Source organism: Copadichromis virginalis, linkage group LG6 (genome assembly GCF_057382275.1).
Source record: "Copadichromis virginalis isolate Kocher_CV1m ecotype Utaka linkage group LG6, C_Virginalis_male_GT1.1, whole genome shotgun sequence".
Lineage (NCBI taxonomy): Eukaryota > Metazoa > Chordata > Actinopteri > Cichliformes > Cichlidae > Copadichromis > Copadichromis virginalis.
In genome coordinates this window covers 25,332,223-25,404,311 of record NC_140623.1, presented here as the reverse complement: position 1 = coordinate 25,404,311, position 72,089 = coordinate 25,332,223, and the positions used below count along the sequence as shown (strand labels likewise).

The 72,089-nt window shown below is 39.3% G+C and overlaps 4 protein-coding genes and 1 pseudogene across 4 annotated transcripts in view; all 5 read right to left on the bottom strand.

Annotated features, from left to right (window-relative positions):
* Positions 1 to 9,961: 9,961 nt before the first annotated feature.
* Positions 9,962 to 12,932, bottom strand: LOC146707872 (uncharacterized). The gene is made up of 5 exons (XM_085460784.1): positions 12,888 to 12,932; positions 12,324 to 12,728; positions 11,692 to 11,838; positions 11,494 to 11,552; positions 9,962 to 11,338 (listed from the first exon to the last, which is right to left on the bottom strand). Exons 1-5 carry the CDS (start codon positions 12,922 to 12,924, stop codon positions 11,219 to 11,221), a joined length of 768 nt encoding a protein of 255 aa, XP_085316910.1. The 5' UTR covers positions 12,925 to 12,932; the 3' UTR covers positions 9,962 to 11,218.
* A 17,253-nt stretch (positions 12,933 to 30,185) lies between these two features.
* LOC146707871 (uncharacterized) lies at positions 30,186 to 32,205 on the bottom strand. The gene is made up of 5 exons (XM_085460783.1): positions 32,147 to 32,205; positions 31,581 to 32,003; positions 30,898 to 31,073; positions 30,746 to 30,817; positions 30,186 to 30,612 (listed from the first exon to the last, which is right to left on the bottom strand). Exons 1-5 carry the CDS (start codon positions 32,175 to 32,177, stop codon positions 30,493 to 30,495), a joined length of 822 nt encoding a protein of 273 aa, XP_085316909.1. The 5' UTR covers positions 32,178 to 32,205; the 3' UTR covers positions 30,186 to 30,492.
* Positions 32,206 to 46,338: 14,133 nt separating this feature from the next.
* LOC146707870 (uncharacterized) lies at positions 46,339 to 52,481 on the bottom strand. The gene is made up of 4 exons (XM_085460895.1): positions 52,043 to 52,481; positions 48,123 to 48,266; positions 47,834 to 47,895; positions 46,339 to 46,703 (listed from the first exon to the last, which is right to left on the bottom strand). Exons 1-4 carry the CDS (start codon positions 52,431 to 52,433, stop codon positions 46,581 to 46,583), a joined length of 720 nt encoding a protein of 239 aa, XP_085317021.1. The 5' UTR covers positions 52,434 to 52,481; the 3' UTR covers positions 46,339 to 46,580.
* A 5,945-nt stretch (positions 52,482 to 58,426) lies between these two features.
* LOC146707869 (uncharacterized) lies at positions 58,427 to 59,784 on the bottom strand (annotated as a pseudogene).
* A 10,956-nt stretch (positions 59,785 to 70,740) lies between these two features.
* LOC146707868 (uncharacterized) overlaps positions 70,741 to 72,089 on the bottom strand; it is a 14,195-nt gene continuing 12,846 nt past the window's right edge. Inside the window, exons 2-4 of the mRNA XM_085460782.1 lie at positions 71,793 to 72,089; positions 71,085 to 71,264; positions 70,741 to 70,859 (exon numbers count right to left, since the gene is read on the bottom strand). The exon at positions 71,793 to 72,089 is cut by the window's right edge and continues 102 nt beyond it. Of these exons, the coding sequence (XP_085316908.1) occupies positions 70,741 to 70,859; positions 71,085 to 71,264; positions 71,793 to 72,089 (596 nt within the window). The remainder of the gene's footprint in view (positions 70,860 to 71,084; positions 71,265 to 71,792) is intronic.

Sequence of the window (72,089 nt, the reverse complement as noted above, 5' to 3'; positions counted from 1 at the left end):
CCATCTAATCTGACTGAGCTGGAGCTGTTTTGCAAAGAAGAATGGGCAAGGATTTCAGTCCGTAGATGTGCAAAGCTGGTAGAGACATACCCTAAAAAACTGGCAGCTGTAATTGCAGCAAAAGGTGGTTCTACAAAGTATTGACTCAGGGGGCTGAATAATTACGCACACCCCACTTTGCAGTTATTTATTTGTAAAAAATGTTTGGAATCATGTATGATTTTTGTTCCACTTCTCACGTGTACACCACTTTGTATTGGTCTTTCACGCAGAATTCCAATAAAATTGATTCATGTTTGTGGCTCTAATGTGACAAAATGTGGAAAAGTTCAAGGAGGCCGAATATTTTTGCAAGCCACTGTATCTATCATTCACTTGGCCGGTAGTCAGAGTTTTTGTCTTATTTCTCAGACTTTTAATCTGTTTTGGTGCTCAGTTCAAATAAAATAATTATAGTAGGTACTTTAAATATCATATATATGTTGAAAATAACAGGCTTGACATTGGACACTGTGGCTCCTCTGAAAAGGAAAACAAATCAGGGAGGCTTGTTGCTTTCTCACAAATGCACACCAGAGGTATTGATGGCAGAATAGGTGCAAGTCTGAACTATAGGTTTGCTCTCCGTGTGTCCTGATGGATTTCCACTATATGCATTCTCAATCATCCAGGTAAGTAAATCTCCAAAAGTTGATTCTGTTCATCTGGATGTAGTGCTTTTTCAGTGGGAGAAAACGTTTCGTCACTTATCCAAGTGACTTCTTCAGTCTCAGCTGACTCCAGGTTTCCCCAATCTTATAAACATCCAATCCTATAACATCTCCAAGTTTCTGGCTTCGATCCTCAACCCGCTGGTAGGCAGCTCAGAACACCACATCCAGAACACCTTGGATTTTGTTGAGAAGGTGAGAGATGTCATTATGGAGGCAGATGAAACCATGGTCTCGTATATTGTTAAATCTCTCTTCACTTGCATCTCAGTCACAGAAGCATTGGAGGTAGTTCGTAAGAGATTACAGGATGACCCCAACCTCAGCAACAGGACCACTCTCAGCATTGACCAAGTGTGTTTGCTGTTGGAACTGTGTTTTCATTCCACATATTTCACATACAAGGGTCAGTTCTACAGGCAGGAACATGGGTGTGCCATGGGTTCCCCAGTTTCACCCATCGTGGCCAATTTGCACACGGAAGAAGTGGAAAAGAGGGCTTTGTTATCCTACCCTGGAACACCACCAAGTCATTGGTTCAGGTATGTGGATGACACCTGGATGAAAATAAAATCTCATGACGTACCACAACTCACGGATCACATTAACTTGGTGGACCGACACATCAAATTCACCAGGGAGGATATGAAAAGTGGCAGGTTAGCCTTCTTAGACTGTGAGATTTCCATCAGTAATGGGGAACATCTAAAAGCTGATGTGTACCGTAAACCTACGCATACAGATCAGTATTTAAGGTTTGACTCTCATCATCCACTGGAGCATAAACTGGTTGTCATCAGGACGCCACAACATAGAGCCAACACCATCGCCACAGGCACAGCCGCCAGGGAAGCAGTAGAACAGCACATCAAGAAGGCCCTGAGTAAATGGAGTTATCCCAGCTGGACTTTTGTCAAAGCTGGAAAGGCGCCTAAAGAAAGCTCCAGCTGATCCAGGAGAGAAGGACAACCGCTGACTAAGCGAAAACCTGTAGCGATCCCATATGTGTCAGGAGTATCGGAGCAGTTGAGACGCATTTTTTCTAAACATTGTGTCTCTGTGGCTTTTAAACCCCAAAACACGCTGCGCCAAAAATTGGTTCACCCCAAGGATCTGGTCCCCCGACATAAACAGAGTAACATAGTGTACAATGTTAAGTGCCAGGAGGATTGCCAGGATTTATACATCGGGGAAAGCAAACAACTTCTGGCGAAGCGGATGGCACAACACAGAAGAGCTACCTCGTCAAGCCAGGACTCTGCAGTCTATTTACACCTACAGGCCAGTGGACATTCTTTCAATGATGAGGATGTACACATCCTGGACAGGGCGGAACGCTGGTTCGAGCAAAGAGTCAAGGAGGCTATTTATGTGAAAAGAGAAAGACCATCTCTGAATCGAGGAGAGGGCCTAAGGATACATCTTTCACCATCTTACAATGCTGTGATTGCAGCCATTCCCCAACTCTCTGTGAATGGTAATCATGGCCATTGATCAGTGGTCTTTGATCAGTGGTTGTTGATCAATGGTCATGAGAATTTGCATAATTATGATGAAGGAACTGACCTCCCAGCCCATTGTTCCTCAGTGGGCTGGTTTCAGGCATTATGCAAATTTACTATTTATAAGATTGGGGAAACCTGCAGTCAGCTGAGACTGAAGAAGTCACTTGAATGAGTGACGAAACATTTCTCCCACTGAAAACGTTACATCCAGATGAACAGAATCAACTTTTGGAGATTTCCACTGTACCATAAAATGTATCTTCATCCTGTGAAGGGACATTTGTTGTTGCTATAAGTCTTTTTAATGGCACTGTAAGCATTTTCTGCGTGTCTATCTTAGGTAACAAAAGGCCATGCATCAGATGTGGTAGGCTTAATCTTGCTCAATGAAAGAAGCTCATTCAACACACCTCTGAGCTACAGTATAGATTTGTGGTAAATGTACTATGAGTAAGTTCAATTTTGAGATTTTGTCAGTTCTTAATGGTTTTGCATTTGCTGTAGTAGGTGCTGGGTGTTAAAGGAAAGATAAACAAAATATGAAACAAATCACTTTATTTATAAGCAATCACAAAACAAACTAGTGTTAATGATGTAATACAAAATTAAGTATGTTATGTGTGATTCTAATTGTCCTTTGTTTCTCTTTGAAATTCCAGTCAAGGGTCAATTATTATTCACTAGTGTTTTTAATTTTTTGTACTTTTAAAATATAACCTTTTTGCTTACTAGTGCTTTTTAAGATGTGGTGCTAGTGATTTCTACCCTGGTTCCTCTGTTTTCATTAGGGATTCCTGGTGGCAGCCACTGTACTCACTGTACTCACTGTTTGTGGTGACCCTTGGTTTTAAAGTTGAATTGTGTGGATTGGAGGCGATCACTGAGTGTTACAGCTGTGGTTGTGTGTGTGGCTTTCTCTCTCTCCCCTTGTCCTCCTCCCTCTGACCACAGGTGTTTCCCCTCATATCATGGGTGCGGTTTATAAAGAGGAAAAGGAGGAGAGCAAATTGAGCTCTTGGGCCATTTGAGGCAATGTGACTCACCCTAACACTTAGTTTGGGTGAGTCATAATTTTAATAGTGCTTCCCACTGTGCTGCATCCTCTGCTTATCATCTTGTTTTCTAACTGAATCCCTAATAGGACCAGTGGATGCATTTCTTTATTAAATTCAGTTTTCAGTTTTCAGTTTTATTTGTCATATGCAAGTTAGCACAGGGTCAACATTGCAATGAAATGTGTTTGACGAGCAGCAGTCACTCAGCAGCATGATACAGTAGGAGAAAATATAATAAAATAAAATAAAATAATAAAAAAACTAGAAAAATAGTAAGGAGCAAAATATTAGAGAGACATGGTAAAAGAGAAAAGATGACTAAATATATATGTATCTAAAAATATAAATATATGTACACTAGTGATTAACTAAGAAAATCTTGAAAAGAAATATGACGGGAGGGCAGATGGGATATTTCACAGGCAGAAAATTACAGTATTGCACTTTTAAATATAAATATCAATAACAATAAAGTGAAGTGACCAGTGCAGATTAAACAGAGTACTTGTGAAGCTGCAGGGTAGCTTCTGAGTGCTGTGTTGTGTGTGTTTAAGTGTTGTGGTTGAGGTGTCGTATGGCTTGGTGGTAAAAACTGTTTTTAAGTCTTGTAGTCCGAGCAGACAGACTCTTGTAACATCTGCCAGATGGTAACAAGGAGAACAGCTGATGTGCTGGGTGGCTGTGGTCCTTGATGATGCTGTGTGCTTTACGGAGGCATCGCTGGAGATAAATATCCTGAATGGCAGGAAGCCTTGTGCCAGTGATGTGCTCTGCTGCCTTCACCACCCTCTGTAGTGATTTACGGCTGCTGGCAGAGCAGCTACCGTACCAAACTGTGATGCAGTTCGTCAGCAAGCTCTCAGTTGCACACCTGTAAAAATTTGAGGTGATGTTGGCATTCATGCTAAACTTCCTCAGCCTCCTCAGGAAGTAAAGCCGCTGGCGAGCTTTCCTGATAGCAGTGTCTGTGTGAAGGGTCCAGGAGAAGTCCTTAGTGATGTTGACTCCAAGGAATTTGAAGCTGCTGACCCTTTTGACCTTGACACCGTTGACGTGGATGGGCTGGTGTTCTCTGACTGGTCGTTTCCGGTAGTCCACTATCATCTCTAGTTTTGCTGATGTTGAGAGTCAGGTTATTTTCCAGGCACCACTCGTACAGTGCCATCACCTCCTCTCTATAGGCCGTCTCATCATTGTCTGTGATGAGGCCTATGATGGTTGTGTCATCCGCAAACTTGATGATGATGTTGGACTCTTGTTTAGCAACACAGTCGTGTGTGAACAGGGAATAGGAGGGGGCTAAGCACACAACCCTGTGGTGTACCTGTGTTTAGGATGAGTGATGAGGAGGTGTGCTTACCAACTCTCACCACCTGGGGCCTGTTTGTGAGGAAGTTTAGAATCCATCTGCAGATCGATTGATTTACATTTTTCTGTATAATCAATAAAGTTGCTTGTAACAGTTCTTGTACTCGACATTTTCAACTGTTCGATTTGTTTCTAATGTATTCAACATTTTAGAAATTACGTTTTAAAATAAAAATGGCGATCCTGACTATTACTAATTGTAAAATCCAAATGTGGAAAACAATTTCAGCTGAGCGCTTTGATTCTTCTTAAATCTTTAATTTCTATTTATTTATAGGTAATAAGTTTTTTTTGTTTTAATAATAAAACAGAAAAATTAAATTAAAGAGCACAACAACATTGTGCAACCAACATGTATAGAGATGTTACTGACAAATACAATATATCGAAGGCTGAGTCACAGTTATTTTGTGAAACTGGCTTGGCCAGTAATCTTTCGTTGCACAATATTAGTCTGTGAGTATGTGTATGATCAATAAATAATGAAGACGCAAATGTTTACTTATACTATTGTTGTTGTTGGATCTCAGAACTGGCAGTTGGTGTCGTAAGCCACCGCCGCTGTTCAAAGACGGTCATTCACAGTGGACATAGATGGCTTCTTTCACTCCTCTTTGAAGCCACCTGTCTTCTCTGTCCAAAATGTGAACATTGGCATCCTCGAAAGAGTGACCTTTGTCTTTTAGATGCAGATGGACAGCCAAGTTTTGCCCCGTGGAGGTGGCTCTTCTATGTTGTGCCATACGTTCATGAAGTGGCTATTTGGTCTCTCCAATGTAGAGGTCTGGGCATTCCTTGCTACACTGTACACCATACACTACATTGTTAAGTTTGTGTTTAGGAGTTTTATCTTTGGGATGAACCAGTTTTTGTCCGTGTCACGGTTAGCCAGGCAAACCGTGTGGAATTATTAAAGGACCCAAGATGCGGCACAACTGAGGTGAGGAATCAAATCAAATCAAATCAAATCACTTTTATTGTCACATCACATGTGCAGGCACACTGGCACAGCACATGCGAGTGAAATTCTTGTGTGCGAGCCCCACAAGCAACAGAGATGTGCAAACACAACAACACAAACGAGCAAAATACAAGAATGACCAACCTGAAACTAATAAATATATGTACAATATATAATAGTGTATGCATTTCTGGATGTGTATACTAAATATTTTCCTACGTGTGTGTGTGTGTGTGTGTGTGTGTGTGTGTGTGTGTGTATACACATTTTTACAAATTAAATAGTAAAAAAAATAAAAATATAATAATAATAATAATAATAATAATAATAATAATAAAATATACAGAGTTGAATATGTGCAAAACAAGTGGCATTTATATACAGTATGGAGTGCATAATGTTAAAGTTCCAGTAGTGAAGCTGAGGTGTCTATGACGTGTTCAGCAGTCTGATGGCCTGATGGAAAAAGCTGTCTTTCAGTCTGCTGGTACGGGACCGGATGCTGCAGAACCTCCTTCCTGATGGAAGCAGTCTGAACAGTTTATGGCTGGGGTGACTGGAGTCCTTGATGATCCTCCCCGCTTTCCTCAGGCAGCGCTTCCTGTAGATGTCTTGGAGGGAGGGAAGCTTACCTCCAATTATCCGTTCAGAGCACCGCACTACTCTCTGGAGAGCTTTGCAGTTGTAGGCGGTGCTGTTGCCATACCAGGTGGTGATGCATCCAGTGAGGATGCTCTCAATGGCACAGTGATAGAAGGTCCTGAGGATGCGGGGGCTCATGCCGAATCTTTTCAGTCTCCTGAGAAAGAAGAAGCTCTATTTATGGAGCGTGCACATACAACAAAGGCGAGGGTGTTGAAAACAGAACAGAGAAAACCTAAACTGGGAAAACTAAGCAAAAACAAACCTGAAAACAGAGAGGGGAAGACACAGAAATTGATGCAGAGTGGACACAGAATGCTGGACAGCGATTACGCATTCTGTAATCTCAACTAACAGAGGCAGACACAAGGCTTAAATACACAGAAGGATAACAAGGGAATGAGACACAGAAGGAGGGCACAGCTGGGAGTAATCAGACATGACGGGACAGGGGAAACGTAAACCGAACACACTGAGATCAGACACAGACCTTCAAAGTAAAACAGGAAAAGCACACACACATGCAAAGACACAGACTCAGAGACGCGGGCTTAACACAGAGACCTGACTACACTAGTGGGGAAACAGGCAGGGATGACACCAAACAGAGGGAGCACAGACTAAACACTGGGAAACCAAAACACAAACAGTCATAATACATAAACGTATCAAAGGTAAAAGTACAAAAACCAAAAACACTGGGTCACCGACCCAGGACCGTAACAGTCCGAGTGTGTGGCTGGGTCTGAAGTACACTGGGATGACGTGTTTGGAGAAGACTGTCACGAGTTTTTTTTTTTTTTTACACCGGCTACATAGGGGATAACAATGTCCTTGCGTTTGTCTTTCTGATCCTCCCTAGTTGTTGTCTAATCTTCTTTTCTGTGCATCTTTGCTGACTTGGTGAAAGCCCAATTGGGATAGCCACATTTTAAGAGCTTCCTTTACATGTGTGTGTTCTCTCTTTTTCCCTTCAGGCTTAGAGGGGCAAAAAATGTTCCCTCCTACACCCGTTTTCACACCTTGGCTCATGTGATTAGGTAGAAGATCATTAGTAGGGCTGGGTATCATCACTGATTTCTAGAATCGCTTCGATTCTGATTCACAAGGTTCCGATTTGATTTGATCCAGTATTCGATTCCATTTGAATCAGGGAAATTTTGCCACCAACAGTCAGAAATATTATAATTCTGATCACTTATCAGTACATATCCATATTTTTATATCTATAAAAAGAAAGCTGACACTTGCAAGACTTTATCAAGCAGATGCCTTTGTGTCAAAGTAACTGAGGATAAAACACAGAAAAACATGAGATTTTCCTGGCCTGGGCTGTTATAGCAGATAACTTTAAAAATATTCTGCAGTAGATCAAAAATGAAAGAACACCATTAATCAACATGTAGTGACGTAGATTTTGGGTAGGATTTTACGTGCTCATTTTAGTACTGCCCTTTAGAGAGTGGTAAGTGGGACTCTTGCTTTTGTTACAGGATTGTGCCACATTGCTGCCGTCTTGTTTTGTCTTGTTGTAGCCTTGTTGTCATTTTACAAAGGTTTATGGACTGGCCTTGACCGACTCCTGGTTTTATGGTCTTTTACTCGGAATTTTTTGATATTTTAATCATGCTTTTATAAAGAACTGTACCTTACGGTGTATTTGTTTTATTTATATCTCTTTTACTGTTTTCTTTAATGTTTTATGTTTCGTTGCTTTAGTGCAGGTGCGGCTGCTTGTTTTTTTTTTTGGCTTTTTTTGCCTGTCCCGTTTGGCTCTTTTGCCATCAGAATTATTGTCTAAAGGCGAACAAAGATGCCCAACGGATTTACTTTACCAAATTGACCATCCCAGCCTTGCCGTAATGGTCCATTTGATTCACCTTTTATTGTTTATTTTATTTTCACTTACTGAATACGGGACAGACTTGACTGGGGGAAAGAAGGGGAGAAAGAAAGAGGGAAAGAAAAACAGCTGAGAATGGGGGAGAAGGGCAAAAGACAAAAACCAACAGAATGAGCAGAAAAAAAATACATATATTGATCACCTGGATCACCTGCTGAGAAAGAAAAAAGAAAACAAGCAGAAGAGAACAAGAGTAATAGAATAAACAACATCACAATGATATATGGGAATATGACAGTAAATACTAAATATTAAACATTATTGTGCAGCACATAAGATCAACAGAACACAGTGTGCTTTGAGGTAGGAGCCAAAAAGGGTGTAGTTTGTGGGTGTGATCACCCGTGTGTACACCTGTGAGCATGGACGCGCTTGTTTTTTTAAAAGGTTCCTTCATGTAATGATCTGCTAGAGGGTGTGGGGGGGCCACAGCCCCGTCCTCCAGGGCATGAAGCAGGTATGGAGGAGATCAAAACTCCAGACATCCAGAGGCCCCCAGAACACAAGAGACCAAGGAAGACCAACAGAGGGGCAGCCGCGCCACTGTCCCAGAAAGAGCTGAGGAGAGTCCCAGATGAGGGCTCACTCAGCACCTGCGGAGCAGAAGCCAGGGGGAGTTGCAGTGACGTGCCCGTGAGCCAGCTGTGCCTGAGTGACCGAGCCCCAGGCCGAGAGGCCACAGAGAATGGGGGTGAGAGAAGACTCCAAACCTCCCTCCACCCGCTCATTGTAGTGTTGATGTATGTGTGTTCTAAGGTGCATTTAAAACCCAGGAGGGCATAGAGCTACCTGCCAGAGAGCAGCAGGTAAGCGCAAAGCCCCTCCTGCTAGCCCTCAATGTCTACGTGTATTTAAAATTGAGAGGTGGGCAACGATGCCAGGGGTGAGGTGTACACCCTGATGGTAATTTGGATTCCTATATGTATGTGTAATGAGAGTGTGAGTAATGTGAATGTCTAAGTTGTGGGATAAAATTGAGGCAGAGGCAGCCAGAAGGGGACGGGGGTGTGTGGCTGCTTGTTGCACCATTTAGATTGCAGTGTGAGTGACAGTGACAGCTCGTGAACAGCCGTCGTAGCCACTGCGTTGTGTACCTGGATGACCTGTCCAATAAGTATTGGATCAGTGTTCTAGATCAGATGTCTTGACCTTAAAACAGTCTCCCAGCTGACATGGTTTTGGAGCAGATAAACTCCAAAAATGAGAGAAATAATTATTTTATTATTTTCATTTACACAGTATATAACACAATAAGCAATTTCCATGAAACAGAGTTGGATTTAATTCTTCAATTCCCTGATTATCACAAGTTGAGAAAGTTAAAAATTCTGTCATTTTAGCATCAGTCTGCCTCCATGTTACAGTTTGTAGAGTATGATGGACTGTTTGTCACTGAGGTTTTCCTGTTTGCTTTGGGCCAAGTGTTGATAGTTGCATTGTCCAGTAACTTCTTTTAGCTATCTATTTTTATCAAACACCTTTTGTAATACTTATTGCATTGAAGGATACATAACTAGAGCTTGACTACAGAAAAGCAAGAAAGAAAAACAGGAAATCACATGAGGACAAATGCCATGTCCTATCACAAGCAGGCTTCAACACAAGAAGAGAACTTTACTTAAACACAGTCAAATTAAGTCACTTTATTTATAAGCAAGCACATTTAAAAACAACAGCTTCTTTACTGTTTAAAACATAATAAAAGATGACAGTAAAGGAAAACAGAACTTCAAAGAATTAAAAAAACAACAACAGCTAAATAAACCATGTCAGAAGTCAAATTTTAAAATGTACAGACTCAGCATTCAGAGAGACACATACTCATGCAAATCCTTTAATATAGAAAACCAGAAATTTCAAACTCAACTGTAAAACTAACCGAGAGGCAAGTGTGGTCTTGGAATCAAAGTCTGTTTTGTATTATTAAGACAAATCACAAAGCCTGCATTGTTTGCCTTACAGTTCTTAATTTTTGCACTCCTCTTATTTGTTCAGGCATGCTAATATTGTATGAATACAAGTTGACCACAGCCAGGCTTTATTTGCATTAAGTGACTTGAATAAACATAAAACCTGGGGATCAAAATGGTTGCTATCAACTTTCACCTTTAACCCAAACTTCAGGCTCTATGTATACTCACATAAAAGGGGTATTTGACTATTGTTGCTCACAAAATGAACAGACTGAATACCGTCTACTTTAGATGGGACATTATAAGAGAAACAGGCGATAGAAATCTATAAAGAAAAAATATAATAGCGAACACAGCACTGGTGATCTGAAGAAGGCAAATTATGCATACTGCAGAAACCTGTCACTTAGCAAATTCAAAGTTAATGCATTAATTTACCACTCAGCAGACTGTGAGTGCTGCTTATCATTTCACCGACTCTTATTAAAATGTTAAACTTTCGACTACATCAAATGATATATAATAAAGTAATTTTGATATACTAATGAAGCACATTCAGGTCAGACATTACACCAAAATGAGGGAAATGTGAAATTCATGTTAGTTTTTGACAAATAAAGTTAATTTTACACATTGAATAATCTCTCTACAAATAGACTATAAGATTTCTTATTCAATATTACAAAAACAGTTACCATCAGTCAGTTACACAATCAATCATTTACTGTATCACCATTTAAAGTCATGCACATTTTTCTCTCACAATGCCACAAATACATTTTGCACTGTTCCTTTATTTAGGCTTAACACTCCTTCCTACATAAGTAATCTTCCTTCATAATACTACTTCATGGAGTTTTGAACCAAACCGTATTCTCTTTTTATGCCACTATAAATTCAACACAGTTTACTTCTGGAAATATCAGCGTCTATTGTGAGGAATCTATTAAGCAGTACAACAATGTCAAGTCATCAAAGGTCTTCATTTAGTATCAGCCAAAGAGACTGAAAACAAGATAGAATCAGGAGTTTGTGAACAGCATGTCAAAGTTGGTGTGAAAAGCTGATTAAACAAGAAGGGACAAATCTATCACCTGCTTTTCATCTTAAATGTGGTAGAAAACTGCTGTATTATCATTTTTGTTTTTAATGTGAATGTTCTTATATCTGGGAAGTATTGATGGAGGAATATGTGCTAAAATCTGAACTTTGAATTTTCTTCTTATTTGGTCTCTGTGATGCTTGACGAATTTCCAGGGCAGCATAACACACATCTTCATCCTGAGATTTCAAAATTGTTGTTAATATAGTATTAGAGTTTGTAAGTAAACAGCAAACCCCCCCCCAAAAAAAACCCCACCTCACTCTGTAACTTAAAATGAAAATTGTAACTGTAACACCAAGATAGTCTGTTAATTACTGCCGCTGGTGATTACCTGCTTTATGTGACTTTGGCTTTCAGTTGTCTTCATGTCATCTTGAGATGTATTATTTTCTACAGAAAACAGAGGAGAGGACAAATTTTACATCAAAGATGGAACATAATAAATACAATAATACAATAAATTGAGGATGGAAATTAAGTACAAAGTTGTTCAGCTGGAACAGATGGAAGTTACAAATACAGCAGGTACCTATTTTTTGGCGAAGCTGGTAAAACAGTACAGAGGATAAAAGAGAGAAGAGAGCGACAATAAAAGGACACAGAGTGAAAAGCAGCTTCCAGCACACGCTACAGTCCTCCTGAGGTTTGTGGATGTCATGACGAGTCACGGTGGAGGCTGTCTCAAACACAAATTGCAATAATTAGTTTGTATAATTTATTTGTATGCATTTTCATGGTTCATGTTTAAAAATACAGATTTTTCCCCATGTGTTAATTGCAATAATATTTTTTAAATATAGGTGGATACATAAATATAGATCTCAAATGACTAAAAAGAAAAAAAACAACAATTAAATGACCTATATAGTACATGACCACTGGCAATTACATTTAAAAAATAACGACAAATCAGCTCATTTTGTGGATAACTTTAGGCTCTTTTGTTTTAAGTGCCTTAACTTCTTTAATTAAATCATAAACTGAAATTGGTTATTTATCAGGAGCAATTTACAGTATGAATACTAGAGCTAGAATATTCTTTGAACACCCCAAGATAAAGTTATGGAGGCTGTTCTTATTCTGAGTATTCAGATTATATTCTTTGAATGAATTTCACTCAACTTAAGCTATTTCAAACAGAAATAAGATTCAAACACTTACTCAACAGAATCCTGGTTGTGATGTTGCCATATTTGTAAATATATTTCTGAGAAAATGTTGCGTCAATCTCCTTCTGTTCAGTTCCACAGTAGTAGAGACCCTCATCAGAATCAGTAGTGTTCATGATCAACAGGTCATAGGAGTCAGAAGACTGGTTTTCCACTAAATGCAAACGAGGGAATGGATTGAGAATGTCTACTTTGTCCTCAAGGTATGATGGATCATATTTGTAGTTTGTCCTCAGAATGAGTGAAGGCTGGTTCTCATGAGAACAGTTCCTGAACCAAACTATGAAATTGCGGCTTGATTTTCGGCAGTCGCAGTGAAGAGTGATGTTATCGGCGGGTCTGACTCTTAGCACTAACTCTGGTCCAGACAGCTTGCCATGACTACAGAAAACAACTCCTGAAAGACAAACACAAAATCAGATCAAAAACTAAACAATTTCATCAGAACTAACGTTACAATATTGTTCAAACACTCAGAAACTAAATATCGATTATTACACAAAAAGAAAAATATGAAGTGCAAATGCAATCTTTCAGATTTAACTAAATAATATACCTAAGAGAGCAGTGAGAAGAAAAAGCGTCCTGCCCATGTTTGTCGATGACCTGTAGATGTAAGAGAATCAAGTAAGGCTTACTGCCGGATGTTATGAAAGGAGGAGATTTTTCCATTAAAGGAAATGTAAGTTGTGACTGGTTAGTTGAGCGTAACATTCTTTTGTGGTCATGTGTCACTTTCTTTTTGTATTGATGTAAAGAAAAGATAAAGTTTCTTAAAACTACAGCTGACCAACATTTAAACCGGGACAGTTTAAATGTAAACAAGTCAAAATTGTCAGAAAATTTAATCTCACTTATTAACAATACTGATGCATCTGAAAATTTTCTACTTTAGTTGAAAAATCATGTGTTGTCAATCTATAATGTCAAACATCTCAAGGTAACATTGCTCTTAGTTTTTGGGGTGTCTTCTGTCACAATGGGTCATCAGTGTCTAATCACCAAATTGATTAATTTCTCTATCTAAAATCATGTTAAATTCTTACAGATGATCTCTCCTTATTGAAATGAACCTTATGCGTAAGTTCAATAATGAAGACGTGTAATCATTCATCTGACTGCATTCCTGGGTGTTCGGCTCCAAGTCTATTTCATCTCGACCACTTTCCCACGCTGTCAGTCTCAATACTGATATCATTACTCTAGTCCACCCACCTTCTTTGAGGCAGTCAGCCTCTACTCTGCATGGTTTAAATCTGTGCTCGCCATCATTCTCATTTTCAGACTCTCATTCATGTGACTGCGTCTATATCTTTCTTAATTTGCGTGTTAGCTGCCTTTTCAATCATTTTGATTTCAGGCGGTGTCATCCCAAGAATTCAACAATCTGCAAATAAAAATATGTTTAACTTGTTTCTTGCTGTCTTCCCTAGGACATGATTTGAGGGATGGGAAGTTAAAAATAAATAAATAAATAAATAAATAAATGAATAAATAAATAAATAAATAAATAAATAAATCCTCATGCTCATAATTTTACCTGTCAACTGTGCACTGCTGCATCTGTTATCTCCATTAAGAATCAAGAGTTGAATTTTCTTTTGTTTTCCGTTTTCAGCTGTTTTCCGTTAGTCTCAGAGGCTCACCGTTGGTTAAATCTCTCCGGCACTTCCCCTGTTGGCTGATTCTCTGGTTATTGATTCTTCACTAGTTAATCAGAATCAGAATTGTGTTTATTGGCCATGTATATGCGCAGACACATACAAGGAATCTGGTTCCGGTAGATGGTGACTCTCAAACACAGCAATGTAAATCACAACAATATGTAACAAAGATGACAGAAATTAAATGAGGTGAAATTAATACCACAGAATGTACATAAGGTGCAGTTGCAGTCTGGCAGTGGGAGCAGTGTGACAGGTCAGCTGTTTAGGAGGGAGATGGCGAAGGGAAAGAAACTGTTCCTATGTCGGGTGGTCCTGGTCTTCAGGCTTCTATACCGTCTGCCAGAGGGCAGCAGATCAAAAAGTCTGTGTCCAGGGTGTGAGGGGTCTGTGATGATTTTCCCTGCCCATTTCCTGGTTCTTGAAAGGTTCAGGTCCTGGATGAATGGCAGGGGGGCACCGATGATGCCCGTGCAGTCTGCTGAAGTCTGCTCCTGTCCTGTTTAGTGGCTGCACCATACCAGACTGTGATGGAGGAGCACAGGACAGACTCAGTGACTGCGGCGTAGAACTGGATTAGCAGCTCCTGTGGAAGACTGTATATGATGTAGGCGACACACACGTCGTTTTTGCTCATGAAAACGTTTTATTTATAATAACAATGCGCCGTGACAACTCGTCCCGGTCCCGCTCGACTCTGCCGTCACTATATAGACACACAGAAGGAAAACACTCATGACACAATCGCCACCACCTGTGGCTCACCTGCCTCCCGGTACCACCCCCCTGAGCTCACCGCTCCACCCCTCCCCTGCAGCTATGCCAGGGAAGACACCTCCGCCACACTGTACTTGTATGCAGACTCATCACCATCCTGAATGAGGCCAATGACGGTGGTGTCTTCTGCAAACTTTAAGAGTTTAACAGCCAAGCTCTTGGAGGTGCAGTCATTAGTGTAGAGGGAGAACAATAGCGGTGAGAGGAACATCCTTGAGGGGCACCAATAGAGATTGAAAACGTGATGTAATTTCCAGGTTAAAACCACAAAGGATTGTAGGTGCAAGTGGTACTAGCCCACACGGGCTATTACAAGACAACAGTCACGCAGAGATAAACAGAGACACAAAGAATGCCAAGAAGCAGTTGTATTATTAACTGCCATAATCTGTAGCATGACAGACACGGGAAACCGACGGGTAAAGACAACGATTTTTATTGGATTCCTTCGTGGAAGAAAAATTGTTCCAGTCATGTTTCCAAAGTCACGAAGAGGCGACAGATGGCCTAGATTGCAGCTATTCGAAGACCAAATATAACGTTCCAGAACACTCCAGCTCACGTTAGTCTGCTCCAAGCAATTCCACAAAGGTAAGTTTTTTGTTGTGTTTAACAAGTAATTTATCATAACATAATTGTTGATGCAGGTTACAAATAAGTCTATGCTGCGCTATGCTGCTTTGTTTACTGTGGCTTTGCGGGCTAATGTTTGTTGTGTTTTTTGGCAAACCAGCCTACAAAATGCTGGAATGCAATCCAGACTGGGCACCCTCTATCAACCTGGGTCATACCGAGTTGAAAGCTGCTATCACAGTGAGATTTGATTGGTTAAGAGGGACAGCGACATCAAAACAGCCACGAAAAGTCCCGCATTCCTCTTGGCCACAGACGGATAATATGGGCGAAATACATGCAGGTAAAATTGTTATTTTATATTCTACTTTACGCACTGTGTTTACCTGTGTTTAGCTTAACTATTTTTCTCTTTGGCAACTATGTCACTTACTGTTTTTGATGTCTATGTTGTACTAAGATTTTTCATCACGGTCATTTGTTTTAAAATGATCCCTTAGGTACCCGTACGTGAAAAGGGAAAGACCATCTCTTAATCGAGGAGGGGGCCTAAGGGTACATCTTACGTCATCTTACAATGCTGTGATTGCGGCCATTGCCAAACTCTCTGTGAGTGGTACTCATGGCCATTGATCAGTGATTTTTGATCAATGGTCATAAGAATTTGCATAATTAAGATGAAGGATAAAGGAACTGACCTCCCAGCCCATTGTTCCTTCAGTGGGCAGGTTTCAGTCATTATGCAAATTTACTGTGTTAAAGTGAATTGTTAAATGTTGTCATTTTTATGCTTACCATCTCTACATTGTTTTAACTCTGTGATGAAAGGAATTCTTTGTCCCCCTCCCCAGATTCTCGAGGTTCTGGGTGGGGGGGCTGTAGTGTCTTATTGCAGATACATCCTATCTTTTATAACCCTTTTGGTCAGCAGGAGGACACACACACACACACACACACACACACACACACACACACACACACACACACACACACACACACACACCAGATGATTTGCACCAGAGGTACACTTCAACTGTGAGAGACAGAATGTGGAAAAAAAATCCATGAATTCACATGGTAGGATTTGTAAAGAATTTATTCGTAAATTAGGGTGGAAAATAAGTATTTGGTCACCTCAAACAAGGAAAATCCCTGGCTCTCACAGACCTGTAACGTCTTCTGTAAGAAGCTTTTCTGTCCCCCACTCGTTACCTGTATGAATGGCACCTGTTTGAACTCATCATCTGTATAAAAGACACCTGTCCACAGCCTCAAACAGTCAGACTTCAAACTCTGCCATGGCCAAGACCAAAGAGCTTTCGAAGGACACCAGGAAAAGTATTGTAGACCTGCACCAGACTGGGAAGAGTGACTCTACAATAGGCAAGCAGCTTGGTGTGAAAAAATCAACTGTGGGAGCAATCATCAGAAAATGGAAGACATACAAGACCACGGATAATCTCCCTCGATCTGGGGCTCCACGCAAGATCTCATCCCGTGGGGTCAAAATGATCATGAGAACGGTGAGCAAAGATCCCAGAACCACACGGGGGGACCTGGTGAATGACCTGCAGAGAGCTGGGACCAAAGTAACAAAGGTCACCATCAGTAACACACTACAACGGCAGGGAATCAAATCCCGCAGTGCCAGACGTGTTCCGCTGCTGAAGCCAGTGCATGTCCAGGCCCGTCTGAAGTTTGCCAGAGAGCACATGGATGATACAGCAGAGGATTGGGAGAATGTCATGTGGTCAGATGAAACCAAAGTAGAACTTTTTGGTATAAACTCAACTCGTCGTGTTTGGAGGAAGAAGAATACTGAGTTGCATCCCAAGAACACCATACCTACTGTGAAGCATGGGGGTGGAAACATCATGCTATGGGGCTGTTTTTCTGCCAAGGGGACAGGACGACTGATCCGTGTTAAGGACAGAATGAATGGGGCCATGTATCGTGAGATTTTGAGCCAAAACCTCCTTCCATCAGTGAGAACTTTGAAGATGAAACGAGGCTGGGTCTTCCAACATGACAATGATCCAAAACACACCGCCCGGGCAACAAAGGAGTGGCTCCGTAAGAAGCATTTGAAAGTCCTGGAGTGGCCTAGCCAGTCTCCAAACCTCAACCCCATAGAAAATCTGTGGCGGGAGTTGAAAGTCCGTGTTGCTCGGTGACAGCCCCAAAACATCACTGCTCTCGAGAAGATCTGCATGGAGGAATGGGCCAAAATACCAGCTACTGTGTGTGCAAACCTGGTAAAGACCTATAGTAAACGTTTGACCTCTGTTATTGCCAACAAAGGTTATGTTACAAAGTATTGAGTTGTATTTTTGTTATTGACCAAATACTTATTTTCCACCCTGATTTACGAATAAATTCTTTACAAATCCTACCATGTGGATTCATGGATTTTTTTTTTTTTCACATTCTGTCTCTCACAGTTGAAGTGTACCTCTGGTGCAAATTACTGACCTCTGTCATCAAGGTTCAAGGTTCAAGGTTCTTTATTTGTCACATGCATAGTTATACTTGTATAACTATGCATGTGACATGGGGGGGGGGGGGGGGTGTAGAGGAAGAACATTATATATATATATATATACATACATATAGTATATACACTGGGTGAATGTGCAGTAGTAGCAGCAAGCAGGTGAATTCTGTACATTAATATGAATAGATATCTGACTATTTTACAGGATAGACAATATAAACATATTTAAAATTAAAGGAATTGAAATGTACATTGTGCCTTGGTTTAGAGTGTCTGGAAGAGTCCTGTCTCAGTCAATTATAGATGATGTGAGAGGGCGGGTGTGTGTGTTTAGGGCACGGATGGCTTGGGGATAGAAGCTCCTCTTGAGTCTCTCTGTCCTTGCCCGGAAGATGCGGAACCTTCTACCAGATTGCAGAAGTTGGAACAGTTTGTTGCCAGGATGGGACGGGTCCTTCAGTATCTGCGCTGCTCTAGTCCGGCATCTCCTGGTGTAGGTGTCCTGAAGCGGGGGGAGAGCAATCCTGCAGCAGCGTTCTGCTGTACGGATCACTCTCTGGAGAGCTTTTTGGTCCTTCACACAGCTGTTCCCAAACCACGATGTCATGTTCTGTGTGAGGATGCTCTCCACAGCGCCTGTATAGAAAATCCTGAGGATCTTTGGAGAGACCCTGAACTTCCTCAGTTGTCGTAGGTGATACAGGCGCTGCCTAGCCTTTTTGGCAGCGCCTGTCATCATTTTAGGTGGGGGAACTTGCACAATCGGTGGCTGACTAAATACTTGTTTGCCCCACTGTACATACAGTGCCTTGTCTTAGAACCATGTGGGTGTTGCTTTTGCTGTGATGTGTATTGTGTGAACTGTTTTCCCAATAAAAGGCAGCGAGAGGAGGCCGTCATTGGGGTCATTGTGCGGTAGACACCGACGAGGCCTCCCTTGCAAGTAAATCGATCGATCGCTGACTGTCTTGTTTTCTTCATGATGAATAAGTCTCTAAACCAGCGGGGCTTGTGGAAACACAGACCCAACATACTGTTTATAACGTTGGGGAAACCTGCAGTCAACTGAGACTGAAGAAGTCACTTGGATGAGTGACGAAACGTTTCTCCCACTGAAAACGTTACGTACAGATGAACAGAATCAACTTTTGGAAATTCAGATAAGACAGTTACTGATAGATGATGAGCAGGTAGACACAGAGTAGACGTTGAGTAATCCAGAGATTGTGCCAAAAATTAGGCCAGCTTACATGAGAAAGAGGAATCAAGGTTTTTCCTGATTACCACACTTAGGAGGTAGATTATCTGGCAGAGACTGGAAGGCGCAGCTGGTCCATTTGTACTGAGGATGATGTTGTACATGACAAACAGCTTGTCTGGCTGAAGAATGGAAAAAATCAGAACTCCGACCCAAAAGGGTGCTTTTAGAGTTTAACATTTTAGTTTTGTTTGATATTCTGTTCTTAACTTAGTCTTTTTTGGTTCTTCTGAGAGTTTCATATTCTTTTTTTCATTCATGTTTGAATTTCCATTCCTTTAATTTGAGCTTAGATTGCGGTTTCTTTCACATTTTGTAACTACTTTATGAATTGTCGTTAAGCCCCCCGAGTTTCAGTTTTCCCTACCCTGATATCCCCACTTTAGTTACTTCATGTTTTATTTTGTTAGTCTCATGTCTGGTGTGTGTTGCAGTTTTCCTTCCCCATCTCGTTTTCCCCCATTAGATTTAGACATGTTCCCTAGTGTTGTAAGGGATCACATGCGTATTTAATAGGGCTGGGTATTAATAATAATAATAATAATAATAGTGTTTTTTTTTGTTGTTTTTTTTTTACTTGAGTGTGAACTTATACAAAAAGCAGCAAAATATTAAAAAAAAAACATTTTATTGATTAAAAAACACTATAGCGGTTTCATATCGGTATCGACTGATATCCAAATTTATGATATCGGTATCGGACATAAAAAAAAAGTGGTATCGTGCCATCTCTAATTTATTTATTTAATTTTCGAGACCCTCAAATCGCTTTACAATTCCACTATTCATTCACTCTCACATTCACACACTGGTGGAGGCAAACCACAGTTGTAGCCACAGCTGCCCTGGGGCAGACTGACAGAAGCGAAGCTGCCATATTGCGCCATCGGCCCCTCTGGTCAACACCAGTAGGTGGTAGGTGAAGTGTCTTGCCCAAGGACACAACGACCGAGACTGTCCGAGCTGGGGCTCAAACCGACAACCTTCTGATTACAGGACGAACTCCCAACTCTTGAGCCACGATCGTATTGTCACTGATTTCTGTAATTGATTTGATTCCAATTCACAAGGTTCTGATTCGATCCCGATTTGATTACATTTTGACTCAGACAGTCAGAAATATTATAATTCTGATCATTTATCAGTACTGACACTTCTGAGACTTTAGAGGTTTAAGCATCACAGCAGATGCCAATGTGTCAAAGTAACTGAGGATAAAACACAAAAAAAAACATGAAAGAGATTTTCCTGGCCTGGGTCTTTAGAAGATAACTTTAAAATATCCTGCAATAGTACAAAAACTGAAGAAAGCCTGATTCTGATGCATCGTGTACACGCTTTGTGTTTGTGTTTTTTGTGGAATCCCTGTACTTGCTCTCATTTGCTGTTTTTAGGTGTTTGGTGGCTGTTGAAAGAAAAAAAAAAAGATATCTATCCATCCATCCTAAATTTTAGGCCAACAGCACTTTGGCACATGCACTTTTTAGGCAACAATGCTATTTATGCCTTTTAAACTATTGTATCCTTTGCAATTTTTGTATGTTTAACAAAAGAAATGTGAACAAATAGGTGTTTTTGTCATGGTCCTGGGTCACTGACCCTGTGTTTTGTGGCTGTTTTATTTGTGTTTATTTGTTATTCTGGGTTGTCACTGTTAATATTTTGGTTTCTGTCCTAGTATTTGTATTTCTCAGGTGATATATAGATAGGTCTATCTTTTTTTTTTGTGCCTGTCCTGTTTGGTTCTTTAGCCGTCAGAATTGTTGTCTGAAGGCCAACAAGTATATCCAATGGATTTACTTTACCAAGTGTTTACCAAGTGGATCATCATGGCTTTGCCGTATTGGTCCATTTGATCGACCTTTGTTGTTATTAGTTATTTTATTTTATTTTCAGTTGTTACAGACGGGACAGACATGGCTGGGAGATAGGAAAAGGAGAAAGAAAGACGAAGGAAAAGAAAAACAGAGGGGAAGAGCGACAGTGAGAAAGGTCTCCCAGATCACCTGTTGAGAGGAAAAAAGAGAGAGCAACATAATAAACACAACACCATTGCATTAATCTAGCTAAGTGTAAATAACAGTAAATATTGAATGTTGTTGTGCAGCACACAGGACTGACAGTGCACAATGTGCTTTGAGATCGCAGCCAAGAAATGTGTAGTTTGTGTTTATGAACAGTGAACACCAGCGTGCACACCTGTGTGGATGAGAGTGCTTGTATTCAAAAGGTTTCTCTATGTAACGGTCTGCTAGAGGGTGTAGGAGGCCATAGCCCTGTCCCCCAGGGCATGAAGCAGGCATGGAGGAGATCCAGGCCCTAGACATCCAGAGGTCCCAGAGTGTAAGAGCCCAAGGAGGTACACCGGAGGGGCATCAGTGCCACCCTCCTGGGAAGAGCTGAGGAGAGCCCCAGATGAGGGGTCACCCAGCAGCCACAGAGCAGAAGCCAGAGGGGGCTGCAGTGGCATGCCCACGGGCTCTGCCGGCAGCCAGCTGTGCACTGAGCCACTGGCCCAGAGGCCTGAGGGCCCCCCACCCCCAGGAAGAGGCCCGAACGAGCAACGGGCAGCAGGCCCCGCCAAGCAGCCATCAGAAGTGAGCCGGTACATACCTGAGTGCCCAGGCCCGGACACCAAGAACCACCAACACACCAACCCCTGAGGGCATCAGCCACCGGCAGAGAGTGTGGTGAAGGGAGATAGGCCTCCAGGTTTTGTATTTTGAGCGCCTTCTGTTCTGTGCCTCTGTGCCTGCCCTGGTCCCACATCTCTGAGTTCCTTCCCTGCTGCCATGTCTGATATCTTAGTGTTAAGCTCGTGTAACCCCTGACTCACTTTAAATAGTTTAGAACAGACAAAAGTACAGACCAGTTGCTATGTTCGGCAAGATTACAATAGAAAGTGAGGTGAATGCGAAATGAAATGGCTGTACATACCTGTTGTATTTCCTGTTTTACTTTGATAGCCCCTGTCCTTTGTGTAGTGTGTTTGGTTTTGCTTCACCTTGTCTCATCAGGTCTGATTTCTCCCAGCTGTGTTTTTCTCCTGTCTCCCATTCCTTGATTCCTCCTGTGTGTATTTAAGCCCTGTGTTTTCTTCTGCTTGTTACTGGTCCGTCCTTGTTACCTCTTCTTGTTATATTGTGTTTCACCCTGCGCATTATCCTGCATATCAATCTGCAAGTCATGGTTTCAAGTTTGTTTAATTAGTTTTTCCGAGTTTAGGTTTATCTTAGTTTCTGTCATTCCCATCTCTGCTCAGTCTGTTTTCTCACCGTTTTGAAAATAAAGCTCATTTTCATCAAAGCCAGTGCCTGCATTTGGGTCTCTTGTTCAACACTCTACATGTCTGCTGCCGCAGCCGTGATTGAGCTCACTTCACCCACTCGTCTGGATTTCTTCCTCAATGAATTACATCTTCACCCAGCTGCTACTGCTTACCTGCGGAGCCCAGCAGAGGATGTTCCACCTAGCCCACCGGATTTGGTGTTGCCCGGCCCGTCAGAGCCATCTCAGAGGAGGAAGCATTGGCCACTCCACTGACATTTCACTGCACAGCCAGGCTTCGGGACCTCAGCAGCCAGCTGTGCTGAGTAAAAAGGACACCTTTTGTTGTTTTGGACAATGGGACTGTTTATTCTGGGGTTGTTACCTGTGTGGCAAATGAGGATAGCGGCGGTGTCCCTGCTTCATCTATGTCTCTTGTCACAAAGGGTGCCTTTTCTGAGCCTACATTGAGTGTGAAGGACTATATTCACTCTGCTCCTTCCAGGTCTGGAGTTAAAATTACCAGGACTATTAATTTTAAAACTGAGAATGATAAGGACGGTTTTTCATCTGGCCCTGCTTTTCTCCCATTACAAACACCACCCATTCATGCTTCAGCCCTGTCATCCGTTCAGCCTTCAGCCCAGCCGTTAGCTCAGCCTGCAGCCCAGCCTCTAGCACTGTTGCCTGCTGCCCAACCATTAGCACTGTTGCCTGCTGCCCAACCATTAGCACTGTTGCCTGCTGCCCAGCCATTAGCTCTGTTGCCTGCTGCCCAGCCTCTAGCTCTGTTGCCTGCTGCCCAGTCGGCAGTTCAGTTACCTGCTCATTTTGTAACTCCACCACCTTTACCACCACCACCACAACAACCTGAGGCTCAGTTCAGTTTAGTTCAACCACCTATTCAGCCACCACCTTCACCAACTCTTTCTGTGCTTGGAACTATGTCTACATAACTGTAAATCCCTACTCTGAAAGAATAAGCACATTATGAATTTGCGGCTTGATCTTTTGCAGTCACAGTGAAGAGAGATGTTATCGCCAGATCTGACTCTTAGCACTAACTCTGGTCCAGACAGCTTGCCATGACTACAGAAGATAACTCCTGAAAAACAAACACAAAACACAAAAATTAAACTATTTCAATGGAATTGACATTACAAGAAAGTTTAAACACTCATAAACTAAATATGGAAATTTAAATAATATAATACATTTTAATAATATATTAAATAATATACCTAAGAGAGTAGTGAGACGAAAAAGCATCCTGACGTGTTTGTTGATGACCTCTAGATACTGTAAACTAGTGATGGGTCGGTCGCGAACGAAATGGCTCTTAGAGACTGATCTTTGAAGTGAACGGTGCGAGCCGTGTTATGTTTTTTTCTTTTGTTTTTTTTCTTTCTCCTGCCCTCTCTTTCACTTTTTTTTTGCTTCACGCTGCAAGTCACCCTTGTGTTTGCGCCCCCCACCCCCTTTTTTTCCCATATTTTAATTTATATTTAATTGTGTTGTGGTTTGCAGTGTTTTGTGTTGTTTCACTCTAAATTTGTTTAAAAGGAAAAAGCTGAAAATTTAAGTAGTTAAAAGTTGAAATGTAAATAGTTGGTTTCTGTATTTTATAATTTATTTATTACATTTTATGTGGAGTGAATAAATAAAAGTATATTTACAGTGGCCCCTAGAGACAAAGCACAAACAAACTTCAAAACACAACGGAAGTGCTCCAGGATGCTAGGGGCCGTGTTGAGCTTTTGCTACCTTGTGGCTACACAAGCCAGGAAGTACCAACAATCGGATTGGGTGTGTGTTAGTAACAGGTAAATTAAGTTTGTTTTTTCTAAATTATTTGAATATATATATATGAGTGTTTGTGTATTAATACAAAAACAATAAACATATGAATTCGATTGTGTAATTTAAGTGATCTAGGTAGCTCTGTCTTGGAAGTTCAGTTAATGCTAGAAATGTGTTTTGGAGTTTGTACGTGTTTCGTCTCTAGGGGCCCCCATAAATATTTATATATAAACATACATAAAGAAAACCACATTTTTTTTACATTACTAATTCCTTTTGTGCATAATTTTATATTGTTGTTGATAATTAATTAATTAAAGCAACAAAACAACCTGAAGAGCCGGTTGGGAGCCAAAAGAGCCGGCTCTTTTTAGTGAGCCAAGCCGAAAGAGCTGGTTCTTTAAAAAGAGCCGGAAATCCCATCACTACTGTAAACTATGCAAAGCTTACTGCCGGCTATCATGAAAGGAGAGGATTTTTCCATTAAAGGAAATGCATGTTGTGATTGGTTAGTTGAGCGTAACATTTCCTTTCGTGGTCGTGTGTCTCTTTTTGTATTGATGTAAAAACGAGATAAAGTTTCTTCAAACTACCTGGCCAACATTTAAACTGTTCCAGCTGAACCTCAATTATTAACCGTACTTTTGTATCTGAGGTTTTTGATATAGAACAAACATAAGTGATATTATAAAACAAATAAAACATTAGCATTGTATTGAATGGGTATTGTTTTTGTTAAACACAATAGAGGAAAAGAGTAGTTGGACAAGTTCCATCTTACAATGATGATATATCTCCTCCTTAACCAGTGGGCCAATTTCAGCCAAACTTCGTACAAAAATCCCTATACATAGAGCAATCCTTAGCATATTTTTAAATATTTTAAAGTATGTTCTGTATGCAGTTATATTTAACTTCTTTGTAATCAACAAACTAGTCTTTAAAGACCAATTAGCTTTGGAAGCAGCGGGACCTTTGGAACCTCTACTAAAGGGGAGGGCCTTCAATGACAGGCAGGGTGACATGCCAAACAGAGCCCCTAATGGTTGCATCTCATGGCAACATGAATTCAAAATTTGGGAAGAACTATGATGCATCCCATTGGCAAGATATCATTGATGCATGTCTTTGTTAAAAATCATTCAGATTATGCCCAGTCAGTTTCGTCAAAGGGTGATTTCAACATTGCATGGGGAGATGGAGAGAAAATATATCCATTTATCCAGGGTGTTTCTCATTAATAGTTCTTTTTTTTTCTTTCCATGTGGGATATTAGTATATGAATACAGGAATTTCAACAAAACAGTCAAGATGTACATTGTTGGAGAGTTGAAGGCCAAGCCAAGACGATGAAGGAGGTTAATTTGAATCAAAAAGTGTTTGCAGAGTCCCAGCTCACTCAGTCCTTAACTCACAAGTATCAAATATTCGATAGCAGACAATGGGCTAGTCCTCTGCCGCCTGCTCCCGCTGGGTGGCCGCCATTTCAGCCACTATCTGGGCCAGCTCCTCCCTTCCCTTGTTCGGGTGTGGACCCGTCATGCCACTTCCTGGGTTTCGGTACCACTGTGGCAAGGATGACGCGTGACGGGTTCAGAGGTTTGATTTGAGAGCCAACTTTATTCACACAGTGCGATTGCAGCTCTCAGCTAGTGTTATGGCCTGACAGAGAATCCCTAAGACAATCTTTGCTATATGCATTTCAGAACAGCAGCTTTGAGAAGACTGTTTGCATTATGGATTGTTTAGAAATATATCTAGAGAAACTGAGTAGATTGCTAGCCAGTGCTCAGTGTTACTTCTCGTACAAGTCGAATGGGGAGGTCGCACAAGTGATAAGTTTATTACAGAACAAAGTCATTTTTTTTATCTCATTTGCTCCCAGGTGATGCAGTAGATTCCAGCATTTACTTGTGGAAAGAAACAGTTGGATCCTGTTGATTTGGAGAACACCAGATGTCTTGCTTCTCTCAGGATACATATAAAAGAGTAATAGGAGTTCTCCGTCAAAAGTACACAATCTTGCAAAGCACTGTCCCCATAACTTTCACAGACAGACAGAGAAAATGATGTGACCTGTCTTGACAAGATTGTGGGTGTATGTTGTGAGCTTACAAATGTATCTGAATCTGTGGTGCCCTTCCAGTGATGTAAATGAAAATGATGTGACTGATGTGCTCAACCAACAAATACACTCTCACTTTTTGTTTGCTTATTGTGACTTGACTTTTGAAGGGAAAGCTTTCTTACTTGTCCTACAAATATCAGAATAAGAGAATGGCAGACCTGGGCTCACTATTTTTGGATCTTCACATCCATCTCAAATGATTTCCACTAACTGCGTTTCATATTCCTGATTGACAGATACAGATCAGAATCAAAATCAGAAAAAAATTTATTGCCTTTGTCAGTGAACAAAAATCTACAAACTAGCCACTTGCTTCATAACAAAAATAGCATTAATTTAGAATTTTAATTTAGCTTTGATGATCTTCCCCTCTTGTGTGCGGCATTGGGAGAGGTTGTGATACAGTTGGTCTTGCTCAGCAGCAGTCAGAGGTGGGAAAGCTGGGAGGCCAGGATGATCTTTTGCAGATTTCTCTTTTTTATTTTGTTTAGAGTTGTTAAAAATGATGTCCTTGCATTGCTAATACTCCACTTTCTTTAAAGACTCCTCACTTGGAATGGCCCACTTGCACTTCTTAGATGTAACAGCTATCTCTTCTTTTTTTTTCCACTGGTATGCTGCCATGTCCTGAACAAAGCAGCTGACACATGTGAGCAGCTCTCACCAAGGCCAGCTGTGCAGTTACAGTGTGCTCCCAAGACAACCCCGTCTTTTCTCACTACTACCCATGGCTTTAACAGCGGGTCATTAAGCCTTTGGGAATGTTGAACCTATAAATACAATTACAAATGTTAAGTACACCAAAAACACAAAATAGCTACTGACAACCAGACGTGTTTTAGCAAACGACAACGCTAACGATGTCACACCGCCTCGGATAATATGACACTTACCTTTCCAGTGATGATGCAGAATTTTTTTTTGCTTGAAGATTCCACAGCTGTTGCAAAGCCAGATTGAGTCCATTTGTAACCCTCCAGGCTTTTGTAAGCTTTTAAAGAGTCCCCCGAGTAGTAGGATGGGAAGTTTATAAGGTAGTTATGTATGTCCAGATAGCATAGATCTGGGACGCTGAAATACTTTTGCTCTGTTCTCAAAATATATTTTCAATATAAAATGTCAAGCAAATCAAACTGTACATTATAATGCATGTCAAACTCTCTGCAAGGGAATTTTTGTAACTCTGTAAGGGGCTTTTTGATGTTGTGGGTTTCCTGTTTGACGACTGATGAGGAGGCTGAAGTTGACTTTACTGTCAGAGTTGTATTGTTGTAGCTTCAAGACAGAGAAAGTATTATTTATTCTTTGTATTATGTCCTTGAAACAAACTTTGCTCATTATAAACTTAGCTACAGTGTTTCATTCTGTTAAAGATAATAGCTGATTGGTAACATGAGACAAAACACAGAAAATTTGTTAAAAATAGGCATCATGAATTGTTGTAAACAAAAAGCCATCCTAACCACTGTTTTAGATGGATTTAAGTAATATATTCATATATATCTTGCTGCCAAGGATGGCACAACCAGTTATTAGGTTAAGGGGAAAATGACTTTTTGAGTTAGGGCCTGATAGTATTTGAATAACTTTTTCACATTGCATTTTGACTGTAGACTGACGAAACGTTTCTCCCACTGAAAATGTTACATCCAGATGAACAGAATCAACTTTTGGAGATTTACTTACCTGGATGATTGAGCATGCATCAAGACATTGCATTTTGAATTCACTCGTGCTAGCTTTCTGTAGTATTCAAATGGATTTGATCATCTGAAATATGTGTTGACATAAGTTTTAGTCTGTTTTTGTAAAGCACACATAAAAATACTTGAAAAACTAATACTATAACATTGTCCTGTAATCGTTATTATAATAAAATGTCCTTTGTTCCTATGTGGTAGGTCTGTAATGTTAAACTCACTTCAGGGCCACATAACCTGCAATTTCCAAACCTACTTTGCATTTCCCTGATGAATCATGAGACATATAAATTCTTAAAAAACAACTTAATTTTTACATTTTTTAACATTACTGTTGGCTGAAAGCAATTTTAAAAACAATTTTATTGTTCTATAACCATAAATATAGGATCCTAAAACAGAGGAGCTATTTTTACTTGCTGACTTTACATCAAATTTACATGCAGACTAAGCATACATTTGTTTTTATAATAATATTAATCAATATGTGCTCTCAGACCAACAAAGAGCAGTGAGGTTGACGCTGAAAGAATAACAACTAAGCCTGTCTTTTAAATATTAATTTAACAAAATATTAATTATAGTGCTTCAGAATTTCTTGTGTCTTAATGATAGAGTTGTTGTTATTAAATGTTACAGTATGTTTTTCTTGCTATCAATCCTAAATTAGCTAAACTTCATCAATATACCAACTCTTTTCCAGTCTGCAACATACACTCAAGTCACTAATTTATCTACAGCAGCAGTGCTAATTTAAATTGGTGTTATGTGCTTCATATTTTTCTCATAGTATAGTTTTATCTTTCTTTGTAAAATCAGCCACTTTGTTGCCAGTACACTTATCAACACCACCTATTTCATGTGAATGTGTATGGGAAACCCTGGGTTAAGTTAACGAGTTATTAAACTGCTTCATGTGACCAGTTATCCTGACTGCCAATATCAGGGTAAGTGAATCCAGAAAACGAAAAAATAACTTAGCTGTGCTGAACTTCCTTTCTAGTACATGGTTCTGGAGCAGCATGTTTGAGATTAGACTAAGAGCAAGATCTTATAACTTTGGATGTCCTATCAGCTTAACTGTCCATCTCCCTATCCTTGTTAGTCTAGAGGATGTTGTGTTCATGTTTTCCAATTGCAAACTTTGATTCATCTGACTATAGAAGAATTTTGCATCAGTTAATATTAAATGAGCTTTGATATAGAGAAGATGGTGGCATTTCTGCATCATGTTCACATTTGGCTTTTTCTTGTAATGATAAAGTTTATTCTGCATTTGTGGATGGCACTGCGAATTGTGCTAATAAATGCTAAAGATCATTGGCAATCAATATTTATTTTAAGCCTTTTCATGTGTGTATAGAACTTTCCACATATTCTTAGACTCTCTGGGTGATATTATGGACTTGTGCACAATTTAACATTGAGGAAATTGTTCCACAATTTGTAGATGCAGATTTTTTTTAGATTGGTGAACCTCCCCCAGTCATTACTTCTGAGAAGCTCTGCCTTTCAAAGTTAGTTGACAATCAAATGTTATTGCTTTGCACAACATTTGACTGAAAGTGCTTGAAAAACTATTTCATCTAGAGTACAGATCTTGCTATCATACTATGACCATTTAAGACATAATGTTTGTAGTTGAACCATGTTTGCCAAGGGCCATCCTGTCCCCAACCACATCATAACCACAAGGTAGGCCAACAAAGCCACTTGGACAAATCTTAAAGCAACACTATCAAGCAGATAGGTGCGGATGAGGACAGATGTGGTGCTTAATGCAGTGCAAGATGGTGGTTCAGCACATCTCCCTCTATACGCACAGCACCAAATGGTAGAGTTGGATATGAAATGTTAAATTAACATCGATATCTATTAGTCTTCAAAATGACACAAAAATGTCCAAAAACTGTAGGTTTTCTGAGTAGTATATATGAATCTGTAAAAGAACCATTTAGAAATTAATACAACTGGTATGATAGTATGTTAAATTGCTTTTGGCCTGGGCCTTTTTGTTTTATACTCTTTTTTGTGTGAGTCAAACCATTCACGGTAGGCTGTCGATCAGTAAGGGGAATGCAAAATATTCACAATTAAAATAGGTTACATTTTAATGAACTTTATTAGGTTTAAAAAATATTGTAGCCTACACTGTATCTGAAAATTCACTGTTTTAAAGCACAGCACACAGATGTATTACAATGATCACATAAATACTAAGGGTTTGTTATAGGAGGATTAAGAAGTTAAAATGATATTTCCAAGTTAAGGTGACTTTAACACCAAGTCGCAATTTTAAAAACTTTGCTAACACAGTAAATATTTATTATTTTTAAATATCTAAGCATTAGAATTCTTGTGGAGGTAATCACTTCCTTACATTGATTTTTTTGGGGGAAAAAAGACCATAATCTTACATAATCTTTCCTTATCAGATCTGGTAGCACAGACTACTTATCAACAATACTTAGTAACCATACTGAGGGAAAAAAAAAGTTCATTACATGTGAAAACTATTCATGGTTGTGTTGGCACTGAAATCTGAACTCTGGGCAATCCTCTTCTTTGGTCTCTGAGATACTGGCTGGATTTCCAGTTCTGCATAACACACATCTTCATTCTAAAATTTCATAATTATTTAGAATTATCATCAAGCACTGACAAATGATAAATGCATTTTAGAGCTAAATAGCTTTGTGTCATTACTATTAAAAAATCAAGCTGTAGCAAAGACAATAAATATGATATATGACCTGATTTCTTCTCATCTGGTCTCTGCTCTCATATCTTTTCTCATCAGCCGGAGGTTTCTTAGCTACGAACATTTAAAACATTTTTTAAATGTACAAAGGCTCTTTTCTTTTACTAGACAAAACTCTGTGATGGTCAAATGATCATGGAACTAAAGTGATGAAAAATCTTGTTGTACAAATGAAACAGAGCGGTTACCGGTCTTGTGATGGTAATATATCAAAAGAGAACATAGCAGAGATGAGAGGGCCACAAAAGCTGGACACAGAGAGAAGAGAAGCATCCAGCATATACCACAGTCTTTTTGCGTGGTTTGAGGCTCACGGGGGTCTGAGTAAAAAAAGCTTTGAAATTAGTCTTTTTTCCCCCTAAATTATTCAGGTAAAAGATCTGGGGATAATTTTAAGTATGATGTTGTTAGTTGCATTACAAAGACCAACCTGTACCAGAATGACAAACATGTGAAACATATAGCAATGAACTTTCTGCTCAGATTCAGCCAAAGGTAGTACAGAAGGAAAATGAACCATAACATATAATAATAGGCACCCAGTAGTTTTTGAAAATTAAGAAAAAGAATATCCTGCAGTGTCTGTTTCAGTCACCTGAATACCTATTTTGCTTACAATAAAGCAAGCAAAATAGATGAAGCTGTAGTAAAAGCCTGGCAAATTATTCTGAAGGAAGAATATATCTTAAAAAATTATTAAACATAAACATTTGTTTTATTTCTATGTTTATTTATTTCTGTATTTGTATTTTTACCATTATATTCATGTCAAATTGTTGTAATAAGCAGACAGATCATTTATTGATGACTCACACTAGAATACTTACGAAGTAGGATCTTTGTGGTGAGGTTTCCATATCTATAAAGGCATTCAAGATTAATTGTTTCTTTGTCCTTCACCTTAGATTGTTCAGTTCCACAGTAGTAGAAGCCCTCATCTGAATCAGTGATGTTTGTGATCAGCAGGTCATAGGATTGAGAGGAATGATTTTTCACAAGATGGAAATTAGGGAGTGGATTCAGAAGGTTTTGGTAATCAATACCTGGTTTATATTGTCTTTGCTCAAGCTTTGTTTTTAGAACAAGAGAAGGTTGTTTCTCATGAGAGCAATTCCTGTACCACACTATGAATTCTCCAGTTGAAGTTTTACAGTCACAGTAGAGAGTTATGTTTTCTCCTGGTCTGACCATCATCTCCAACACTGTTCCACTGGTCAAATTATGACTAGAAGTTAAAGCTCCTACGGGACCTATACACAAAAACATTAGAAGAGGTTAAAACACGCACAGCTTTATACAAAATCACAATAAAACAGATATTTTTTTACAACATTAGTTCAATGTCAAATAGGACGAAATATCAATAAATCTTGAAAATGATCACAATAATTACCGAAAAGAACAATGAGAAAAACATGCATCATATCCGTGTGTGATAATGAACAGGAGTTAAAAGGCAGCTCAACAAGTCTTACTGACAGATGCAACGACCCAAGCAGATTTTTCCATTAAAGGAAGTGGAAGTTATGATTGGTCGACTGAATGGAACATTTTCTTTGTGGTTGTTTTCTATTGGTGCAATAACAAGTGATGTTTTTGGAATGAATGTAAAAGATAATTTTGACAGATAGTACAGAAAGTGCACTTCAAATATAATTTTCCGAGCCTTGCATAAAATAATTTTTCTGCTTTGCTCAAAACCATTACAGACATGCATGTTAGGATATATAAAAGACCGTTGAGTTAAGCACAAGTATTATATAATTTTGTTTGAATTGCTTAAAGTATGTAGAAAACCATACAGATGTAATCCACCATAAAAGACAAAAGCAAACAGAAACTCTTCTAACAAGGAGCATTTGCATCTGTGCTGATTTTGGTTGTTCTGTTCATGGCAGGAGATGATGATTGCCTCTCCATGATCTCAACGTTCTGTATAAAGCCTTCTCTTTGCTAACATTTTGTCTTTTTTCCCCCTGCACTCTAATGCCTTTGCATCAAACACATTGATCAGGCTGATTAGACAGTGAAGGCCTTAGTCACACCGGCCATGAAATCTGTCAGGTGAAATGTGTATTCCCCCATCTGGTCGATGAGTGGGTGCTGACTGTTGCTAGGTGAAATCAGTCACAAAGAGGTGTTTCTCCAGAGACTTCTTCGTGATTGCTTTACTTACACGCAAATTGCCGCAAACCTTTGTACTTTGCATGGAAGATGCAGACTTGCAAACATTTACCAACTATTCATTAAGTAGTGGTAACTGTGAAAAGGAAAATGAAAGGAAATGGAGAACATTTAGGTTTCCATTTTGTGGTCCACTCTTATCAGTTTCACCACCACTTGGGGATTTCTTTTCCCATAAAGAGGGCATCTTTCACAGCAACCTACAAGCAACCAAAGTAAGGAGGTTTTTGGTTTTAGATCAGCTAGCAACTACTCAGCAACCAGTTGGGATTCAATAAATGGACCCCAGGCCTCTATGACTGGAGATTAAGATAATAAATTGGTGTGTTGTATTAAGTGCTTTGAATACTCAGGGAGAGTAAAAAAGCGCTATATAAGAATCAGTCCATTTACCATTAATCCCTTTAAGACCTAGCATAGAACCAAGTCCGCCAGAGCATTTCAAGTCGCTATACATCAATACAACTGTTATAGCCCAAATTTTAATAATATGTATGCATTAAGTCTATAGTAACTACATAAATTGCAAAAAAGCGCAATAAACTACAAAAAATTGAAAATCGTTTTTGTTTTTTTTACATATATTTCTACTTAGAGACATTTCAGAGGTTTATCCCTCAAAACTTTAAATATAAAAAAGTTGCAAAAAAGAGTTTACAACAACAAATTTATTTTGAGTGTCGTCATAATTTTATTTTTGAGATACACCAATTTTTATATACAGCAGAAAAAACTAAATAAATTCTATAATGCAAATTTGCAAAGAAAACAGCATGTGCATCAAAATAAACTATGTAAAGTAGTGCTAAAGTAGAGTTCTGAGTATCCCAGAAACTATTCAGAAAACCATGAAGTCAAACATGACTTTTAAAAACACCAGTATAGGCTTATAAGGCCTATAAGTAAAAAAAAAAACTACATTGGTCCTGGGTGAGGGACCAGATGAAGAGTGATTCAGGAGACCCTTATGAGAAAAACATTGAGGGAACAGTTTACTCTGCCCTGGACAGGGTGGCAGGGTTACCGGGGCCCCGCCCTGGAGCCAGGCCCGGGGAGGGTGCCCGAGGGCGAGCGTCTGGTGGCCAGGCTTAGTCCAAGGGGCCTGGCCGGGCACAGCCCGAAAAGGGGACATGGGCCCATCCTCCCACAGGCCCACCACCTGCAGGAGGCGCCGTAGGGGTCAGGTGGATTGTGTGCCGGGCGGCGGCCAGAAGCGGAGGCCCTGGAGGACTCCCCAGCTACAAAGACTGGCAATTGGGACATGGAATGTCACCTCTCTGGTGGGGAAGGAGCCTGAGTTAGTGCGTGAGGTTGTGAGGTACCGGCTAGATATAGTCAGGCTCACCTCTACGCATGGCTTGGGCTCTGGAACCAGTCTCCTGGAGAGGGGCTGGAATCTGTCTCAGTCTGGAGTTACTCCTGGTGAGAGGCAGCGGGCTGGGGTGGGTATTCTAATATCCCCTCGGGTTGCTGCCAGTACATTGAGGTTCTTCCAGGTGGATGAGAGGGTTTGTTCCCTGCGCCCTGCGTTCCCCGACCCAGGGTGTCCTGACTGTCATCTGCGCTCATGCGCCGAGTGGCAGTTCAGAGTACTGATTGGTTATTGGACTTCTGTGCAAATCACAGTTTGGCCATAACGAACACCTTGTTTGAATGTGGCACCAGGACGCTCTAGGCCGGAGGTCAATGATCGATTTTGTAATCGTATCACCAGACCTGCGACCATATGTTCTGGACACCACCAGGCTGCAGAAGGAGTCCTATTGGGCTTGGTTAGCCTGTGGGACTTTGGAGGTAGCTGACAGGTAATGACAGGCCAAGCGGAATGCGGCTCGGGCAGTGGCTGAAGCAAAAACTCGGGTGTGGGAGGAATTTGGAGAGGCCATAGAAAAAGACTTTTGGACTGCCTTGAAGAGATTCTGGCAAACCGTTAGGCGTCTCAGGAGGGGAAAGCAGTGCTCTTCCTGCACTGTGTGTAGTGCTGGCGGAATGCTGCTAATTTCGACTGAGAAAACTGTCGGGCGGTGGAAGGAATACTTTGAGGACCTCCTTAATCCCACTGACATGTCTTTCGAGGAGGAAGCAGAGTCTGGGGATGAGGGGGATGACCCGCCAATTTCCAGGGGCGAGGTCACTGAGGCAGTTAAACAACTCCTTGGTGGCAGAACCTCTGGTGTGGATGAGGTCCGCCCCGAGTTCCTGAAGGCTCTGGACATTGTAGGGCTGTCCTGGTTGACACGCCTCTACAATGTTGCGTGGAGATCAGGGGCAGTACCCCTGGACTGGCAGACTGGGGTGGTGGTCCCCATCTTTAAGAAGGGGGACTGGAGGGTGTGTAACAACTACAGGGGGATCACACTCCCAACCAGTTTGCTCAACCAGTCTACATGTGTTTTGTGGACTTGGAGAAGGCATTCGACCGTGTCCCTCAGGGTGTCCTGTGGGAGGTGCTGCGGGAGTATGGGGAGTCTGGCCCATTGCTACGGGCCATTCGATCCCTATACAACCGTTGCAAGAGCTTGGTTCGCAATAAGTCGGACTCGTTCCCGGTGGGTGATGAAGCCAAAACAGGAGAAATATGCTCTCTCTTTCTAGTCCCTGTCAGTACTCTTGCTGCAGCATTTTGGATTAGCTGAAGGCTTTTCAGTGAGTTTTTTGGACATCCTGATAATAATGAATTACAGTAGTCCAGCCTGGAAGTAATAAATGCATGAACTAGTTTTTCAGCGTCACTCTGAGACAGGATATTTCTAATTTTAGAGATGTTGCGCAAATGGAAGAAAGCAGTCTTACATATTTGTTTAATATGTGCGTTGAAGGACATGTCCTGGTCAAAAATGACTCCAAGGTTCCTCACAGCGTTACTGGAGGCCAAGGTAATGCCATCCAGAGTACGAATCTGGCTAGATACCATATTTCTAAGATTTTCAGGGCCGAGTACAATAACCTCAGTTTTATCTGAATTAAGAAGCAGAAAGTTAGCGGCCATCCAGGTCTTTATGTCTTTAAGCCATTCATGCAGATTAACTAATTGGTGTGTGTTATCTGGCTTCATGGACAGATAGAGCTGGGTGCCATCAGCATAGCAGTGAAAATGTATGCTATATCTTGTAATGATGCTGCCTACGGAAGCATGTATAATGTAAACAGAATTGGTCCTAGCACTGAACCCTGTGGAACTCCATAATTAACCTCAGTGTGTGAAGAGGACTCTCCATTTACATGCACAAATTGGAGTCTATTAGATAGATATGATACAAACCACTGCAGTGCAGTACCTGTAATACCTACAGCATGTTCTAATCGCTCTAATAGGATATTATGGTCAACAGTATCGAACGCTGCACTGAGGTCTAGCAGGACAAGCACAGAGATGAGTCCACTGTCAGAGGCCATAAGAAGATAATTTGTAACCTTCACTAAAGCTGTTTCTGTGCTGTGATGAGCTCTGAAACCTGACTGAAACTCTTCAAATAAACCATTCCTCTGCAGATGATCTGTTAGCTGTTTGACAACTACTCTTTCAAGGATTTTTGATATTAAAGCTGAAACTTTAATTGAGCTTCTGCACTTAGTAAAATTTATGGCAGACACATTTACTTGTGACAGTAGGGATCTATCATATCTTCCACCCCACATTAACTTGGTTAACTGTTAAGACAGTTACTACACGATGCAAGTTTGTTACAGTCAGGATGCAAGAAGAAAAAATTCCAAATATTTTAACTGACATTTTATTTGATTATTAGTGAATTGATTATTACATTATTTTCAGATAAGACAGCTGCTAAATTGAAATCCAGAAAATGGAAACATTTCCAAAACTCAGATGAAAACTGTTATTCAGAGTTTACAAAATACTTTGGAAAACAATGATACAAATCAACAATTAAAGACAAAAGCTATATATTTTACAAAGGATATTGTATATAGACCTGTAGTATGATCACCCCCCCCCCCACCCCCACAATCTTTTGAAAAACTGTGACAAGAAAACAACTGCTGCTTCAAATAATAAACACTGTAATTCCTATAATAATCAAACACAGAAAAATCACAGAAGGTTTTATAATATAGATACTATTGTTTAACCAAAGTTTAACCTGACTTTAAAATGCTAAAAATCATTTGAAATAATTGAAAAAAAAGAAATCAATTTACATGAGAACATCTTAACTACCACAAAAACTTTAATATCATGTAGAAGCAAACATTATAAAAAGGGAAAAAGTAATAACTAACATTGACTTTATTTTTAAGCGAATATATGAATAAAGACTGTTTTCAAAATCTATTTACTAATTACTATATATGTCCTTACTAAAAAAATCAATACATTACTTTAAAGAAAATGTAACGTGGAATGCATTACTTTTTTAGTAATCACCCAAACAAAAAAATGTACGCACATCTGCTTCCAAAAACATCTCATAATGAAGCTTATATATAAGTTCAATAGGGAAGCTCTGTAGTCACACTTTTGTCTGCTTCACAGGTGTTTGGTAGATAATCTAAGCATTACATCATTTCCACTTTCACACACTCTCAAACTCATTTTGACATCACTGGTCTAATCCTATCATGCCACATTCTTCGAGCCAATCAGCCTCCACCCCAAGTACTTTAAATCTGTCTGTTCATCTGTAATTCTCCGTTGCAGACGCCATCATGCAACCCATCTCTCTCCATCTCCACCTCTCCCTTGTTACTCTCCTCCATTCAAGCCAATCTTCATCTCCACCACTGTCTAGACTAGTCCTTCCCTAATCCCTATCACTGCTGAGATTCCGTTCTTCCAAATACCTTAATTAATTACAACATCACCAGATCCTATGATACAGACTATAACATATTTCCTATTAAAATCATGGTCTAAACCATAGGGCACCATCAGAGGTCTTCTACAGTCTGCAGTTTTACATGTTAGATTTCTTTCTGAGGCACATGATGGGCAAAAAGTGAAACAGGCTGGAATTACTGTAAATATTTCAGCTGATCAATGTAAATACTGTGTGCACAGTCACTTCAAAAGTTCACATAATTATTAAATCTAATATTTCTCTAATATTTGGCAATGGGGTTATTGGTCTCTCAATATTCCTATAAGATTCATTGTATATTGTAATCACAAGTTTAGATACCAAATGGTAACATATCATCAGCTATAAATTAGCACTTGGGGACTAAAGATGCGTACTATTTTTATTCTTTGTGTTTACACTTAGAAATGAAGTCTGCTCTGACCTGTGAAACCAGACACGCTTCGAAGAGGGAAGGGGTAACTATCTTTGTCAATTTTCTAAGACCTCAATACCACCAAAACAAAAGAACTGGTAGTTGACTTCAGAAGGAGGAAGTCCGAGCTGCAGCCTGTCAGCATCAACGGGGAGTGCGTGGAAAGGGTCTCCAGTTTCAAGTTTCTGGGTGTGCACATAGACACAGACCTCCAATGGAGCTCTAACACCTCTGCGGTCTTAAAGAAGGCCCAACAGCGTCTCCACTTTCTGAGAATCCTCAGAAAAATGGACCTGAAGAAGGAGCTGCTGACCGTCTTCTACCGCTGCTCCATTGAAAGTGTGCTGACATATTGCATCGGTGTGTGGTTCTCCAGCTGCACCACAGCACACAGAAAGGCACTCCAGAGGGTCATCAACATGGCCCAAAAAATCATTGGACATCCTCTTCCCTCCCTGAAGGACCTGTACAGCACTCGCTGTCTCAAGAGGGCACGCAGCATCCTACGGGACTGCACACACCCAGGACACCGGGTGTTTAAGCTGCTGCCGTCTGGCAGGAGGTTCAGGCTGCTGAGGTCCCGAACAAATAGACTCAAGGACAGCTTTTACAACAGGGCAATAGCCCTGATCAATGTAAATAGCTGACCTGACTGGATACCTCCCTGGACTTTTTAGGGGGAGTTTACAATGTTTAAAACGATAACAATAATATTTATATGTATAACAAGGTGCAGTAATAATTAATGTGCAATAATAACAGTGTGCAATACACATACACTTATTCTTCTTTTTTATACTAAGTTAATATACTGTGTTGTGTTGTTTGTTACGTTGTGATGTGTCATATCGTGTCGTGTTGTGTTATATGTAGTGCCGACGTAGGACAGTTTTTCCAATTTCATTGTACTACTGTACTATGTATGACTGTGCAATGACAATAAAGAGTTATCTTATCTTATCTTATCTTATCTTATCTTATCTTATCTTATCTTATGAAGGTCAATTTAAGTTAAAATTCTGAAGTGCCCCCATATATGTTTAATCTTAAAAAAACATATTTATTTATTATTCTCACCCTTACTCCATACACTTAATGATATGGAGGAGTCTGTACTAAGCATTTATGTATCTGTAGCAACTGGGATACTGATACGGTAACTTATCAACACAAGAATGCAACAGAATTACTACAGCATTTATTCAGTGAATTGATTAAAAGCAAAGGCCTGTTATAAATCCCTGTGTTAAAGCTAACAACTCTGGTAATGTCACATCATTAACCCATTGTTGTATACATCTTAAATGTAACCTCAACCGGTTTAAAGTTCATTGAGAAGAGAAACTTTTAAATTTAGTCACTGCTCAACTTTGTGTGGTGAACAATACAAAAATTTCTCAAACAATTTTGACCTTTTTATATCTAAACTTTGGAGGTATTGATGGCAGAATAAGTACAGAATTCAGAACTATAGGTTATCTTCTTCTTTGGTCTTTGTGTTGCTTGACCCGTTTTCACTGTAGCGTAAAACACATCTTCATCCTGTGAATGTGCATTTTAATTAAGGATTAATTAATGATTGCAATGACTTTGACTTTCTGTAAGTCACTGTTAAACATAATTCTGTATATTGGTGCATAAAGAAAGTATAAGCACTGTAAATGGTGAAACCTGTATTCGTTCTTAAGAATAAAGATAGAAAAATGGCTGCACTAAGAGATGGAAATATATGCCTATTATTAAGAAAACAAACCATAATTTTGATTCGCCACTGCATGGTGTTGAGTAATTGTTAGAAATTACTAACAATAAATTTGCTGTGTGTATAAAATTTGTATGTAAAAATGTCAGCATCTATAGTCGCTACTGACTTTAATCCATTAAAAACTTTTTTGAAAGTTTTTGTTTTGTAGAATTAATTATGAAAAAAAAAAACAACTGAAAATATAACAGAAATTGGATACTAATGCAATTTACCTGATTTCTCCTTGCTTTTCCACTCATTTCAGGTTTTTGCTGATCAACTTTCAATCCCAGAAATAAATACAACATCATTACAAAAACATCCAACAACACACAATGTTAGAAACCGCAAGTGACCAATACAGGCACATTCATTCATGCAATACTTAAATATAGCATCTATTTTCCAACAATTTGTAATATGATTACAAATATTTGAAGTTTTTGGAGAACGTTATGATAACAGATTGAATCAGTTATAAAAGTGGTTGAAAGAACTGAAGGATGGATTGAATAAAAGTGCTATATTTAGCAGTTACCGTTTTTCTGGCAGATGTGATGAACAAGAAGAGAGACAAAAAAGGAGAAAACAGCAGATGCTGGACACAGGATGAATAGCAGTTTCCAACACATGCTACAGTCTGGTGTAGTCAGGCAATCAGTTGAAGTTGAGTAGTGTTGGTTACTCGAATCTAAATTGTTCACAAATATTTTTCAGTTAGGTCTGTGCTGTGTTTTTTGTTAATATTTTCATATTACATAAGTCTTTCTAAACATCATTATCCTTTAAAGGCTATTTTAAAGAGAATCAAATATAATTATATATCAAACATATAATTCTCCACTGAACACAAAGAACTACGACTAATACTAAACTACTACTTTTTCTAATACTACTGTAAAGTGTAGAAGTAAACTTAAATCTAATTTGATATACAAAGAGGTGTTTACAAAGGTTATAAAGCTAGTTATGTAGCTATTTGGTGGTTACGTGTTTTGATATTTACATGTTTACATGTTTGAATGTTTAGACATGCATGTTCAAACCAGTAATAAGTATGTGTTATATCTACTTGGTTGTTTTCCCTGTTTTGATCTGAGTTTAAGATTTCCTGGCTTCTGAGAGGTCAGTGAAGTATTCATGAGGGCGGCACACAGGAAGTGTGGGTTGTTGCGGTGTGCTGAGAGTAAAGTGGCTGCTAAAAAGTTATCCGTCTCCATCTTGCTGTTCCTAATTATTCAGAGAGATTCCAAACCATCTAGTGAACCCTCACATTACACTACTACTAATAATAAAAAAATAATAATAATTATAAATCACACCACAGTACTTACTAATTAGAATCCTTGTTGCAATGCTGCCGTATCTGTAAATATATTTGAGATTGATTACTGAAGTCTGTTCCACCTTGAGCGTCCCAATTCCACAGTAGTAGAGGCCCTCATCAGAATAAGAAATATTTATGATCAGCAGATCATAGGATCCAGACGACTGGTTCTTTACAAAGTGGAACCGAGATAGGGAATTCACCAAAGTTGCTTGGTCAGTGGTGGGTTTCCATGAATCCTCTTCTAGTTTTAGAACAAGAGAAGGTTGATTTTCATGGGTGCAGTTTCTGTACCACACAAGAAATTCCTTACTTGATGTTTTACAGTTACAGTACAAAGTAATATTGTCTTCTGATCTCACCACCCTCTCCACCACTGATCCAGAAATGTAATTGCCTCCTGAAAAATAAACACAGTACAAACGTCTTTTAGACAAAAGTCTTCTAATCAAGTATGTAAGTTGATGTAAATCGTAAAACAGAATTAATAGTTCAAATTCCTTCAAAATTTCAGTTCAACAGAGTTTAACAAAGTTTACCCATCCAAAATATTACCTAGAAGAAGGACAAGAATTATGTGAAGTCTGTCCATGTGTGACGATGACCTGTAGTTAAAAGACACTAAAACTGGTTTGACTCTCGGATCTTATGACCTGCTCATATTTTTCCATTAAAGGAAACGTAAGTTGTGATTGGCTTGTTGAAAGGAACTGTATTCTGTGGTTGTTTTCTATTGGTGTAATGTTATGTGATGGTCTAGATGTAAAGACGAAAGTTCTTGTGGTCTGTTGACAATCTCAATGAAGGAAGATATTGAGATGAAATTTTCTAACCCGTGGCAATCCCTTATTGGACCGAACTGTGGCAAGATCTGAAAACTGCTGTTCACAAACGCTGTCCATCTAATCTGACTGAGCTGGAGCTGTTTTGCAAAGAAGAATGGGCAAGGATGTCAGTTGCTAGATGTGCAAAGCTGGTAGAGACATACCCTAAAAGACTGGCAGCTGTAATTGCAGCAAAAGGTGGTTCTACAAAGTATTGACTCAGGGGGCTGAATAATTACGCACACCCCACTTTTCAGTTATTTATTTGTAAAAAATGTTTGGAATCCTGTATGATTTTCATTCCACTTCTCACGTGTACACCACTTTGTATTGGTGTTTCACGTAGAATTCCAATAAAATTGATTCATGTTTGGCTGTAATGTGACAAAATGTGGGAAAGTTCAAGGGGGCCGAATACTTTTGCAAGCCACTGTATACAGTAGTTGGAGTGAAGATGATGGGATGGCTGACTGTGGTCCTGCCCCTAACCTGATTAAACACTTGTGGGATCAGCTGGATTGTATACATGTATGTTCATTGTTTTCATTTTTTCTAGACTTGGTTTTGTTTATTTCTTTGAAATTACAAAATAGTTTAGCTTCAAAATAGTCTCTATGTACAGTATCTCATAACAGTAATGACATCCCACCACCATGCTTCACTGTAGGCAAAACACACTTGGCTTTATACTCCTCACCTGGTTGCCCCCACATACCTTTGATAACATCTGAACCAAATAAATTTTCTTGGTCTCATCAGACCACAAGTAATCCATGTCCTTAGTCTCTTCAGGATACTTTTTGTGGGCTTTCTTGTGCATTATCTTTAGAAGAGGCTTTCTTCTGGGACATGATGCAGCGTGAGGCGTATGATCTAAGCACTGACAGGCTGACGCTCCTTCAACCTCTGCAGCAATGCTGGCAGCACTCATACATCTATTTTCAAAAGAAAAACTCTGAATATGATGCTGAGCACATGCACTCAACTTCTTTGGTCCTGTTATGAGTGGAACCTGTCCAGTTAAACTGCTGTATGGTCTTAACCACCGAGCTGTAGCTCATTTTCATGGTTTTGGCAATATTTTTATAGCCTAGGCCATCTTTATGTAGAGTAACAATTCTTTCTTTCATATCTTCAGAGAATACTTTCCTATGATGTGACATGTTAAACTTCCAGTGACCACTGTGAGAGAGTATGAGAGCAATAACATCAAATTCAACACACCTGTTCTTCATTTGCACCTGCTGTTGTCCCACAAGAAGATGTAATAAAATATTTACAAAAATGTGAAGGCTCACTTTTGTGAGATACTGTATATTATTCTCTCGTGCTTCTGAGTTTAGTTAGTTCTTGGTTCATGTCTTGTAATGTTAGTCCTTAGTCATGTCTCTATATTTGTTACCCTTTCCTTGTGTCTAGTTGTATGTCTTGAGTCTGGGTTTCGTCTCTGTGTTTATGTTTCCCGTTATATTTTAATAGTCGCTCGTCCCATGTGTGTCCTATGTTTAAAAGTGGAGGGAGGAGGTGGGGGGAGGGGAGGGGGCAGTATCTTCCTTCTTTGACAAAAGTCCTCTGGAAAGAGGACAAGGACACTTGGTGGTATAGTGAAGGTCAGAAGGACTTATATTGTGTCTTTGTGGATCTAGTGAAATGATACCATAACATAGGGAAGTCAGGACTGGCAGAGACATATGTGATATGTGGTACAAGACATGTATGAGGACAGGAAAACAATGGTAAGATGTGTGGTAAGAGCAGCAAATGCAAATGCCAGGCAGTGACACAATAGTCCATGCCACCATCACTAAGGAAAGTGCAAAATAGTCACAAACAATAAAATAGGTGAAATATTTTATTAACTATACTTTAATAACAGACATATTACACTTGCTACATGAAAATGTTTAAAGAGAAACTGATAATACCTCTCTGTTAAGACTATAGCATTAAGCCAGTTTTAAAAAGATATACAGTGTTGGAGATTATTATTTGATCGCCTGCTGAATTTGTAACTTTGTTCATTTACATAGAAATGAACAGTCTTAAAATCTTATGGTAGTTTCATTTTAATGGAGAGAGACTGAATACCAACCCAAACCCAGGAAAAAAACCCCACATTAAATAAAACTCATAAACTGATTTGCATGTCAGAGTAAAATAAGCAAAAACATGACTTAGTACTTGGTCAAGAAACTTTTGCTGGTAATGTGATGTGAAAATTGTAGTTAACCCTCACATTCAGATGTAGGTGGTTAGAACTTCACTGTATGATTTTTGTATAACCTTTGTATGCTTAGATGAAGTATGTCTATGTGTCAGGATGACCTGGCGAAAAAATCCTTAGCTTTGCTTAACTATGTTTCACTATGTTATCTGCTAACTGTTAGGGTGTAGAAGGAAGAAACTTGCAAGATGACCAGTGCCGGGAATTGCTCTCTGCCCAGCAACAGGCAGCACTCCCAGAGTAGCATTTCTAATTTTGATATAAAATGTCAGAGAAAATGGCAGCCTCGAGCAAGCCAGGATATTAGTTTACAGAGGCTGTTAAAATTATATGTCTAATGTCAAATGTTGGTGACACAATAATTTCATCCTAATTGTACTGACATATTCATAGGGTTAATTTTTGAGACAAAATATCATGAGGTAGTCATGATTTTGCAAATATTCCAACCAACAATGGTGATACAAGATCACAGGTGAAATTGGATGATGACTTGATGGTTCATTACTGTATTTGAAGCACATGTGTGACTGCATGTATTTGGAATGTCTCACTGTTATTCATCAGGTGACAGAGGCAGCTCTGCCATGTTGTAGCTCGGACAGAGGTGAAGAGGCAAGGTCACAGGTGACTGACTGATGATTTGGTGCTATAGATTAACTAGTATTTATTTTATCATGACAATTGTTAGGCTGCTGATGTAAATTGATTCATTAGTGTCTGTTTGACAAAGAATCTGAATTGACACATCTCACTTTTCATATGGCATGAATCAATGTGTTATTTTATCAGGTAGCAATATGTCCTAGTGCAGTCAGAGGGGAAGAGCCAGGGCCAAAGGTGAGGCACATCAAGCACATAATAATAATAATTTTAATCTGAGGATAAAACGCATGTACTGAGGCTGAAAGAAGCTTCAGTGCTCTCAGAAGACTAAAAAGATGGCTAAGGTTAACAATGACTCAAATGAGAAATGCTGCTGTATGTCCACCAGGAGAGACCGGACAGTATAGATGTAAAACAAATATGCCAGCAGTTTATCTCAGTCAACGAGAGGAGAAGGCATGTGTGTGGTCCCTTCACATAGTGGGCATTGAGTTGTTGTGTGGGACACCAGTAGTCCATGTCTGTTGCTGTAACAGTAGTTCATGTTTGGAATAAAAAATCCCAGGTCACTGATTTGATCGGGGCAATAGTGCCTAAAATGTTGCATAATTTTGCTGAGAGATCTTTTACTTTGTGGTAATCTTAGATGAGTAGTTTTATAGACAAAACCCACCGGGTCATTCAGTGTTCCCTTAGTGCTAATGTATAAGAGATGTTGGTGTAGTATAACTGAAGTAATGTTGTTAAGTCCTTAAAGTCATATTCTTTTATTGTCATGACTGTATTTGAAGCTATTTTTATGTTTGTATGATACCTGATTTATATGAAATATGGCTGAAGTAAACTAAACTCTAAAATACTTAGTCAGTCATTTGTTTAATAGTAATTTAACATTATATAATTCAAATGTAAAACTATGAATTGTAATTTTAAATGGTTTAAAAGCATGTAGAATAGCATATGTAGGCAAGTATATTTCTCCTTTTTTATCAAGAAGCAAAGACAAAAAGGGGAAAAAAAGAAACAGGGTGGTTGAATCATCCGTCCCCACCAATGTCAAAACCAAATCTACGCCCTGGGGAAGGATTTAACTGTTCTGGATGGGACGACATCTACTCATCATACTCAGGTTGAGTGTGGTGTTTAAATGAGTTCGTACTAACGGGCCAAAAATGTGCCAAGCAAACATCCCCTACACATTTACTCTACACCAGCCTGAAAGTTACACAACATTCTAAACATGATGCGTGAATTTCGCAGCAGAAATTAAGATATGAGACTCAAACCAGGCAACATTTTTCCAATCTTCTATTCTATTTTTTGGCTGAATAATACACAGTAGTTCTCAAGACCAACAGTAAGAAAAATGAAGAATAATCACAAACAATGGAAACAAGTGAAATGTTTTTATTAAACTTTACAGATGTATTACATTGCTTGCATAAAAAGTAAAGCGAAACTGTTTCACATATCTAACTTAAAGACTATAGCATGATCCTCTTGGCAAACAAAGTAAATATATTTTTACTTTCACAGATCTAAGCAATTCTGTGGGATGTAATAAATACCGTTGTGATAACACTGTTGTGAACAAAACATGAATTAATAAGCACAAACACCAAAAGTATAAAATATAAGTATAAGAGTATAGAATTCATTATACAGCCTGTTGCACTGATGGGTTCATTGCATGCTGTCAGTATTAATGGCAGAGTAAGTGCTGAAATCTGAGCTCTGGGCTATCGTCTTCTTTGGTCTCTGTGACGACTGGCGGAATTCCAGTGCAGCATAACACAGTTCTTCATCCTAAAGATATATTTATTTAGAATTATCATCATCTATTGATTTAATATGCTAAAATGAATTCACTGCTAAACATTAATGAGGAACAGCAGAAAATAAATGCTAGCAGTACCGTAGTTTTCGGACCATAGGCACCATAAGGTGCACTGTCAATGAACGGTCTGTTTTCATACATAAGGCACACCGGATTATAAGGCGCAGTAAGCGAAACAAAACAGTCAGATAAGTCAAACTTTACTCAACTCATTCTTCTTGCTTCCTCCACTTCCGTACTATTGATTCATTAATGTTGAATCCTCTCGCAGCTGCTCTATTCCAGTGTTGCTGGGAGTATATTAATGACTAACCGCGTATTGTGGATGGATTATTCCAGTTGTTCTCCTGAAGTTTGGTCAGTTTACAGCATCCCAACATGCGATTGCATTTGTCCCTCATCATCGGGAACCCTCATGTTAACTTTTATGGAGTGGAAAAAGTTAGCGTTCATCCTCCAGCTTCACTGTGTTTGTTAGGCTAACATAGCTGTGTCGCTAGCGATCACATAGCAGATCATTATATATCAGCTAGTCCAACTTCAGTAACCCTACAAATGTCACTGCTGTTTAGTTTTCTGTCTTCATTTATGTTGGAAGTGATAGCAGAGCAGTATGTTTTAAATTTTTCAGAAATCTCTCAGTCAGAACATGCAATATCATGTTTAGGTTGAAACTAGCGAGCTAACTTCCTGCTAACTTCTAACTCTGTTAAATTTAATAAATTCTGTTTTCATGGATGCCTGGATGTTAAACTTAATTGTTACACTTGGTAAAGCAGCAATGCTGATTATTTTATTAAAGTTGAAATAATTTAGACAGTTTTTAACTCTCAGTGATGCTGCAGTGTTCGTTTGACTTTGGGAACTGAAGCGGACGGAGTTTTGGACCCAGATTACTCCGAGTCCGCTAGGCTCCTGACTACGGTAGCTGTAATGCTCCGACAATCCAGAATTCATACATAAGGCGCACCGGATTATAAGGCGCACTGTCGATTTTTGAGAAAATTAGGATTTTAAGTGCGCCTTATAGTGCAGAAAATAAGGTATTATAAATATTAAATATCAGTACATATAAAGACTGATGAAAGTTCTTAATTACCTCATTCCATCTTTTCTGTACTCTTTTGCTGTATCTTTTCTCATCATCCTGAGGTGTCTTAGCTATAGAAATTAACATAGTGTTATTATAATTCAGTACACCAAAAGAAAACAACTATAACCAGATTAAAGGAAAAATCATAGTAAAATTATAATAGCAGAATTATAGAGAAAGTGAAAATATTTCAATTTTAGAGACAAAAACTTAATTTAATCATGATGGCAAAATGAGCACGGAAATAAAGAGATGAAGAATAATTTGGTAGACAAATTAAACGTTGAGGACTTACCTGTCTTCTGACAGTAATAAATCAAAAGAGAAGAGAGAAGTGATGAGATAACAGCAAAAGCTGGACACAAGGAATAAAGTAGCATCCAACAAGTTTCATGATGGTGCTCACTTGAAGCTGTAAAACAGCGGTTCTCACTTGAACCTGAAAAACAAAAGTTATCGAGGTTAGCTCATTGTGTAGACTGATGATAACATACAGTGGGGCAAAAAAGTATTTAGTCAGCCACCGATTGTGCAAGTTCCCCCACCTAAAATGATGACAGAGGTCAGTAATTTGCACCAGAGGTACACTTCAACTGTGAGAGACAGAATGTGAAAAAAAAATCCATGAATCCACATGGTAGGATTTGTAAAGAATTTATTCGTAAATCAGGGTGGAAAATAAGTATTTGGTCAATAACAAAAATACAACTCAATACTTTGTAACATAACCTTTGTTGGCAATAACAGAGGTCAAACGTTTACTATAGGTCTTTACCAGGTTTGCACACACAGTAGCTGGTATTTTGGCCCATTCCTCCATGCAGATCTTCTCGAGAGCAGTGATGTTTTGGGGCTGTCGCCGAGCAACACGGACTTTCAACTCCCGCCACAGATTTTCTATGGGGTTGAGGTCTGGAGACTGGCTAGGCCACTCCAGGACTTTCAAATGCTTCTTACGGAGCCACTCCTTTGTTGCCCGGGCGGTGTGTTTTGGATCATTGTCATGTTGGAAGACCCAGCCTCGTTTCATCTTCAAAGTTCTCACTGATGGAAGGAGGTTTTGGCTCAAAATCTCACGATACATGGCCCCATTCATTCTGTCCTTAACACGGATCAGTCGTCCTGTCCCCTTGGCAGAAAAACAACCCCATAGCATGATGTTTCCACCCCCATGCTTCACAGTAGGTATGGTGTTCTTGGGATGCAACTCAGTATTCTTCTTCCTCCAAACACGACGAGTTGAGTTTATACCAAAAAGTTCTACTTTGGTTTCATCTGACCACATGACATTCTCCCAATCCTCTGCTGTATCATCCATGTGCTCTCTGGCAAACTTCAGACGGGCCTGGACATGCACTGGCTTCAGCAGCGGAACACGTCTGGCACTGCGGGATTTGATTCCCTGCCGTTGTAGTGTTTTACTGATGGTGACCTTTGTTACTTTGGTCCCAGCTCTCTGCAGGTCATTCACCAGGTCCCCCCGTGTGGTTCTGGGATCTTTGCTCACCGTTCTCATGATCATTTTGACCCCACGGGATGAGATCTTGCGTGGAGCCCCAGATCGAGGGAGATTATCAGTGGTCTTGTATGTCTTCCATTTTCTGATGACCGCTCCCACAGTTGATTTTTTCACACCAAGCTGCTTGCCTATTGTAGATTCACTCTTCCCAGTCTTTTACTCCTCTAAATATACCTCTCAATATTGTAGCCAAATAGTTCAGTCTTTTTCATGTCTGACTTTTATCCATTACGTATTTGGCTCGTCTGTGTGGGCAGCTGCATATGTCAGTCGAGCTTGAAGATGTCGATTTTGGAGCAGGGACTTCTTTACTGGTCAACACCCTCTCAGTCCATGGCAATGTAAAACTCAATTCACTGTGGGCAGTGATGCTGGCATTTGAGGAGTTTTCAGTTCATGGCATGTTTGAGCACTGAATTGTCCCTGAACATCTTAACCAGATTCCTCCTATTTCAGGGTTAGTCTGAGTCTTCTTCCTTGGCAAAATGGCAACATCCAAATAAGTTGCACTTATTTATAATTGTCTCAACTGATAATCTTGGACTCTACAGTCATTTAGAAAGGTCTCCAAGAGACCTTCCCAACTTATACAATTCTCTTTCTTAGGTCTTCACTTAGTTCCTTGGGGTTTCCCATTGTTCTGAGTATTGGTCAATCCAAAGATTGCTAACAAATAAATTATTATGGTTATAATTATTGTACAAATTGATATGTTTGCAAAAAGAAACTACCAAATGTAGTCAGTTGTGATCACTAATGAGACATTAATATGCCTTGACTTTGTCTGGTTCAAAGACATTGTAGAACCTTCAGCACCTCCTTTTAATACATTACTTGTTACTTTACTTAAAAGTAATGCTATGCTTTGCATAATTACTTGCCAGGAAAAATTATTTGTTACACTACTCATATGTTACATTAAGTTAGTCATTACTCCATAAAATGACCTGAAACACATCGTTTGATAATAACCAGCTAATGTAGGCTACAGCCCCATGTACCAACACAAATCTCGATCTTAATGGGGACACAGGTACAATATTTCTTTCAGTTTTTAGATAGGAACATTAACCTGACAACACAAAGCAAAGATTAAAACCAGCTCAAAGAAACTTGAAAATGATCGACACAGTCATTCTACTTTAGAAACATGAACAGGTAGAAATGGTGACTATTAGCCTCAATGCTCATCACTGTTTTTTGTCCCTGTTGAAGATCAGTCAGTTTGTTCTCAGCTTTAAAATTTCTCTCAGTTCTTGTCTAGCTTTGTGTTAGCATGTTGTGTATGTAGATGCTTGCAAAGAGTTAATGTTGTGTTAGCAGTATAATGTGGTTGTTTCTGTCCTGGAAGCTGTTTCCGCTTGACCATCGTGCTTGTGTCCTTTTGTGCAATAAAAATGTAATTAATGTCCACTCCTCAAAAGCTGTATTGCTGTACTGCTCCACCAATTTTCTCCTCTCAGACATGAACTGAAATCACCTGATTTTAACAATGTGCAAATGGTTTCTGCCGCACAGCAAATGAATGAACCTTTGTAACGCAAGTGACAACATAATTGTAACTGTAATGTGCTGCATTATTGAATTTGTACAGTAAAATGTTACTGGAAAATATAATGTGATTACAGTAATGTGTTATTTTTTAATGTGTCACAGCCACCACTATACATATTTGAACCTGTACATATAATTTTGACCCTGTGTGAATGAGTGAAAATCCAAACAAATGCAGGAACCCTCTGTGAATTTTTGCATCAGACCTCACCAAAATCTCAACTGCTTTCAGCTCAGATTAAGCCAAATGCTATTTAGGTTGTGGACAGTGAATCACAACACAAAATACAACTTTTAAATATAGGAGCAAGTGATATAACATTTTTATGTTCGAAATAAACATATTAGCTCCTCTAAAAAATTGCAACCAAAGTTGCAAGAAAAACAGTTTTTAAGTAATCTCAAAATCTGAAGCTCAAGTTTATTTTTTATTCTATTGCTCTAATGCCAGCATTGAACATTACTATATATGATAGTTTCAATAGTAAAACTAATTGTCTATGAATTATCATAACAAAGTAGAAATTAGAGTACAAAAGATCATATAACCTTGCAAGATATGTGCTTTAAAACTTCAGACGAAGTTGTACAGTATAAATGTTCTCATTTTTACCTACATTCTGACACCAGGCTCATCTTTTAGCCACAAAGATGAGGGCTTTTTACAGATGTAGTTGATATTATAGAGGATAACCCAGAATGTGCTGTAACAGCATCTAGCTTGTTTTAAAGAAGTAAAATGAATAAATAAATAAATAAAATATTTAGTAACGGCCACGTCATTGACTTGATTTCAGTTTAGAATGCAGTTTGCTTACTGGCAAAAGCTTAAGACAGCTTTATTTAAGGCCAAGCAAAGCATTCTGAGGGACGGAAAGTGTTAAAACACCACAAAGAAAACATAAAAAATTTGCATTTCATTTACAACTCCGTTTGTCAAAAAATAAAAAAAAATTGCATCTTTCTTGTTTCATTTTAAATTTATTCTGGTGGCATGCAAATCATCATAATCATTCACCTACTATCTACTAAACAATCAAACTGTCCATTTTAAAATGCATCATAATGTAGGATCATATCTTCTTACTGTGGTTAGTTTTTCAAAGGGCTAAAAAACAGTGCACAGATAATGCAAGACTCACCAGAATCCTTATGAAGCAGGATCTTTGTTGTGATATTACTATATGTGCGCACATATCTTTGGATAATTTTTTCTTCATCCTTAACCTTGAGCTCTTCAGTTCCGCAGTAGTAAAGGCCTTCATCAGTCTCAGTGATGTTTGTGATCAGCAGGTCATAAGATTGAGAGAAATTGTTCTTTACCAGATGAAAATCAGGAAATGGATTCAGGAGATGGAAGAAAGTAGACTCATAATCTGAGTGTGGGGCACCATATCTCCGATCCAGCCTGGTTTTTAATACCAGGGAAGGCTGCTTCTCATGAGAACAATTCCTGTACCACACTATGTATACTCCAACTGATGATTTACAATCACAGTAGAGAGTGATGTTTTCTCCTGGTCTCACTCTCATCTCTATCACTGATTCATTTCTCAGATCTTGACTCGAAGATAAAGCTCCTGGAAGACACAAACAAACAAAAATTAAAGTATGTTCACATATGCACAATTTTTAAACATTCAGAATGAGAAAAATGTTTATTGTTAAAATGGGATATTGAAAAACATTTAGATGATTTACCTAAAAGAACAACCAGAAATGCATGCACCCCGTCCATGTCTAATGACGATAACCTGGAGTTAGAAGACAACAACACTTCCTATTAACAGATGTCATGACCTATGCACATTTTTCCATTAAAGGAAATGTAAGTTGTGATTGGCCTGCTGAATGGAACATTTCTTTGTGGTTGTTTTCTATAGGTGCAACACCAAGTGATGTTATGATGGTAACCAGAAAGGTCATTTTCCAAAAATGAACAAAAAAAGAAAGAAAAGAAGGAAAAACAACAAAAAACACACACACTGTAAAAAAAAAAAAAAATCAATAATCAATTACACTTTATTGAAAGCTTTTATTAAAATCAATTTATACATGCATTTTAAATATGTATACATACCTAGACCTTCTAGTCATGCACAATTATTGTTTAACCACGTTTTATATCACTGGAATCTGAAGAAGTTGCCCTCTGTTGGGTTATAAATAAAGAAAATATGTCCACATTAACAACGATGGAGGACACAAACAGAATCAAAAATTAATATTAAAATTTCTTGATTTAAGATCCTCCTCTAAACAGACCATCTATCGTTATGTTATTGGTTCCCTTTAGGTGGTGATCTCAGTGTTAAAATTTGGCAGCAATAATGAGCAGCGCATAATTGATATTATCTATGCAAGATACCAGGGGACCATGGGCAGTGTAAATAACTTGGGTGGAGCCCGAATAAAAAAAAACCTTCAAAACACTGCAGTATGAAAAGTAATGCTGAGGTTTCTTGATGATGCTGTAGTTCACTTGGTGTTGATTATATTGTTTTTTTTATATAATACCACACTGGATGATCAGTCCTCTGTCATTCTGCAGCATGAGACAGAGCCTGTATGGTGACCAACCTTGACTTTAAGGACACAAGGAAAATGATTACAATTTGTTTCAAATATCATTTCTTGGAAAAACAAAAAAGGTAATCTTGAAAGTGCTGTCACAAATAACACTTCCTAATATTATTATTTTCTGAATTGTGCTGATTCTCCCTCTCTCTCTCTCTCGCTATATATATATATATATATATATATATATATATATATATATATATATATATATATATATGTTTTTTTTTCTGAAAATACATTCTAAACTACTGACAATAAAACAAATCACATTCTGCACTTAATACTGGTTCAACAGCCTGAAGGTTTGTGCGTGCTTGTGAGGGACTGTTTATCATTGTGGGTTTCCTGTGACTTTCACAGAACAGGGGGTTGTTAACGTTGGGTTTACTGTCAACTTATATTGTTGTAACTTCTTGTAGACTACATAGCTAGGTTGAAAGTGAAAGTGCTTTCACAAAAATACATTCTAATCTTATTAGTTTCTGAATTTCCTTGAAGAAAAATTAATAAAACCACTGTCATTAGTATTAACATGAGTTACATTTCTACTAAATCTGTTTATCCTTTAAGTAAAGTTTTGTAATTAAATGAGTTAATCAGATTAACCTGTAGATAAAGCACATCTGTACACAGCAACAGGAAGAGGAAGTCATCCAATATCAGTCATCCCATAGCAAGTCATCTACTAGTTTCTTCACAACTGGTGGTTGCCAGATCAGAATGGTCTCTAAACCTGTGAGACTGGGACCTTGTTGACTTGATCCTACATTGTCGCCATGTTCCTCAAACTTGGGTCCTCTATCAAGTTTGAGGGTTCTGCACAGTATTTTAACTATTCTTAGAACCTCTTCTGGACGGAGACCTTTGATGTTGTGTCTGCAATGTACTGGAATCTTACAGTTTGGGTTTACTGGTTTTATTGCCCCTAATACCACTGCAACTACTATGTGAAATACAGTGTTCCACATTTGATTCAGTTGTTCCTTGTGCCCCGGTACATTACAGTTTTCTTATATGCCTTCTTCCTGATTCTGCTGTTTAATAGGACTGCCACATCTTTCACAACCTAGTGGTGTTTTGTCACCACTAGGGTTTGACAGGTTGTGCTCTCTTGTCCTCAGCCGTTGGTGCCTTAGGAAACCAACGGCAGTTACTGAGCTATATAAACAAATCAATATGCTACACAGATGTTCATGTACACTATCTCGTTGTAGAGTCTTTACAATATATAGCACCTTGAGTTGATTGGTGTTGGGATTTGATGCAATATAAATTGAACTGAATTGTTGTGCTCAGGAGTTAAAGTGTGCAGATTTGACAGATGGGGTAACTCTAAGATTGGATGTTGTGTGGACAAAAAAAACCCAAAAACATTTTGTTGCTCTGAAATTCACTACCCTTTGTGGATTTAACCAATAGTTGCAGAAGCAGGTATTACATGGGCTATCATCACTGTTTTTCAACCCCAGAGAATGTAAAGGCAATATAAAATATTAAATTGACTGAGTGAATCTAAATCTAGTCAATTTAAATTAATGTTTACTAGCCTTGATGATTCTCGTTGGTCTATAGGATATACATGTATTCGTCGCTATCCTGTATGTATACTATTCTGCTCCTGGCAGCTACGCCCCTTTTATTTGGATCAGCTTTCCTCCCTTTAACTTTATTCATCCACATTTATTGCCAATATGAGTAACCAACAAACAAAAATCTAGACAATTATATCAAAATTAATTGCTTGTTTTTGCCATTGAAACTAACTTTTGTGATCAAATCACACACTGAGCTGCTGTGTCGCAATTTTTTTTTTCTCATTTGCCTGAACAGTGTGTTTATCCATGTGGACATTTGCATATCCAGTGTCCATTACAAATAGAATAGAATAGAAAAATCTCAAATCTTGTTTCCAGGTAATGAACTTCACCAAGATTTCCCACATTGTCCAGTTTACTTCTCACAAATATTCATGTGTAGTTATTTTGGTAAACTAAAATCCATATTCACTTGTCAATTTGGAAATACGCTAGCTGGAGGACTCAAATCAGTTTAAACTAAGTAAAATGACATGCATACAATCTGTACTGGAAGCTAATGAGCTTCAGGATGATGTTTTTCAATAATACCCTCATCTCCCTTTATGTGAGAAAACTTTAGCAAATTTAAGGATTTTCTGTTGTACCAATCACCATTGCTAAGTTACTGTACATGTATGTTGATGAGAAAAATACTTTTGAAATAGTTATATTACTCTATTAGAAATGAGGAGAATAACTATTTTAATTGAGTCAAAACTCAAATTTTTAGATGCTGCTGTATTTGTTTATGTGATTTTTTTCATGTGGCTGTTTTCTGTTCTAAATCAAATCAAATCAAATCACTTTCATTGTCACGTCACATGAGCAGGCACACTGGTACAGTACATGCGAGTGAAATTCTTGTGTGCGAGCTTCACAAGCAACAGAGGTGTGCAAAAATACAATAACATAAAACAAGCAAAATATAAGAATGGCTAAATCTTAGAGTAATAAATATATGTACAATATAAGAGTGCATGCATTACTGGATGTGTATACTAAATATGTTTTTCTACGTGTGTGTGTGTGTATATACATATTTTACAAATTAAATAGAGTAAACAATAAAATAAAATATATAAAATATACAGAGGTTGGTAGTTGGACATGTGCAAAACAAGTGGCATTTATATACAGTGTGGAGTGCATAATGTTGAAGTTCCAGTAGTGAAGGTGAGGTGTCTATGACGTGTTCAGCAGTCTGATGGCCTGATGGAAAAAGCTGTCTCTCAGTCTGCTGGTAAGGGACTGGATGCTGCAGAACCTCCTTCCTGATGGAAGTAGTCTGAACAGTTTATGGCTGGGGTGACTGGAGTCCTTGATGATCCTCCCCACTTTCCTCAGGCACCGCTTCCTGTTGATGTCCTGGAGGGAGGGAAGCTCACCTCCAATTATCCGTTCAGAGCACCGCACTACTCTCTGGAGAGCTTTGTGGTTGTAAGCGGTGCTGTTGCCATACCAGGTGGTGATGCATCCAGTGAGGATGCTCTCAATGGCACAGCGATAGAAGGTCCTGAGGATGCGGGGGTTCATGCCAAATCTTTTCAGTCTCCTGAGAAAGAAGAGGCGCTGCTGCGCCTTCTTCACTGTTTTGTTTGTGTGTACTGACCACGTAAGATCCTCAGCCAGATGTACACCAAGGAACCGGAAACTGCTCACTCAGCGCCGTTGATGGTGATGGGGGTGTGTACTTCTCTGCACCTCCGGAAGTTCACTATCAACTCCTTTGTCTTTGCGACGTTGAGGGTGAGATGGTTGTCTTGACACCAGTGGGTCAGGGCGCTGACCTCCTCCCTGTAAGCCGTCTCATCACCGTTGGTGATAAGACCCACCACTGTAGTGTCGTCCGCAAACAATGATGTTGGAGTTGTTAGTGGCCGTACAGTCATAGGTGTAGAGTGAGTACAGGAGAGGGCTCAGTACACACCCCTGTGGAGCACCAGTGTTCAGTGTGATGGGGGATGAGGTGATGCTGCCCAGTCTGACCACTTGGCGTCTGTCAGACAGGAAGCTAAGGATCCAGCTGCAGAGGGAGCTGCTCAATCCTAGATCCTGCAGTTTCCTGTCCAGCTTCGAGGGAACGATGGTATTGAATGCTGAGCTGTAATCTACAAACAGCATTCTCACATACGTGTCTCTCTTCTCCAGGTGTGACAGGGCAGTATGTAGTGTCAGGGCTATGGCATTATCAGTGGACCTGTTGTCGCAGTATGCGAATTGTAGAGGGTCCAGTGAGTTGGGTAGTGAAGAGCAAACGAATTCCCTGACCAGCTTCTCGAAGCATTTGCTCACGATGGGGGTCAGGGCTACAGGTCGCCAGTCGTTCAGTGATGAGATGGTGGAGGATTTGGGCCATTTTGAAGCAGGCTGGGACTACAGACAGAGAGAGGGAAAGGTTGAAGATGTGTGTAAACACTCCAGCCAGCTGAGCCGCGCATGACTTGAGGATGCGGCTGGGAATCCCGTCCGGACCAGTAGCTTTGCGTGCGTTCACCTTCCTGAAACACTTCCGCACATCCTCCTCAGACACAGTGTGCGCGCTGACGTCATCCGCGGTGCGCACACAGAGAGGCTGTGGTCTGCAGTGTGCAGGAATTAACCTTCCTAAGCTATGATGTTTGTTCTCAGGTTTGACAATAATTCCCAGAAAAATATTGTATAGCGCTGGTTTGTACTACAGTGATTGCTTTATATTATCTTTTTGTCCAATACCACAAACAAAACATTTTGATTGTGAGCTGAATGAGAAATATCACCTGAGAATTACACCGCAAAAAGTTGTTTTTTCAACCCATTAAGTTATCCTACAGGGTTTGGCCGGAAGAGCATTTATAACGCTGACTTAGAGGATAAATAGACATTATATGACAGTTGAGGCAAGTTCATAAACATTGAGGTAAAAATAAATGATGCTGAATTAGATAACTGATATAAATATATCTAATATAATAACTAATATAACCCAACAGCCAAACAACCCAAACACAGATTTGCGCGTTAATGCGGCTATGGCGTTAGCGAGATTAACCCTGACATCACTAATATATATGTATATATTATATATATATATATGTGTGTGTGTGTGTGTGTGTGTGTGTGTGTGTGTGTGTGTGTGTGTGTGTGTGTGTGTGTGTGTGTGTAATAAAACACACTTATTAACTATAAAGAACAACAACAACAAAAAGCTAGTAATTTTAACAATTTTTTTTTCATGTTGTCAAATCGTATATATTAGTTTTGTTCATGTCAGAGCAATTGTTAATATCTGTAAGTTAAAGATGGTAGGTTTTTATTTCCACTGTATAACAATAACCAGACATAAATATTTCTTTGTCATTTCTGTGGGAGGAAAAAACATAATTATTATTATTACATGGTGCAAGTGTTGATAGCAGAGATGCTGAAATCAGAAATCTGGGCTGTCCTCTTCTTCTTTGGTCTCTGTGATGCCTGACGGATTTCCAAAGGAGCATAATACACTTCGTCATCCTAAAATGTCATAATAATTTAGATGTATCATGATATACTTGTGTAATATGATAAATGTATTTTACTGTTCAATATCTTGATCATCATGACTACAGAAAATAAGTAGTAGCTGTAGTATACATATATCATATCACTGATGTGAAGACTGATGAAAGCCATTAATTACCTGATTTCTTGTAGTCTGGTCTCTTCTCTCATACTGTTTTTCATCAACTTGAGGTTCCTTAGCTACAGAAATGAACAACATGTAATTAAAATGAATATAAAATAAATATTAAAATATATCACAATATTAATTATGGTAATACATTAAAAGATACATTCATTTTAATCAGCCACTTTTCCCCCAGTTTTTTTTTCTTCCAAAAACTCAATTTAATAGTGATGGTCAAATGACCAGAGGAATAAAGTGATAAAAAGTAACTGGCTGGACAAAATGAAACATTGAGGAGTTACCTGTCTTCTGACAGTAATAAATCAAAAGGGAGGAGAGGAGAGATGAGAGGATAGCAAAAGCTTAACAGAGAGAATAGAAGAGCATCCAGCAAAGAGCACAGTCGGGCTGAGTCTCACGGTGATGAGGTTCACTGGAATCTGAATGAAAAAAAACCAACACACCAGATATCTAGAAATTGTGAAAATTTAGACACTGTGACATTACAGACGAACATGATTGATGTGCTCAGTTTCATCTTTAATTCTAGGGATGGAACAAAAATCCAAGCATCTTACATCATGCATGCATGGGTTTCAATAGTGGAAATTCAGTTTCTCTTTCAATCCATAATCTTGCCGCCACTTTGACCATTAAACAAGTACGGGGTTATGTAAGACCTGATTTTCTTTCTGTGCTTAGTTTGTCAGATCCTTTAAACAATTCACAGAAAATGTATTAATGATACACAGATTACTTACAAAAGAAAATCCTCGTTGTGATGTTACCATATGTGCGTACATATCCAGGAGTAATTAGTTTCTTATCCGTAAGCGCAAGCTTTTCAGTTCCACAGTAGTAGAGACCCTCATTGGAATCAGTGATGTTTGTGATCAGCAGCTCGTAAGATTGAGAGGACTCATTCTTCGCCAGGTGAAAATCAGGGAATGGATTCAGAATGTTTCTGTAAGCAGCCCCATCATTTGAACTTTGGTCCCCATTTCCTATACCACACTATGTAAACTCCAACTGACGATTTACAATCACAGTGTAGAGTGATATTTTCTCCTGGTCTGATTGCCATCTCTATCAGTGAGTCATATCTGAGATCTTGACTGGAAGTTAAAGATCCTGGAGAAACCCCCCCCCAAACAAAATTAAAGGTTGTTTGCATCTCCATGGCATTACAAAAATGAACATCAATAAAGATGGAATAAATATGATTTACCTAAATGAACAATCAGAAATACATGCAGCCCGTCCATGTGTGATGATGATGACATCCTGGAGTTAGAAGGCAACACCATGACCTACTAACAGATGTCATGAGCCATGCAGATTTTTCCATTCAAGGAAATGTTAGTTGTGATTGGTTGCTGAGCGAAATTCTTTGTGGTTGCTTTCTATAGGCTTTTTAAGTTATCTTTTACTGATGTAAAAGATAACTTTGAAAAAACAAAAAAAGCGTAAACAAATTGCACATTCAAGTTTATAAGCCCTAGATTTCGTCCAGAGCTTTGATTTATTTCTTCATGTCTTCATTTCAGAAAAGATATTCATAATACAAAGAAGACTTTCTAGTTGTCCACAAGTTTTATTTAATTATATTTGGAACGCCTGTGTGAAAGATTTTATAGTCCTAGCCCAATCTAAAACAAAAAAAACAAACAAACAAATAAACAAAAAAAATCTTTCTTCCCCAGTAAATTTGCATAGTGCAAAAGCAATCCAAATATGTTCTTCAAAGACCATGCAGTCGCTTAACTGACTTGACCCACCTGTAAATCGTAGCAGTTAGAAGTCAAGAAAATGAAGAAAGTGCCCATTAGAGGTTATATATTATTACCGTAATGTATGTTAATGTATGGTAATATATTAAGCAGAAAGTCAGGCAAAGTAAAATATTTATATAGAGACACAATACTGCTGTCTTTACTGGCGTAAGTTAATTACAAAGATGGAGCTTGATCAATCCTTTTAATTAAGGTCAAATCCAGTAACTAGTTTATATTAAAACCTGTACAAAGTCAGCATGTGATACAGAAACTGATTTTTATCAATAACACAGCCTGAAACACACATGCTTAATGATTATATGATTATATGCATGCCTTAGTGTGTACACCTGAAGTGGGAGCCACCTGGCTACACTCATAAAAGAGTTTAAATATTAAGTTTACATGTTAATAAATTCATGAATAAATGAGATACACTTTTACTGTAACCATATGAACAAATGGATTATTTTACTTAATCCCAGTAAGTGTGAAAGCATTGAGCAATTACATGATTGTCTCAGTGCACCAAATGCTCAAAACTAAAACTATAAAATCTCTTTTTTTCTCTCTATTTTTTTCTTTACAATCTATGCAGAGTGGGAAAAATGTAATTTTTGATTATGGCATGGTTCCCTTTGGGATACCCCTGTGAACAAAAGATTGTTAGGGGATGGTAGAGTTTCAATTTCAAGAAAGTACGGTATCTTGCATTGGTGCCACATTTACATACTGTGATCTTTCCAGAAAATACAGGGTTGTTATCTTTCAGTACATACACTTTCAAACTGTACTTTATTTGCACTAAATATCAAGTGATAAGTATTCATAAGTGTTTAAATAATAAATTGTCCATGAAAGTATTTGGGTGGATGCTAACAGAAGTGTGGGAAGCAGAGACATCTGTTATGAAGTGGGTCCTCTACTGTGTGGAAGGTTGGTGGTTTGATCCCTTGTTGCTCCAGTCTGCATACCAAAAACCCTTGAAGAAGTTACTAACCTCAAGTTGCTCTCCTATTCATCTGTCGGAGTATGATTGGTAGACAGGAAGCCCTTAAGCATAGAAGAAAGTGAATGAGACATGTCATATAAAATGATTTGAGTGCTCTAGGACAGCGGTACCCAACCACCGGTCTGGGAGTCATTTGGTACCGGGTTGCGAGAGTTGAGACTCGGGTGTGAAATTTATGGTTTTCAGGGTTTTTACCAGTTTTTATCATTATTTATTTTTTATCCTTAACTCGCTTTCACTGGGTGTTTTCCTGTGTGTTATGAATAAATCTTCTTTTTTTTGGTACCAGCACTGATTTTATTTTGTTGTATTTATCCACGACACCTTAAAGGCCGGTCTTTGGCGCAAAAAAGGTTGGCGAATAGGAGAGTAGAAAAGTAGAATAGAGTAGAGTAGAGCTCTAGGAGAGTAGATAAGTGGTTCAAGGTTCTTTATTTGTCACATGCATAGTTATACAAGTATAACACACAGTGAAATAACACACAGTGAAATGTAGCCTGACACGCTCCTCGACATGTGCAACAAAATTGGGGGGGGGGTGTAGAGGAAGAACATATATATATATACATATACAGTGGGGCAAAAAAGTATTTAGTCAGCCACCGATTGTGCAAGTTCCCCCACTTAAAATGATGACAGAGGTCAGTAATTTGCACCAGAGGTACACTTCAACTGTGAGAGACAGAATGTGAAAAAAAAATCCATGAATCCATATGGTAGGATTTGTAAAGAATTTATTCGTAAATCAGGGTGGAAAATAAGTATTTGGTCAATAACAAAAATACAACTCAATACTTTATAACATAACCTTTGTTGGCAATAACAGAGGTCAAACGTTTACTATAGGTCTTTACCAGGTTTGCACACACAGTAGCTGGTATTTTGGCCCATTCCTCCATGCAGATCTTCTCGAGAGCAGTGATGTTTTGGGGCTGTCGCCGAGCAACACGGACTTTCAACTCCCGCCACAGATTTTCTATGGGGTTGAGGTCTGGAGACTGGCTAGGCCACTCCAGGACTTTCAAATGCTTCTTACGGAGCCACTCCTTTGTTGCCCGGGCGGTGTGTTTTGGATCATTGTCATGTTGGAAGACCCAGCCTCGTTTCATCTTCAAAGTTCTCACTGATGGAAGGAGGTTTTGGCTCAAAATCTCACGATACATGGCCCCATTCATTCTGTCCTTAACACGGATCAGTCGTCCTGTCCCCTTGGCAGAAAAACAGCCCCATAGCATGATGTTTCCACCCCCATGCTTCACAGTAGGTATGGTGTTCTTGGGATGCAACTCAGTATTCTTCTTCCTCCAAACACGACGAGTTGAGTTTATACCAAAAAGTTCTACTTTGGTTTCATCTGACCACATGACATTCTCCCAATCCTCTGCTGTATCATCCATGTGCTCTCTGGCAAACTTCAGACGGGCCTGGACATGCACTGGCTTCAGCAGCGGAACACGTCTGGCACTGCGGGATTTGATTCCCTGCCGTTGTAGTGTGTTACTGATGGTGACCTTTGTTACTTTGGTCCCAGCTCTCTGCAGGTCATTCACCAGGTCCCCCCGTGTGGTTCTGGGATCTTTGCTCACCGTTCTCATGATCATTTTGACCCCACGGGATGAGATCTTGCGTGGAGCCCCAGATCGAGGGAGATTATCAGTGGTCTTGTATGTCTTCCATTTTCTGATGATTGCTCCCACAGTTGATTTTTTCACACCAAGCTGCTTGCCTATTGTAGATTCACTCTTCCCAGTCTGGTGCAGGTCTACAATACTTTTCCTGGTGTCCTTCGAAAGCTCTTTGGTCTTGGCCATGGCAGAGTTTGGAGTCTGACTGTTTGAGGCTGTGGACAGGTGTCTTTTATACAGATGATGAGTTCAAACAGGTGCCATTCATACAGGTAACGAGTGGGGGACAGAAAAGCTTCTTACAGAAGACGTTACAGGTCTGTGAGAGCCAGAGATTTTCCTTGTTTGAGGTGACCAAATACTTATTTTCCACCCTGATTTATGAATAAATTCTTTACAAATCCTACCATGTGAATTCATGGATTTTTTTTTCACATTCTGTCTCTAACAGTTGAAGTGTACCTCTGGTGCAAATTACTGACCTCTGTCATCATTTTAAGTGGGGGAACTTGCACAATCGGTGGCTGACTAAATACTTTTTTGCCCCACTGTATATATATATATATATATATATATATATATATATATATATATATATATATATGTATATGTAGTATATACATTGGGTGAATGTGCAGTAGTAGCAGCAAGCAGGTGAATTCTGTACATTAATATGAATAGACATCTGACTATTTTACAGGATAGACAATATAAACATATTTAAAATTAAAAGAATTGAAATGTACATTGTGCCTTGGTTTAGTGTCTGGAAGAGTCCTGTCTCAGTCAATTATAGATGATGTGAGAGGGCGGGTGTGTGTGTTTAGGGCACGGATGGCTTGGGGATAGAAGCTCCTCTTGAGTCTCTCTGTCCTTGCCCGGAAGATGCGGAACCTTCTACCAGATTGCAGAAGTTGGAACAGTTTGTTGCCAGGATGGGACGGGTCCTTCAGTATCTGCGCTGCTCTAGTCCGGCATCTCCTGGTGTAGGTGTCCTGAAGCGGGGGGAGAGCAATCCTGCAGCAGCGTTCTGCTGTACGGATCACTCTCTGGAGAGCTTTTTGGTCCTTCACACAGCTGTTCCCAAACCATGATGTCATGTTCTGTGTGAGGATGCTCTCCACAGCGCCTGTATAGAAAATCCTGAGGATCTTTGGAGAGACCCTGAACTTCCTCAGTTGTCGTAGGTGATACAGGCGCTGCCTAGCCTTTTTGGTCTGGACCTGAATGTGGGCAGCCCATGTCAGGTCTGAGGAGATGTGGACACCAAGATACTTGAAGGACTGCACCCTCTCCACTGGAGCTCCATTGATGATAATGGGCTTGTAGTCTCTGTGCTGACTCCTTCTGAAGTCCACCACCAGCTCCTTGGTCTTGCCAACGTTCAGCTGGAGGTGGTTGTCCTGGCACCACGATGCCAGATTCTTCACTTCATCCATGTAGGCCGCCTCATCGTTGTTGGAGATGGCACCCAACACCACTGTGTCGTCAGCAAACTTCACAATGGTGTTGGAGCCATGGGTGGCCACACAGTCTGAAGTGTAGAGGGAGTAGAGCAGTGGCGACAGGACACATCCCTGCGGTGCTCCTGTGTTGATGGTGATGCTGTTGGAGAAGCACCTGCCCACCCTCACCACCTGAGTTCTGCCAGTGAGGAAGTCCAACACCCATGCACACAGACGGCTGTTAAGTCCCAGATCCCTCAGCTTTGTGAACAGTCTGCAGGGCACTATTGTGTTAAACGCTGAACTGTAATCAACAAACAGCATTCGCACATAGTTACCCTGTTTCTTGTCCACGTGGCTGAGAGTGGTGTGTAGGACGTGGGCGATGGCATCCTCTGTGGATCTGTTGGATCTGTAGGCGAACTGCAGCGGATCTGTGGTGTCTGGGATGGAGGAGGAGATGATGTTCTTCAGCAGCCTCTCAAACACCTTCATTACTACCGAGGTCAGTGCAACTGGCCGGTAATCGTTCAGGGATGAGGGTTTGCTGTTCTTGGGCACAGGGATGATGGTGGATCAGCACAGCAGCGCAGCAGACGGCCGGTGATGCCGTCTGGCCCCGCCGCTTTCCTTGTGTTCACTCTCCTCAGTGCCGCTCGGACGTCATGCTCCGCGATGCTGGTCACCGGTCTCTCGCTGATGACGTCACTGTCCTCGGTAGTCAGGCGGTAGATAGCATTAGCCGCCTGGCTAACCTCGAAACGGGCGTAGAACTGATTCAGCTCGTTGGTGAATGCAGAGTCAGCGTTGATCAGCGCAGTGTCCCTTGCTTTGTAGTCCGTAATGGTGCGTAGTCCGTGCCACATACTCCGTGTGTCGCCCTGGTGGAAGTGGGACTCCACACGTTCCCGGTACCGGCGTTTGGCATCTCTCACCGCACGCCGCACGCCGTATGAGGCGGCTTTGTAGGCGCTCATATCGCCAGTGGCAAGACCCGCGTTGTAGGAGGCGGTCCTGGCGTTTACTGCAGTGCGGATCGATCTGTCCATCCACGGTTTCTGGTTTGGGAATGTGGTGACTCTCGCAGTGGGGATAATCTCCTCCGCTAGCATATTGAAGAAGTGCTATATAAGAATCAGACCATTTAATGTCTGGACACATTACATGTTTATTAAAAAGTAAATCACTTTGTTTATTCAGAAGAGCTGCTAATTTTTGGCTTGTGTACACTTTAATATAATATTGTATGTGTTTATTTTAAACTGTTGGAAGTAAAACTAATCACACTATGTGCTAATCTGGTGGTTTAAACAGTGTACAGGCCAAGGTGTTTAGTTACATGAGCTGTTTGTCATTGTGGGTTTCCTGTGAGTTTCACATATCACAAGGCTTGTTGAGGCTACCTTTATTGTCATTTTTGGGTTGTTGTAACTTTATGTGGCTGACCTGTCATTAAGCAAAGGATGAGCCTTTTTTTTTTGCCTTTTTTGTGACGTGTCCTAAAACAAATTTAGTATGTTGAGTTGCATTTGCATGTAGAAAAAGCCACTCTAACCTATCAAATGCTCTGAACTACTACAGTACAGGCATTGTTAGTTATAACTAGAGATGGCACGATACCACTTTTTTATGTCCGATACCGATATAATAAATTTGGATATCAGCCGATACCGATATGAATCCGATATAGTGTATTTTTAATCAATAAAACTGTTTTTATAATATCTTGCTGCATTTTGTATAAGTTCAAACTCAAGTTTAAAAAAACAACAACACTAAAGCTATTCTGTTATACATGTATGCAAAAAATACACTGCCCTCAAAAAATTTCATAGTTTAGCAATACTGATCAATCTAGTAAACTTAAACCTACTCCATCCTCCCTATCCGATTGTTCAGTCTGACGTCACTAGCCATGTCTGGGTCTAAACTCCGCTGCAGGTCCATATATCAAATGATCACTATGGCATTACTGAGAGTTGAAAAACTATCTAAAGTCTTTCATCTTTAATAAAATGATCAGCGTTCTGCTCTACCAGGTGTAACAATTGAGTTTAACATCCAGGCATCCATGAAAACGGAATTTCTGACATTTAACGGAGTTAGAAGTTAGCAGGGAGTTAGCTCGCTAGCTTCTATCTAAATACAATATAGCATGTCCTGACTGCGGGGTTTTGGAAACAAATTAAAACGTACAGCTCTGCTATCACTTCCAGCATAAATGAAGACAGAAAACTAAACAGCAGTGACGTTTGTAGGGTTACTGAAGTTGGGCTAGCTGGTATATAATGATGTGCTATGTGACCGCTAGCGACACAGCTACGTTAGCATAATATAAACAAGCTAACTTTTTTCCCCACTCGATAAAAGTTAACGTGAGTGTTCTCGGTGGTCAGGAACAAATGTAATCGCATGGCAGGATGCTGTAAAAGGACCAAACTTCAGCCAGGAGAACAACTGAGATAATCCATCCACAATACGAGGTTAGTCATTCATATACTGCTGCATGGGCTGGGCTGTAGTTACATCCTAAGGTTTTAAAAACTGAGCTTAAATAAATGATTAGTGGTAATAAAAGCAGAGGGAGGACAACAGGGATCACTAACTGTTTTAGGAGCTTTTTGAGATCAAATAGAAGAAAATACATAACATTAAACATGTTAACAACACAAAAGCCATATTAAACGCAGACTACTTTAGACCCGGAAGTAGGATTCGTCGCATCATCACTGAACAACCGGATTATGGTATTTTAAAGAGTAAGCAACCGGGTTGCAAACTCCCAGCAAAAAAAAAAAAAAAAATAGGGAACCACCCCCACCTCATGATGCTTAATCGACATAATCAACTTTAATTTGATACAGTGTGAAAAAAAATGCACAGAAATCAATTATTTTTCAAGAATAATTAAATAGATTCAACATCTTTCTTCAACAGAACTGCAGACTGCACAGTTAGTACCTTCCCAAAGGAAAAAGTACTATAGCTTACTAGGGTATATTAAACTTAATAGTTACTATATACAGTAATGGACTTCTATAGTTTTTACATCAGATTAAAACTTTGGGTGTAAGATTCAGATAATTAATTATTAAAAGCTAGACATTTTAAATGAGAATAAGAAAGAAAAGTATGTCATAACTAACCAATAATACACCAGGCATAGTAGGCACAAGTTTCTCCAGGTCCTTACGTGGTAAGTAGGGCTTGGCCTTAGAGATTAGACGTAGTTGATTGAAACTCGATTTAACTACAGAGGACACATGTTTGTCCAACTTGATAGATTCAACATCTTTTTTCAACAGAACTGCAGACTGCACCAACCCGTTCTCACTCCCAAAGCGTAACATTTTACGCTAGGTGACAAATCGTCACCATATTACGCTTTCGGCTACCCACCACGTTCCTAAATGACGACCTCGGAAAAAAGAGGACATATGAGAACCGTCTGGACTGAATCTACACATGTTCGCTCTTTTTCTTCAAATCGCTTAGAAACACGCTATTTAACATCATTAAAGACCTTGCCACCCCTTGATAAGGTCAGGAATAAGGTTATGGTTAGGGCTAGGGATAAGGTTAGGTTTAGGGCTGGAATACAGGGCTGGAACGTCTATTACCGCGGGAGTGTCATTCACTGGATTCCAGCCATAACCCGCCGCGTACCATAAGAACGCCGAAGGTCTCCTTTCGCGTTCCTCAGGAACGCCGCGGGACGTGACAAAACGTCGACATGTTACGCCTCGGGAGTGAGAACGCTCTGACTGCACAGTTAGTACCTTCCCAAAGGAAAAAGTACTATAGGGTATATTAGACTTAATAGTTACTATATACAGTAATGGACTTCTATAGTTTTTACATCAGATTAAAACTTTGGGTGTAAGATTCAGATAATTAATTATTAAAAGCTAGACATTTTAAATGAGAATAAGAAAGAAAAGTATGTCATAACTAACCAATAATACACCAGGCATAGTAGGCACAAGTTTCTCCAGGTCCTTACGTGGTAAGTAGGGCTTGGCTTTAGAGATTAGACATAGTTGATTGAAACTCGATTTAACTACAGAGGACACATGTTTGTCCAACTTGAAGGAACTGTCCAAGACAACACCCAGGTTCCTCACAGTGTCAGAAAGGGAGTCAGCAAAGGGCCCAAAAATACCAATTAGTTCAGCCCGAGAGAAGGGAGTATCAAAGATTACAATTTCATTCTTCTTATCATTTAGAATGAGGGAATTGCTCAGTAGCCAGATTTTAACTTCATTCATATAATCGGAGAAGTGTTGCAATGACGACGTGACAGCTAGTTCAAAATAGATTTGAATGTCATCCGCATAGAAGTGGAAATAAATATTGTATTTATCAAAGATTCGGCCCAAGAGTAACAAGTATAAAGAGAACAGCATGGGACCCAACACAGACCCCCTGGGGGACACCAGAGGTAACAGGGGCAATGGAGGAGGTGTAGGTACCCATGGTGACAGAAAAGGACCTTTCTGAGAGATAGGATTTAAACCAGCTAAGGGCACTGCCCGTGATGCCCACCAGATCCTCAAGCCTCATTAAAAGGACATTATGGTCCACCAAATCAAAAGCAGAGGACAAATCAAGAAAATTTAACGCCACAGGGCGCCCTGAGTCAGCAATTGGGAGAAGATCATTAAAGACTCTCAGTAATGCAGTTTCCGTGCTATGACGTGGCTTAAACCCTGACTGAAAATTTTCCCCGATATTATTTGCATCCAAATAAGTTTGAAGTTGGGAATGAACAATCTTCTCTAGGATTTTAGACAGAAACGGGAGTTTGGAAATGGGTCTAAAGTTAGCGAGGTCATCCTGATCAAGGGAGCTCTTTTTAAGTATAGGTTGCACTACAGCGTGTTTAAAAGCAGCCGGAACACAACCCGATAACAGTGACAGGTTAATTAATGATACAGGGCCCAATAATGTTAAACCCATCTTTAATAATGCGAGATGGAAGGATGTCATGAGCAGCGTTTGAGTTTTTTAGGTGATCAATTATACCCTTAAGAGTAGGGAGCGAAACTGGATCAAACTGATTGAGGTTAGTAGAGCATCGTAATGCTGGGGCCTGACTCATCACAGGGGGGTGTGAGACTCTTAGAGATATCACGTGATGCATACTGCTCCGACGTGCTACGGTTATGAGCCGAGTTATGCCATGTCGCAAGTTTTGTGAGGTGCTTTTTTGATATTTAATGGATCGGATTATATTTTTTATTTCTCTCCGATATCCGATCCACTAATTTAGGTCAGTATCGGACCGATACCGATACGTAATATCGGATCGGTCCATCTCTAGTTATAACAATAGTTTTTACTGGTTATACCAGTAAAAACCACTCTACCAGTAAAAAGTAACAACTGATAAAACAGAAAACAGAGCAAAAGAGCTTTTCTAAAACCTGTGAAAAGGTACTTTGAACTAAGCCCTTTCCAAGTTCTAAGTATTTCCAGCCCCTCCCAAGTATTTTGCATTGACTGAACCTAACCAGAGAAAAATAAGAATAAAATGGACATTAAAATAATCCCAGTAAGAATCAAAAGACTCTCTGTTAACAGTCATGTGTCAGACAAGTCGATAGAAAACGTAACTACCATTATAGTTCTTTTTGTTAGTTTTTATGGTTTAAGGCAGCACCGTCAGTCAAGCTTTATGTAATAGATTTATTCCAATTTAATTTCTAGTTGGCCAGCCCAGTAAAAAAGCACATAGCAACCTACCTTTCTGTTAATTTAAAAAAGTGCAAGCATATTCTAAAAACATCTAAAAAACGCCAAGTAATTAACAATTCACTTACAAACCAGATGACATGTAGCCTGAAACATCGTAATAAAAACAATTTCAATTAAAAAATATATATTTTTGTGTACATTTCGGTTCAGAGTGAAGCTACAAAAACACAAAACCTTCACATGCAGAGTATTTTAGAACCAAAATGTCCCTTTTTGAACCACAAAAATATCCATTACTCACACCGATTCAAGAAAATTACTGAAATAAAAATGTATTTTCTGTACATTTTCAACCATTTGCAGTAAAGGTTGGCATCACCAGAAACAGAGGAGCTTGCAGCAAAATATTTATAATATTAACAAATCATATTTGAAAAGTTTTCACACTTTCACACAAAACAGCTTCACACTTAGGTGTAGAATTTTCTACACCTTAGAAATATTGATAGCAGAATATGTGCAGAAGTCAGAACTCTGTGTTTTCTTCTTTTGCCTCTGCGATGCCTGACGGATTTCCAGGGCAGCGTAACACATATCTTCATCCTAAGAGGTCACGTTTGTTGTTAGAAGCTCCATTTTGTTCTACTGTAATGCTATTACTGTAGTATAATATAAAGTTAAAACATTCTGTAAATTACCTTTATTCTTGTTAGACATCTTGTTTTAGGATGTATCTGGTCAACTTCAGGTTCTTCAGCTTTGAAAAAAAATTACGTTACAAAATCAAAACAATGGACTGAAATTAGAAATGTTTTGATTCTGAGTTTCTTGATTTAAACGAACGGCATATGAATAGTAATACTTACAGTTAATAAATCTTTTCCTACATAGATGATAAACCAGAAGTGAGGAGAAGAGTGAGGAGATGCCAGCAAAAACTGGACAAAGAGAGAGTAGCAGCATCCAACATAGGTCACAGTTCTGAGGAGGTTGGTGATGTTTGCTGAAACCTGGATCAAACAAAAAGCTCTAATAAGTAGGTTAATTGTATTTTAATCTCATAAAGGAATTTCATGATTTCTTTGACCATGATCATAAAATGCATGCTGTTATCAATCTTCTGTTACAACCCATGCTAAGTTTTATTTGCAGAATGAATAGACATTTTTTGAAAATTGTTACTGCTATACAATTGTGGCTTTTTCCTTTGATTTCTTGACATGGGTTGATTGATTTTGATAACTGCACTGCGCTACTGTTTTTTTCAAATTGGAAACTTTTTTTTTCAGAAATGAAGTGTAAAAAGAAAAAACAACCCAGGGGTTTGTGATACTGTGATTATATGAAAAATAAATGTATACCAAATGGTTTGCATGTAAGTAGCAAGGGGTCTCTGATTTTGTAAGAATTCTTTGAAAAATATTAAAAAACAATATTTCCTTGAGTGTTCTGGTAAACTATGATGCACAACATCACTCAAATTCCATATCAATTAAGATCACATGAAATATCATACAAAAGAAAAACCTGACAAAAACACTCACCTATTATGATTCTTGTTGTGGCATTGCCATATGTGTAAATAAATCTGGGCACGATGAATTCTTTATCCTCCAGCCGTTGTTGTTCTGTTCCACAGTAGTAGAGGCCTTCATCAGAATCAGTGACGTTTAAAATCATAAGGTCATAGGACTCAGAGGAAAAATTCCTCACAAATTGAAAATGCGATAAGGGGTTCAGTAGGTCAAATGTGTTATTTCCCCATGAATTATATTTCAGTTTTAAAAGAAGAGATGGCTGGTTCTCATGAGAACAATCCCTGTACCATACTATAT

Coding starts and splice junctions, on each gene's coding strand:
- LOC146707870 (XM_085460895.1), bottom strand. CDS start 52,433: ATGAGAGTGAGACCAGGAGAAAACATCACTCTCTACTGTGATTGTAAA. Junction 48,267..52,042: donor CCTGCTTCATAAGGATTCTG/GTGAGTCTTGCA, acceptor TTTGTTTTTCAG/GTTCAAGTGAGAACCGCTGT. Junction 46,704..47,833: donor TACAGAAAAGATGGAATGAG/GTAATTAAGAAC, acceptor ATATATCTTTAG/GATGAAGAACTGTGTTATGC.
- LOC146707871 (XM_085460783.1), bottom strand. CDS start 32,177: ATGATGCATGTTTTTCTCATTGTTCTTTTCG. Junction 32,004..32,146: donor TTTTCTCATTGTTCTTTTCG/GTAATTATTGTG, acceptor TTTTGTGTATAG/GTCCCGTAGGAGCTTTAACT. Junction 30,818..30,897: donor AACAAGATTTTTCATCACTT/TAGTTCCATGAT, acceptor AAAATGTTTTAA/ATGTTCGTAGCTAAGAAACC.
- LOC146707872 (XM_085460784.1), bottom strand. CDS start 12,924: ATGGGCAGGACGCTTTTTCTTCTCACTGCTCTCTTAG. Junction 12,729..12,887: donor TCTTCTCACTGCTCTCTTAG/GTATATTATTTA, acceptor TTTGTCTTTCAG/GAGTTGTTTTCTGTAGTCAT. Junction 11,339..11,493: donor GCCAAAGTCACATAAAGCAG/GTAATCACCAGC, acceptor TTGAAATCTCAG/GATGAAGATGTGTGTTATGC.